General features: G+C 44.0%; 1 long non-coding RNA gene across 1 annotated transcript; it reads right to left on the bottom strand.

Moving 5' to 3' along the window:
* Positions 1 to 20,263: 20,263 nt before the first annotated feature.
* On the bottom strand, positions 20,264 to 61,348 carry LOC132250170 (uncharacterized). Its single transcript, XR_009461796.1, has 4 exons — positions 61,016 to 61,348; positions 27,171 to 27,303; positions 26,582 to 26,719; positions 20,264 to 21,075 (listed from the first exon to the last, which is right to left on the bottom strand). It is a non-coding gene; the product is annotated as an uncharacterized LOC132250170 (long non-coding RNA).
* Between the last annotated feature and the right edge of the window lie 10,741 nt (positions 61,349 to 72,089).

Here is a 72,089-nt window from a genome sequence, read left to right as displayed (position 1 = left end):
GCACTGCTTCCAGTCCCCCCCTTCCTCCTCTACACATAGATTATCTATCATTAAGAACTCTATTGCCCCTTACTGACAGAAAGCCAGGGAGAGCCAAATAGCTGTGAGTGAGTGGGCAGCTGCCAAGGGGAGTGGAGGGTGCCACTGGATAGATGGACAGATATGGGACAGACTTGGCAGCACCTAGCCACTTCTGTTTCACCAGTCCTCTAGCAGAAAATCAGAGCTGTGCACATTAGAGGGTATTAATCCTTAAGGTGTGACTGCTCATAGCATATAATATCTTTAATACCATCTAACATTCCTTAAAGTTAGCACATGCAAACTGGAATAAGTAACAATGCCCTGATTCACCGAATTTTTGAAAGAAAAAAAATTACAAGGTGGCAATGGCTTTGGATTTTCTGCCTACTTGTATAGGTTTTTCAGACAATTATTTCTTTTCTGTTCAGTAGAGATTTACACTGTACTATACACAGCATGACTCTTTGGTTTCTTTGAGCAATGTTACCAAGGGAAGAACAAAATTGGAACTACAGAAACAGATGGTCACATGATGAAATGTAGTTACTGAAACCTAATATAATGCAAAGTGTAACTTAAATGTAAATCCTGATTGTGTTAAGTGGTAGTACCAGCTGTTTCATTCTGGAAACTTCACCTACTGTTACACCCAGGGAGTCAGCAGGTGTCACTTTCTATGCCAGAATCAAATTATAAGCAGATAATTCTAAATGGACATTTTGGCTTGTCTGTAGCTCTGAGACTAGCAACATCACACACATGAGAAAATGGGAAATGAAACACTAAGCAAGAAATGGCTCTAATACTATGCCTTAATTGTATTAAATCAGCATATTGAGTTCAACTTTTTTCAGGCTCTTAGTTGGCTGCAGCTTCAGGAAAAAGGAAAATATACACTAATTATCACCGAAACACTTATCTTGACAGGATAACCATGCTATTTGATACCAGAGGTTAAAATGGAGGGCATATCCTATATTTAATAACCCAAAACAAATTATGTTATTTTAAGACATTTTTCATGACATATTTTTCTCTTGATTTGCTTTTGTGGCTATATCATGAATATATGATGATAATATAATAATAATAGTAAATAATAAAATATATGAGAACATAGTTTTCATAATAAAGTCCACAAAAAGAGACTTAGATCTGGATGTACAAATCGTTGTACATATATGTTTAATTTCAGGCATGTAGTTAGCACTACTGGTGTAATTAAACTTCTTATTAATCAAAAAGCCTAATTCTCAAAAATAGAAAAGTTAATTCACATTGGTGTTTAAAGAAAACAAAAAACAATAACTGCTTCCCCCAAACCTCCCCCCCCCCCCCAACAAACAAAAACAAAAAGGCCTCTGATTCTAGTAAGACATTTTTCCAGGGAGACTTAGGGTACATGTAAACATTCAAATGAGCTGGTTGACGTTTAGTATGTTAGTTTAAGTAATTGGAAACATTAGCGAAGGAATCTCATACAAGCATTCACGGGAGCAGCTGCGTGTTCTGCAGAACTTCCAGAGGTACCTAGCCAGAGGGCCCCCAAACATGCATCCTAGCATGCTCTATAGTCTCCCTAGACTGCCTGACTCTTAATATAAAGTAATCTGACTATAAACCATAATAGTAAATTCAATAGCAATTTTGCCTGAAGTGAGGATTTACATGATTGAGTTCTGAAAATGTGTGATTTACTATATACCCTTGATTTCATTCTTTTGGAAGTGGGTTTTCATTTTTTAAAATCAGTTTTCTTCTCTTTTCCCTCCGAGCCCTTCTCCATGGTTAACATATTTAGAATGAAGAAAAGAAAGGGGGCTCTTCTATAAAACAGGGTTACCATAGCAGCACAAAGTAATTTTAGTTTATCACCTATGGTAACAAAAAAGACAACTTGTACAGGATTCTTATCAGTCCTAAACAGAATAATCAGACAAAAGAAATGTATCAATCTGCACTACTAATGGAAGAAATATCAATCTGCACCAGTAATGGAGGACATATCTCTGCCTTTGACTGAAAAGAAATCATCCTTTTATTTACTGGGAAATAAGGATCTGTCTGCTTCTGGTAGAGATGCTGTTCCAAATGTGCAAGAGAAAAGTGCTTATAGGCAAAGTCTGATATTCCTAAAAATGTTTTTGATGCTTTTCTGGATGCATCGCTTACAATAATTAAGTGAGGCATTTAAGAATTTGTTGTAAATCACAGAATATACCACGTATGCTAATTTATAGACTGTGATTATTGCTAAATATTAAGGTAATAAATAAAAGGACCTTCCCTCCCTCCCCCTACTTCCTCTCTTTCTTCCAGTCTAATTCCATTTGTAGTGACTATGCACAAAGGTTTAAAGAAAATACCTTGCAAACCATTAATTTTATTGTCTATAATACTTTCTGACTACTTTTATTGCCTACATAGTGTTGAATCTCACCTTTATGTATTAAGTTTGAATACTTAGTTATTACCCAAACAGGTTTCCAAAAGAGTGAATAATGTTAGATTATCTAGTCTTCGATCACCACTTTGGATGCAAAATGAACCAGTCTGTATCCCAAGATATTAATAAGTTAGTAGGGTAAAACTAACCAAAATCAACAGCAATACAGGGAACTTGAATTACTATGGCTAGGTATGGACATTCAAAAAACCCAAGGGGAATCTGAGTTAACATGCATGGGTTTCTCTAACCAGACTAGGTTAGTTTGGCAGTGAACAGAAAACAAGTTTGCGCTTTAGTGGGTAGGCATGCAGGCTGCCTGCACTGATGAAGGCCAGTGGGTTAGAGAGCACAAGCAGGCTGCAGGAGATGGGCAAGCAACCCATCCTTATCAACATCAAGTATTGTGCTGACTCCACGCTGTGGATTATGTTCAATGTCTGTAACTAGCCTTTGTTAACTTTCTGCCCGGGTAGGGACCTTCAAAAAATAAATCTTGCCCCAATTTTGTTCCTATAAGTTCTGGGACATTACTCATACCTGAACAGTTGCTCATCAATATTACAGAGCAAATACTTACTACATAAATGAATAGCAAATGCATACATGGATTTTTCCCTAATTCTAAACTGTTTAATTAACTAAGATTTGGTTACTCTATTGCTTTCATGTTTGTACTCTTTGTAGGGCTAATGGGTGGGTAATTATCCTCTTTGGGATTCTTATCAGAAAAAATACTATTTGAGTCATCATTTATTTGTTTTTGAAATACTGCATATTTTTGATTTGGTTGTCTCAGCTTCATCAAAGTATTGCTAAGGGTGCAGACAGAAGTAACAATTTTCACCTGATCTGTCTGCAGACAGCTTTACGAATGGTCAATCGGGTGAAAATCTGAACCCTCATTGCATGAGGGATGCAGTCTATGGAGTCACCTGACCCAAGGAGGCAGGGGTCCAGGGCATATAAACCCAGCACCTGGAAGAAGGCAGTCTGTCAGGTCCAGTACAGTACTGGGAACAGAGCTCCCGGGAGAGAGGAGCTGCTTGACAGCCTGGCAGGCATCAAAATACCTTGAGAGGAAAGAGGTGAGAGCTCAAGGGAAGGAGCACTAGATAAATATTTTTTTACCCGAAGTCAGGGAAGTTTTGTTTGAAAGTTGTTGCTTGCATGTTTCTTCTAGTTTATACTGGAGGGCCACTTGTGCCTGAAGGGTATGCCAAGTTTTTGAGCCCTGCCAGGGGCAGGGGTGCAAGACGCAGGAAGGTTGAAGCCAGAGAGGGCTAGATCCTGAGCCCAACAGGGGCAACAGAGGTGGCCTGGGGCCAAGAGGGCCAGAGCCTGACCCGGAGAAGGGTGAGACAAGGGCCAGGGGTCCCAGAAAAGAAGATGGGTGAGACCGAGGCTGCAGCTCAGAAACTGAGGTCCAGTGTAGTGGACCTAGACTGAGCAGGGCACAGCCAGAGAAATGGGGCCAAAATCAGGAAGTCTGAAGCCCAAAAAAAGGTTTTGAGGCCTGAAAGGGTCAAGATTGTGGTGGGGCTGGGCAGCCCCTCTGAAATTATATCATCTGCATGGTATGGGCATGGGTTTGGGGATGCACAGAGGCCATGAACATAGCCCCTAAGGCACCTAGTGTCCTAGGACACCAATAAGGCCAGAAGGGCCTCAACAGATTGTTTAAGGGCAAATTTGCAATGAACTGGGCCTGTTCCAGGCCCTCAGGTTAGCTTCCAACCCTTTTTGAACAACCTCAAGGTGTACCAGTGGAAATAATAGAGAAGGGCACTCTGAGGGGTCAGGAGTAACATGCCAACCAGGGGACACCACAGGGCCACTGTATATGGGTCATGTCAACAGGCCCATCAGAGCCCAAGCCTGGATTTTGCCTTGACATAGCTTTATTTGGCTAGGTGCTTAGCAGGCAAGATTAAGTTATTGTGTATTTATTTATAGAGTTTTCTTATAATTTACTATTTAATTTTATAATTTTATCTGTTTTTGCAATTCATTCTGTTTTTATTGTAAGCTACCTTGAAGTTTTGGTGGTTTTTTTTCTTTTGGGTATGTGGGTGGTAGGGACAGGTCCCTATATAAATAAATCATTACATTTTGCCACCTTACCTCTCCCCATGAATTATTCTCATGTTAATTTTGGATCAAATCTACCCTTCTTATAATTACCTCTTAAAGACTTTCACATCTCCACATTTCCTCCTCATCAGACCTAATATGTCACTGCTCTGAAACTGATGACAATCAACATCATCATTATATTGGCAGTATGCAGATGTGCCAAATGAGATCAGATGTCTGTTGTGCAAGATGTTCTACCCAAACCTAAAGCCCTGAGTAAAAGATAGAATTTCTATTTGATGTTTAAAATCTGTTTTTCCCCAGAACTGAGAGAAAAAAGGGGTGGGAGATTATTATTCTTTTTTTTCCCCTTTTTCTTGGAAGTGGATGTAACAAAATTATTAGAAATGAGAGAAATGGATTAAACTTTTTTTTTTCCCCTGAAAAAAAATATTTATAATTCTAAATTGATCTAACAGTTTTGTTTTGGTTTTTTTTTTTTGCTCCCTGAAATGTCCAAAGTTGTATCCCTTTGCTAGGCCACAAGAAAGATGTAGCCATAGCTCATGTCTGCATTTTCATCTACAGTGAACTTCCAATCCAGTAACATTCTCTTCTTGATACTATTACTGCTTCTGCATAGTTGATACCTGCCACTTTCTTAGGATCCAATTTTCCCCTAAATCATTTTGGAATTTAACATTACTTTACTTTAATAGTGGGAATTTTGTTAATGGTACCATTTTCTCATGACTAAGTATGATCAATTTAAATGTAAGCCCAATCCCCAGGTGCTCAATATGATGCTATATAAAAAGACATTTGTAAAAATTCTCTGGTTTTGGAGAGTCAAGTCAGCAACTTTCTTACAAGTAGGAAACAGAAAATTGATCTATTCTCTGTGTTCTTTAGCATTTTAGTAACTAAAAATGCATTTTACAAATGTATTTCATTGGTACATAGCATTAAGCCATAGAACAAAGGAATTCAACTTTAATTTATCTTGTAAATTGATTTCTTGAAAGATACATTTAGTTCTTAAAAAATCCATCAGGACCTTTCACACTACATTGATATCACAAACTTGCTTCACACCTACAAAGGATCTGAGTAATTATTACAACTTCTGAATTAAAGCATCATACCCATAGGCATACAGATTTATATTTCTCTTGTGTTGCAAGTAATTTTTCTATTCTGCTTAAAAGGCTGGATTTCAATAGTACATTTTCCTTGTAACCTTTCTTATGCGTCAAGATCTTTGTGTACTGGCTGTTGTAAAAATGATTGCCACTTTTTAAGTTACAGATCAGGTATAATAGGGTAATGAGATCAATTTGCTTGGTCATTTTACCCAAGCAGCAATTAAACATTCTCGTTTTATACCACAGTTACTAAATCACTTATTCATGATCTATTGGAAATGTAGCGGGTTTTATTTAATTATTTATTTATTTTTGGGTGGGGGATGCAGAGTCTTCCTTACTTCAGATATTTTGATCACCAGGACAGATCCAGAGGGAGTGTGGCAGCATGGTCACATACCCCTTATTGCTGCACATGAGATCTTAGCACAGGGTCATACTGGAACCCCTGTTTTCATGAAGATGTGGAACACAGGTGAGGTGAGTACTCATCCTTTGCTGTTGCCACTCATCCTGTCTTTTCTCCTGCTGCTGGAGTGGAGAGGGAGGTCTCAAAGCAGGCACCCCCTGAGCTTCAGGGCCTCATGAAAGCAGGCAGTCTAGCCAGAACCCACCCCACACAGCTGGTGAGCTCACAGCTTATTGCTCATGTAGCACTCCAGCAGGAGCCCATGCTGTCCAGGCAGAGAGTTTAAGGTTCACTGCACATGCTCAAGACAGCCAAGTTATGTGTGTGTGGACGGACTGCACCCTGCTTTACCCATTCCTAAAGCTACTGTCTGACCATATTTAAAAATGGACAATTATTTAGTTGGTCATACTAGTAACTAGGTTAGGTTAGTTCAGTCTAACACCAATCATGGGTATAAATTTAAATATCTTTCAGAAGCAAAGAGAACTATCATGTGAGGACATGGGCAGCTAGGTCCAAGGCCACTTGGGGATTGAGATGCTGACTTGAATCAGAATGGGTTAGCAGAATCCACGGGGACAAACCAGGTCAAGGAGCTGGGAGTCCAATCACAGAGTGAAATTGAAAAGCACACTAAGTCAAGAGCACCAGAGCAGTAGATGGGGAGTGAGCCAAATCAGGAATCAAGGAGAACAAACCAAGAACCGAGTCTGGGAGCAAGCCAAAAGGAGCAGTCACAAGTCAAGTAGAACCTTATTGCCTAGAAACTTCCTGTTCAGGGGTTTATATGTGGTGTGTGGAAGATCATCTGACCCCAGCGAGTCATTCCAATGAGCGGGAATAGAGAAAGGGTTAGGGCCCCTTGGAGGCTTCAGACCAGTCTTAGACAGTCTGGGTTATGAGTAATAGGATGGAAGGCCAAGATGGGTAGCTGTGGTGGCCAGATTGAGGCTCCAGGTTCAAGGCTAGACATTTAAACTAACTTTCATCCTAGTTCAAGGCATGGGTTTTAAACTTTATTAAACAAATTGTTCTAAAACTAAACAGACAATTACACAGTTGTACGTCAGAATAGTAAAAATCACAGATGAGGTATGAAACATCTATTATTTTTTTCTGTCACCATGACTGATATCCTATGTTAATGTTTGACGGGACACTTTACATCTCAGTGGCCATGTTTAGCCATTTCTAAAGTGAATGATGTGATATTCAGGACCACTCCCAAAAGTCACAAATCAGTGTCATTCTCTCAAATTTACTGGAACTTTGCTGTTTTAGATCAAAAGAGAAACTGACTCCTTGATGTTTAAAAACTGCATTGAGAATTATACAAGACACATACAGTAGCCTTGAATCTACAAGACCTTGTGTGATATAGTATGCAGGTTGTTATACTCCTGGGTGCATGTAGTGCACATTAGAGACCTGGGGCTCAGATATCTCAACTCTCTACATGCTTTCTGTCTTATAAAAGAGAGCACAGACTGAAGAGGATTGAAAAATACATACAAATCTTTTCACTGAAATCTAATAACATCAGTTTTCTTGTGAGGAGCTTAGTGGTCCCAATTTATCCATTTAAAACAGTGGTTCTCAAATTTTTGATCCTCTAGGCCAGATGAGTGGTGCTGGGGTGGTCCTCTCCCCCACCCCCTGGCAGGATTGGGCCTGACGCTGCTCCCTTCTGGCCCTGTAGGCTGGAATTGGGCACCTAATCCAGCATGCAGGACTTGGGAGAAGGGAGAGGTGCATGGGCCTGGAAATTTGGCAGCAGGGTAGTGGTACCACAGCTTCCCCCACTGCAAAGTTCTGGACCCTTGATGATCCCTGTGGGCCAGATGACACAGTGCCACAGGACAGATATGGTCTGTGGGCCAGGACTTGAGCACCCCTGCTTTAAAGGTTTAAGATTCATTTTTACTTTTGACTTTTAAGCACTGCACTTGGCAATTATAATTTTTCATAGACATTAGGGCTGGAAGGGACCTCGGAAGATCATCGAGTCCAGCCCCCTGCCCAAAGGGCAGGAAGTCAGCTGGGGTCATAGGATCCTAGCAAGATAAGCATCCAGTTTGCTCTTGAAGGTGTTCAATGTAGGCGCTTGAACCACCTCCGGTTGCAGGCTGTTCCAGACCTTGTGGGGCTCGGACAGTAAAGAAATTCTTCCTTATGTCCAGCCTGAAATGGTCCTGTAGTAGTTTAGGAACATTCGACCTAGTCATCATCCCTTGGGGCGCTCTGGTGAACAAACGTTCCCCCAGATACTGGTGGTCACCCCTGATAAACTTGTAGGTGGCCATCAGATCACCCCTGAGCCTGCGCTTTATCAGGCTAAAGAGCCCCAGGGCTCTCAGCCTGTCATCGTAGGGTCTGCTTCCCTGACCTCTGATCATGTGCGTGGCTCTTCTCTGGAATCTCTCAAGCTTCTCCACATCCTTTTTGAATTGTGGAGCCCAAAACTGGACGCAGTACTCCAGCTGCGGCCTCACCAAGGCCAAGTACAGGGGGAGAATGACGTCCCGGGATTTGCTTGAGAAGCATCTATGGATGCAAGCCAGCGTTTTGGTCGCTTTACTAGCCGCAGCATCGCACTGCAGGCTCATGTTCATCTTGTGGTCAATGATGACCCCCAAGTCTCTTTCTTCCATAGTGCTAGCCAACATAGCACTGCCGAGCCTATAAGGATGCTGCAGGTTTTTCTTCCCAAGGTGGAGAACCTTGCATTTATCGGCGTTGAACACCATCAGATTCTCGTTCGCCCACTTGCTGAGCCTGTCCAGGTCAGCCTGGATCACCCGCCTGTCTTCTGGTGTGGATGCTTTGCCCCAAAGTTTGGTTTCATCGGCTAACTTGTCCAGTCCATTTCTGACTCCAGTATCCACATCATTAATGAAGATGTTGAAAAGTATGGGTCCAAGGACAGAGTCTTGGGGGACTCCACTGATCACCAGACACCATGATGAGTGACTTCCATCAATTGCTACCCTCTTGGTCCGACCCCAGAGCCAATTTTCCACCCAGTGGATCGTGGAGGACCAAAGGTGACAATTGGCCAGTTTCTCCAAGAGGTGATCATGGGAAACCAGATCGAAGGCTTTTTTGAAGTCAAGATATATGACATCAATCTCTTCTCCCTTGTCCAGGTGATAGGTCACCTCGTTGTAGAAGGAAATGAGATTGGTCAAGCAAGACCTAACCACAACAAACCCGTGCTGGCTATCCCTTAAGATGTTGGCGTCGGCCAGTCCATTAAGGATGGCCTCTTTCATAAACTTTTCTAAGATCTTCCCCGGGATAGAAGTCAGGCTAATGGGCCTATAGTTAGCCGGATCCACTTTCCTCCCTTTCTTGAAGATAAGCATCACGTTGGCCTTCTTCCAGTCTTCGGGCACTACACCAGAGCACCACGAGTTTTCAAAGATCCATGCTAGAGGCTTGGCTATGATGCTCACCAGCTCCTTGAGTAATTTGGGGTGAAGATTGTCAGGGCCGGCTGACTTATAGGTATCCAGCTTCTCAAGATGTTCCTTCATAAAGTCAGCATTAATGGAGGGTAGGGGATCACCCTCACCCGGACTAGCCTGTCCCGCAGTGGGCATGGGCATCCCATGGGACTGATGAAAGACCGACGCAAAGTACCTATTTAATAGGTTGGCTTTTTCCTGGGCGTGAGTTGTCAGTTGCCCCATCTGGTTCAGCAGGGGCCCAATGTTGCCCCTGCTTTTCCTCCGGCTCCCCATATATCTGAAAAAGGACTTTTTATTGTCCTTGATGCTCAAAGCTAGTTGGAGTTCAGTTCATAGATTCATAGATTCATAGATGTTAGGGTCGGAAGGGACCTCAATATATCATCGAGTATGACCCCCTGCATAGGCAGGAAAGAGTGCTGGGTCTAGATGACCCCAGCTAGATGCTTATCTAACCTCCTCTTGAAGACTCCCAGGGTAGGGGAGAGCACCACCTCCCTTGGGAGCCCGTTCCAGACCTTGGCCACTCTAACTGTGAAGAAGTTCTTCCTAATGTCCAATCTAAATCTGCTCTCTGCTAGCTTGTGGCCATTATTTCTTGTAACCCCTGGGGGCACCTTGGTGACTAAAAACTCACCAATTCCCTTCTGTGCCCCCATGATGAACTTATAGGCAGCCACAAGGTCGCCTCTCAACCTTCTCTTGCGGAGGCTGAAAAGGTCCAGGTTCTCTAGTCTCTCCTCGTAGGGCTTGGTCTGCAGGCCCTTAACCATACAAGTGGCCCTTCTCTGGACCCTCTCCAGGTTACCCGCATCCTTCTTGAAGTGCGGTTCCCAGAAATGCACGCAATACTCCAACTGCGGTCTGACCAGTGCCCGATAGAGGGGAAGGATCACCTCCTTAGATCTATTCGTTATGCATCTGCTGATGCACGATAAAGTGCCATTGGCTCTTCTGATGGCTTCGTCACACTGCCGACTCATGTTCATCTTGGAGTCCACTAGGACTCCAAATTCCCTTTCCACTTCCGTGCCACCCAGCAGGTCATTCCCTAGTCTGTAGGTATGCTGGACATTTTTCTTCCCTAGGTGCAGCACTTGGCATTTCTCCTCACTGAACTGCATTCTGTTGTTTTCTGCCCACTTGTCCAACCTGTCCGGGTCTGCCTGCAGCTGTTCCCTGCCCTCCGGCATGTCCACTTCTCCCCATAGCTTTGTGTCATCTGCTAACTTGGACAGAGTACATTTCACTCCCTCGTCCAAGTCGCTGATGAAGACATTAAAGAGTATTGGTCCAAGGACCGAGCCCTGCGGGACCCCACTGCCCACACCCTTCCAGGTCAAAACCGACCCATCCACCACGGCTCTCTGGGTGCGACCCTCTAGCCAATTCACCACCCACCGGACTGTGTAGTCGTCCACATCACAGCCTCTTAACTTGTCCACCAGTATGGGGTGGAATACCGTATCGAAGGCCTTCCTGAAGTCTAAGTATATGACATCCACCCCTCCTCCTGTGTCCAGGCGTTTCGTAACCTGGTCATAAAAAGAGACTAGATTGGTCAGGCACGATCTGCCTGCCACAAACCCGTGCTGGTTTCCCCTCAGCATAATTTGCCCTGCCGGGCTCTCGCAAATGTGAGCCTTGATAATTTTTTCAAAGACTTTGCCAAGGATGGAGGTGAGACTGACTGGCCTATAGTTCCCCAGGTCCTCCTTCCTCCCCTTCTTGAAAATGGTGACCACATTGGCCCTTTTCCAGTCCTCCAGGACTTGGTCTGTGCGCCACAAGCGTTAAAATATTCCCGCCAGTGGCTCTGCAATGATGTCGGCCAGTGCCTTCAGCACCCTCGGATGGAGCTCATCCGGGCCTGCCGACTTAGAGGCATCCAGTTCTTCCAAGTGACTCTGCACCATCTCAGGGTCTACGCATGGAAGTCTGGCGCCTTGCTGCTGCCTCTCTACAACCCCAGTGAGAGACTTGTCGTGCCCCTCACTTAGGAACACTGAGGCAAAGAACTCATTGAGGAGTTCAGCCTTGTCCCCCCTGTCCATCACCAATTGCTTCTGCCCATTTAGCAGGGGTCCTATTCCTCCCTGGGCCTTCCTTTTACTCCCTATATATCTAAAAAACAATTTCTTGTTGTCCTTTACTTGGGATGCCATCCTCAGCTCCATGGTAGCTTTGGCCCGTCTAACTGCCTCCCTACAAGCATGAGCAGAGGAGGTATATTCGTCTTTGGTGATCTCCTGTTTCCACTTTTTATGTGCTCCCCTTTTGGCCCTTAGGCTGCCCTGGATTTCTGCGGTCAGCCAGGGAAGCCTCCTGGCCCCTTTCCCTCTTTTACCTTGCACGGGGATCATCTCGCTTTGTGCCTGAAGGATCGTTTCCTTAAGGCACAGCCGCCCTTCTTGGGCTCCCATCGCTTCAAAACTCCTACTCTGCAGTGCGTCTTTGACTAATCGCCTGAGTTCATTGAAATCAGCTTTCCTAAAGTCTAGCACTTTCACCCTACTCGTTACCTTACCCAGTCGACGTCTTATGATGAATTCTATTATTAGGTGATCACTGTCCTGCAGATGGCTACCGATCTGTAGGTCCCCTACCATGTCATCCCCCGTTGCCAATACCAGATCCAGTATGGCATTCTCCCTAGTAGGACCGTGTACCTCCTGTGTCAGGTGGAGGTCCTGTACACAGGTTAGAAACCTGCGTGAGCGGTGGGATTTTGCCGTCTGTGTCTCCCAGCAGATGTCTGGGCAGTTTAGGTCCCCCATGACTACCGCCTCTTTAGCTTTTATGGTTTCTGAGAGCTGCCTCAGGAGCTCCGAATCTTTTTTTTTCCCCTTGACGTGGGGGTCTGTAGCAGACCCTACCACCAAATCTCTTTCTCCTTGCCCCCCATGTAGCCTAACCCACAATCCTTCTACTTCCTCATCCTTGGATTCCGTCTTGATGAAGGTCGATGTATATTGCTCATTGACATAAAGCGCAACCCCTCCCCCCTTTTTCCCCAACCTGTCATTTCTGTACAATCTATAGCCCTCAATATGTACCGCCCAGTCATGGGATGAATCCCACCAGGTTTCCGTTAGCCCTACTAAGTCGTAGGTGTTTTGTGCAAGCAGGAGTGCTAGTTCATCCTGCTTGTTCCCCATGCTCCTAGCATTAGTATATAGGCACTTGAGCCCTGCGACAGGTGCTTTTGCTGCCCCCCCGCTCCGAGTCCCAAGGGGCCCCTTATTTCTTATCTTCTCGTTTCTTACCTGTGCTGTACTGCTGGCTGCCCCGTGGCTTGAAGGTTCCCAATGTTCTCTTTCTTCAGGCTGGGCTGTCCTTGTGGGTGCCACATGGTTTGGTGGTCCACAGCTTCCCCCGCCCTCATCTTCCCCTCCCCCCGACGAGCCTAGTTTAAAGCCCGCCAGAGGAGATCCGCCAACCTAGAAGAAAACACACGCTTACCTTTGGGGGACAGGTGAAGCCCATCCCAACTGAACATGTCCCTCATCGTAATGTGCGGGTCGTTGTCCAGGAAGCTGAAGCCTGCCTCGAGACACCACTGCCAAAGCCAAAAGTTGGTCTCTCAGATGCAGTTCTCATGCCGTCTTCCGTGTCCGTTCACTAATAGGATGGAAGAGAATACCACCTGTGCACCGAACTCCCTCAGCATGCTGCCCAGAGCACTGTAGTCTGCCATCAGGTGATCGGGGGTTCTGGCCGCATCATTAGTACCCACATGGACTAGGACCATGGGGTAGTTGTTGGTGGGCTTGATCCTGGCCTGGATGACCTCCGTCACATCCCGAATCTTTGCTCCGGGCAGGCAGTATACCTCTCGTGTTAAGGGGTCCTGGCGACAGATGGGCCCTTCCGTACCTCTCAGGATGGAGTCACCTATGACGAGCACTCATCGCCTCCTCCTCTGGGTCTGCTTGGATCTCTTGACCTGTTCGGAGCATGAAGAATGTGGTGTTTGTTCCTGCCCAAGGGTTTCCTCCTCCCCTTCCATCTCCTGCAGGGTCGCCAGGGCCTCGTACCTGTTCTCCAGTTGGACTGGAGGAACTGGTACCTGTTCGCTGCGAGCAGCTCCGGTCCTGGATGTGACCGTCTGCCACTCTGCTGTGGAGGGCATTCCCCAGGCTGCTTCTTCCTTAGGTGCCTGGTCCTGCAGGGAAAGGAAATAACTGTCAATTTCATCCTCTGCCTCCCTGATACCCCTCAGCCTGCTAACCTCCTCCCGGAGCTCCCTCACCTGTGCCTCCAGAGCCCTAAGACGGGCACCTGCTGGACAGGTGTGGGGGCCCCCAATCTCTGCCCCCCCCAGCCCTGCTGGGGATCCCCCACAGGCCAGGAGGTAGGGGGACATCAGCTCCCCCATGGGCTCGGTCTGGGTGGAGGCCTCAGACCAGCCCCGGTTAGCCTTGTCCCCCTGGGCAGAGGCCCTAGCAGCACTCCTCGTCGACACCATTCTAAGCTGCTGTTTGTAGATCTGTCTGGTGTCTACGCCCTACCCGTACAGGAGTCTCACTCCTGGCCCTTCCTGCTCGCCCGCCAGCGTGAATGCCTGTGCAAACGCCGGCGCGCTCTTACAGAGCACGCCTGTTTGCACGCTCTGTTCGCACTGTGCGGCTCAGGAGCACAGCTCCCTACCGGCTCAGCTATATGGGACCTAGGGGGCTTCCCCTCCGGATCCGGCTCAGCTGTGTCAGGTCCCTCCTCCCCACTTACCTTCGGGGGATCAGCTGTTGCTGCCCCCACTGCCGATCCCTCTGCTGCTGCTGCTGCTGCTGCCGCCTCCGCCTCTGGTCAGTCAGTTGGTAAAGGGGCACATGTGTGTGTGGGACACACGTGTGCCTGGCTCCTCTCCATCCCGCTGCTGGTTCCCGAGTGCTGGGAACTACGTCACCCCGCGGCCTTAAAGCCCACGGTTTGAATTTTCCGCCCTGCTCCAACAGCCAATCAGGTGCCCCGGTCTACCCGGAAGTGCCTGCCGGCAGTTCTGCCCCCTATGCTCCCCCGCTGGGTGGATCCACTGACGCTGGAGCCTGCTCCCCAAGGGTTAGCCCCGGGGGTGCTCCCTGGCCTGGGGGGACAGTCCCCTCCCTAACCCTCCCTGTTTGTGCACTCTGTTTGCTCTGTGTGGCTCGGGAGCGTGGCTCCCTACTGGCTCAACTATATGGGACCCGGGGGGCTTCCCCTCCGGATCTGGCTCAGCTGTGCCGGGTCCCTCCTCCCCACTTACCTTCGGGGGATCAGCTGTTGCTGGCCCCGCTGCCGATTCCGCTGCTGCTGCTGCTGCTGCCGCTGCCTCTGGTCAGTCAGTTGGTAAAGGGGCACATGTGTGTGTGGGACACACGTGTGCCTGGCTCCTCTCCTTCCTGCTGCTGTTTCCCAAGTTGCAGCCTTGGCTTTCCTGTTCTGCTCCCTGCAGGACCGGACCAGTGCAGAATAATCCTCCTTGGAGGTGACTCCCATCCTCCATCCTTTGTAGGCCTTTCTTTTTAGCCTCAGGAGGTCTGCTAGGTCCCTGGAGAGCCAGGGGGGCTGCTGTGCCCTCTTGCTGCCTTTCCTCCGAGATGGAATAGACTTAGTTTGTGCATTGAGGATTGCTCCCTTGAGGAGCAACCACTCTTCTTGAACTCCCCTCTCCCCGTGGTCATGGTCCCTTAGGGCCTCACTGACAAGCCTCTTGAGCTTGTCAAAGTCGGCTTTCCTGAAGTCAAGGACTTCCGTGTTGCTGACTGACTTGCCAGCTTTTCGGCAGATGGTGAAGGTGATCAGCTCGTGGTCGCTGCCACCCAGCTTCCCATCGATCACTAGGTCACTGACTAGGTCATCCCCAGTATCCAGGACCAGGTCGAGCAGTGCTTTGCCTCTCGTTGGCCCATAGACTTCTTGAGTCAGGTAGAGGTCATCCACGCATGAGAGGAAGCTTTGCGACCACTCAGATTTTGCTGAGCGATCCTCCCATGAGATGTCTGGGTAATTGAAGTCACCCATGACAACCATGGTCCTGGAGCGTGCGGCGTCAGCCAGTTCCTGGGCAAACTACTGGTCAAGCTCAGGACTTTGGGTGGGAGGTCTGTAGTAGACGCCCACCATTGTGTCCCCTGTGCCATGTTCCCCATGGATTTTAACCCAGAGGGTCTCCAGTCATCCACCCTGGTCGCCAGTATCGGCTTGCAGGGACGTGTAGCTTTCCTTAACATAGAAAGCTACACCCCCGCCCCTTTTATCTACACGATCCCTCCTGTACAGGGTATAGCCATCTATCCCCGTGGTCCAGTCATGGGTGGAGTCCCACCAGGTCTCCGTTATCCCTATGACGTCATAATTATTTGCATTGAGCAGGAGGATGAGCTCCTCCTGCTTATTCCCCAGGCTCCTGGTATTTGTGTACAGGCAGGCAAGTGCCCCCTGGGGGGCTCCTTCCTTGCCCACAGATTTTACCAGGGCTGGGGCAGGGGTGGGCTCCCTTAAGTGCCTTGACCTGCTGGCTTTGCAAGGATTGCTCAGCGGGCCAGCAGTGGCAGTAGTCCCCCCTGTCCCACAGCGGGCTTAGTTTAAAGCCTGGTGGAGCAGGTCAGCCAGTCTGGCTGAGAAGAGCCTCCTCCCTAGGGGAGAGAGGTGGAGGCCATCTCTTCCCAGCAGCTCGCTGCCTCTCTCGCCAAAGAGCGAGCTGTGGTCATGAAAGCCAAAGCCTTCCCGACGACACCAGCGCCGCAGTCTTTAGTTGACCACCTGGATCCTCTTCTCCCCCCTTGGCCCATAGCCTGTGACTGGGAGGATCGATGAGAACACCACCTGTGCCCCCTGACCCTTTAGCCCCGCTCCCAAATCTCTGTAGCGCCTCATGACCCAGCTGGGAGTGCTCTGAGCCGTGTCATTGGTGCCCACGTGAATTAGGAGCATGGGATAGTGGTCTGTGGGTTTGAGGGATCCTCTCCGCAATGTCCCAGATGTGGGCCCTCGGGAAGCAGCAGACTTGCCAAGCTAAGGGGTCGGGGTGGCAGATTGCCCCCTCAGTCCCTCTCAGGAGGGAGTCTCCCACAACAACGTTTTGTCTTGGGGAGAGCAGGGGCGGTAGCTGCAGTTGAACCCATGTTGCCTGCGGGAGCCGGCAACTCAGCAGGCTCTGCTGGAGCGGAAAGAGGTGCGTACCTGTTGCTCAGCTCTGGCGGGGCAGGGGCCCTGGTGCAGCGGGCCTTAGGGCCCTTGACCAACATGGTCCATGCCCCTGGCTGGACAAAGCAGGAGGTCCCGGAGTCCTCCTCTGGCCTGGAGGGAGACTGTGGTCTACCCTCCGCCTCCCAGGGGAGAAGGGCCTGGCAGTAGGAGTCTATCTCCTGCTCGCAGTCCCTGATGTAATGTGTAGTATGTAGGAAAGACAGTACCATAGTGAACAGAGAGCTGGGCATCATGATGCTGAGTTTCATTATTTTGTTACTAGCAGTACATAAAAATCAGTGGGTGACCACAGCACCAAACTCAGGCACCTGCTTTGAGGGAGCACATGAACTGCCACTACCAGTGTTGCTGGCTCAGCTTCTGCAGCAGTTGCAGCCAGCCCAGTCCAGCCCCTGCCACTACCTCTGCCGCCACTGCTACCCAGAGTGCAGACACTTATGGTTACACCTGGGTTATGCAGGGTGTCTGCCCTACATGCTGTGTATCTAGGTCAGCAGCATATTACATACTAAGCAGGTGAAACTGAAACCCATCCCTTTCCCTCTGATTGGTTTTGGGGCTGCTTTTAAGGAACTCCTCTAGCACCCGAGTCCTGCTGCACAACTTCATGGTCTCCAATCCTTAAGCAGCTCCTGTACCAATAAATAACTCCTCTAGCTTCCTGACCCCTGATTCTGGTTAACCCTCTGGTTCAGTATTTGACCTCTAGTTTCACCCCAACTTAATACTTGACAACCTTATTCTGATTAGTCCTCCAGGTCAAGTTCTGATTCTTGACTTCAGATTCTTCCCCCTGGTTTGGAACTCAAGGTTGTTCTCAGTTGTTTTGAACCCATGGCTTATCCCTGTATTCCTATCAGATTGCACTGCTGACTCTTCCCACTTGATCTGATACTTTTGTGAACCCCCAGTTACTATCAATTCTCTGCTCTCAGCAAATTACTTTAGGCCTCTGTGTCTCTGGTTTCCTTTCCATCCCACTCATTTTTTTTCCATTTGACTGTAAGGTATTTAGGAAAGGGACAGCTTGTTGCAAGACCATATTTTCTCACCCACAACAATAATGCTGCAATGCTGTATATGTAAGGGACTAAGTCATAGGCAATCTGGCCTAGTGTTCAGGCAAATGAGGAAGGGAAGCATCCCAACCACTGGCCATGTTAGGAGGCAGAAAGAAGAGATCAGGCTACCAAGCCCAAGGGGAAATTCAGTGGTAAGATCTGAGTCATAAGCCAGGTCAAAGTTCAGCAATCAGGGATCAAGTTATTAGATCTGAGGAAAAAGAACAAAAGCTAGATTCTAGGAACCTAATGAGAAGGGTCAGGAAACCATGAAACATATCCAAGGGGAAATACAAAACTAGAGTCCAGGAACAGAGGTTCACCAGGACAGACATTTGACAGGAACTGTTGCCACAACTACAGATGAATAGTAAAAATGTTCTCCCAGCATCCAATCAGGGAGCCCAGAAAATGGCCAGCTAGAGTCATTAGTTGGGTTATGGCTGCCCATCATACACGCAGTGGGCGGGTGTAGCCCACTAAACAATTAGCTCAGGCTGGGCTCCTGTTAGGAGCCTTGACAGCATGTGGAGGTCCCTAGCCATTAGCTGTGGACACTGTGCAAAAACAGAGGCTCCTGTTGCAAAAAAACCTGATACTCTTGTGATGGGCTAGCTGGCAGTGATTTAGCCCAGGGGTTTTGAAAGGGTAAAAGATGAAGAGAAGAGTGAGGGGGGGACCTGGTGACCATCTATAAACTCACTAGGGGGGACCAGAAGGGTTTGGGGGAGACCTTGTTTCCCCTAGCTCCCCCAGGGATAAGAAGGAATAACGGCCACAAGTTATTGGAGAGTAGGTTTAGATTAGACATCCATAAGAACCACTTCACAGTTAGGGCAGCTAGGATCTGGAACCAACTTCCAGGGGAAGTAGTGCTGGCTCCTACCCTGGGGGTCTTTAAGAAGAGACTTGATGTCTACCTGGCTGGGGTCATTTGAGCCCAGTCTTCCTCCTGCCCAGGCAGGGGGTCAGACTTGAAAATCTACAAGGTCCCTTCTGACCCTACTTCTATGATTCTATGATTGGAGGACTTGGTATTCCCTTTCCTCACCAATCAGGCCCCAGAGACTCACCCTCCATGTCCCCTGATTGGCCCCTTGGGTCACCTGGAGGGGGATAAAAGAGGCAGCACAGCTGACTCAGGGGAGACCAGAGAGGGACCACAAGGAAGGAGTTTCAAAGATCTGGCAAAGAGCTGGGCCAGCGGGGTGGGAGCAGTTGCCCCAGAAGCACCTGAAGGAGAGGGACCTGCAGGCAGCAGTTGGACCCTCAGCGGCATGGCATGCGGCTAGCAGGAGAGGCTCCCCGCTGGGCTCCAGGATCCCCTACAAGAGTCTGTGGCCAGCAGGAGAGGCTCCCCAGCTCCAGCAAGGATCTGAGCAGTGACCTGAGAGGTTCCCAGCTCTTCTTCCAGCTCCTCCAATAAGAGGCCAGGCAACTCTATGTGAAGCCAGGGCTCCTGGAAGGTCAAGATCCCTAGCCACATTGCATAGTACAAGCAGCGATGGCTGTATGGCAGAATTTCTGCCTACTACATGGGAGATCAAAGTTTGAGTCCTAGATGGGGTGAATAAAGTAACAAGGAGAAATTCTTGTTGCAGTGGAAAGGCATCATTGTGTTTTCCCTCCAGGTACCTAGGCCCTATGTTCCTTGTTAGTTGACATTTTGTATTTTATGCCTTTTATATTTCACCAACCACTATTGTTTGTTCTGCCATTTGTGTTTTATATTTTGTTAACCCCATCTTTTGTCAAGTGGATGAATATATCTATAAGTGTCTAACCTTTGTTGAATCCTGCCCCCTTGGGGCATTGTAGTGTCTCCTATATCCCCTGGTTTATACTAGTTATGTTCCCAGTACTGTTCTCTCATTAAAAGGTATATGGTTAAGGCCCCATTAGTGATCTGACTCTGCTCTATAAGGGTAGGAGAGTCCCTACACCTCCCACAGTGCTTGTGCACCTGCTTGTGCACCTCTTCAATCCCTTCAATTGGAGAGGTGGTACCTCTTGGAGTACCGCCTGGGTTACACTCTGTTACTTACTGGTCCTTACCAATATTTTGAAGGAAAGATCTCTCTCCCCCCACCCCCCATCTGCCTTTCAAAAACAAGGTTCATATTTTATTTGAGGGACATACTGTATACAAGAAAATACAGTATGTAGCTATCATTCCTAGTATACTGTATTTCAATAATTAAAGGCTTCTAGATCTACTTCACTATAAAACTATAGGCTATTAATTATACTTCAGTAACATTGAAAGTAAAATAGCCAAGTCATACCAGTAACATTACTCAAGATGGAGTCCTGAAAGTGTGTTCAAATTTGGCTTGTTTTTATTCATTTAATGCACACATGCTGAGATGTCTCTAAAACATAAGATGAAAGTAAGAGATTTATGTTTCTGTTGATGAAAATATTTTATATTTAAAGTCACTCACCTAGAAATTAGAATTTATGGTAATCAGTTAAAAAAAACAAACAGAAGTATTTGTCAAACAATACTACAAATTGATATAATTCCTTGAAAATGTTGCAGCTAATTTCTCTGTATGATTAGGTTTGTATCACCAAGCCAGCAGGGAGATAATTATGTGTGAAATTATGAGATAAGTCATTCTGTATTTGCTGAAGTATGGTGTTTTGGTTTTTTTTTATTGCTTCATATTCAGGTGTGGAGGATCAAATTAATTGGACAAACTATTGCAACTTTGTCTTGCAACAGAAGGAGAACAAATTAGGGGATGGAAGACTCTAAAGGGTATTAGCAGCAAAGATTATCCAACGTTCTGAATTCAGACCAACATCTAGAAGTCTTCCTTTCATCACACTCTGGAAAAATAAGTCTGAGAACATGGACATCTTTTCGGTCACAGTGCAAGGGAACAGAATATTCCCAGAGCAGGGTGTTGGACTCGATGATCTAATAGGCCCCTTCTGACCCTAGAAATCTATTAAATCTATTAACTTTATGAAATATTTGTTCCAAAGTGACTTAGATAGTTTTTCAAAATATTGCCCTTTGAATGCCAAGAACTTCGGAGGTTGTCCACTTCTCTATGTAATAAAAAAAAAAAAAAATTACATCATGATACTATTTCCTCTGAATAGACAATGTAACATTCAGATGTGGCTCACACGGCTAGTTCATTTCCACCATAAGTGCTCTTATAACCTTCATCCAGAGCTCACATTTTCTGGAGTATTTTGATTGAATGTTGATTTTCCCGGAAGCATTGCTGATGACTTTCTACAACATATAAATAACATTAAAATGTATGCTCCTGTCTACAAGACGGGAAAAAAAAAAAAAAAATTGGTATAGCAACAGAAGCAGCAAGAGAATATCACACACTCCCTGAGAGACCTTGATTTTTGTATAAAATGACTTTCCCATCTTAAGGTTGATGAGGTGAGCATTTTGCTCAAGGATTAGTATTGCATAAAGGAAGAGATTAAATCAATCTTTCATGCAAGATGATTATATAGCCAAAACACATTATTTTAGAACCTCTGTCTAGGAAAGGGGCAGAATATGGTCATTTTTCAAACATAATAATCAGTATGAGCAACAGCCTGACAATACCCATATTAATTGTAATTGCTATTTTAATTCTAGGAAGATACCATTATGAGAGCAACATTGTTTATTGGTGATTGTTTTCTTAATTATATGAATGACTTGATAGATAGCTCCCATCTGCTGCTGTTCAGCAATATCAATTCCAATGTCCTCCCACTGAGTTAGATCAGGTCCACAACCTTTTTTTTTTCCCTTGATCCTTAACTGCACTGTCTAAATTGTCTACACAATTTGTGGATATGATAGTGGATACCATTTCCAGGTGACCCATCAGTTCTATTGATCCAGAGTTTATGTAGTAATGTAAAAATCAATGAGGGAGAAATTAACTCTCTTTTCAAACTTCTGTAAGCATGGTGCCACACATTCAACTTAAGACTAAGTGCAATTAAGACCCAATCAGATGCACATTCAAGCAGGTTAGCCTTTGTTAAGTGCCCTCATGAAATCATAGAAAATTAGTGTTGGAAGTGATATCAGGGGGTCACCTAATCCAACACCCTACTCAAAAGCAGGAGCATCCCCAACTAGATCATCCCAGCCAAAGCTTTGTCTAGCAAGGGCTTAAAAACCTCCAAGGATGGAGATTTCACAACTTCTCTGGATAACCTGTTCCAGGGTTTTAATACCTCCTAGTGAGAAATTCCTTCCTAATATCTAACGTGAACTTCCCTTGCTGAAACTTGAGACCATTGCTCCTTGTTCTGTTATCTGCCATCACTGAGACCAGTCTCCCACCATCCTCTTTTGAACCTCCCTTCATGTAGTTGAAGGCTGGTATTAAATCCCTTCCGAGTCTACTCGTCTCCAAACTAAATAAGCCCAGTTCCCTCAGTCTCTCCTCAAAGTCACGTGTCCCAGATCCCTCACCATTTGTTTCCCTTCAGTTTTGTTGCCCCGGATTCCCTCCAATTTGTCCACATCCTTTCTGTAGTGGAGGGCTCAAAGCTGAACACAGTACTGCAGATACAGCCTCACCAGTGCTGAAAAGAGGGGAATAATTACTTCCCTTACCTGCTGGCAATACACCTATCGCTCCAGCTCAGTATGCTATTAGCCTACTTTGCAACAAGGGGGCACGGTTAGCTGATATTCAGCTTATTGTCCACTGTTACACCTAGGTTCTTTTCCGCAGAGCTGCTACCCAGCCAGTCAGCCCCCAGCCTGTATCGGTGCCTAGGATTGTTCCATCCTATATGCAGAACATTGCATTTGTCCTTGTTGAACCTCATGATATTTATTTTGGCCCAATCCTCCAATTTGTTGAGGTCACTCTGAATCCTAGCTGTACTCTTCAGCATATCTACTACTCCCCACAGCTTAGTGTCATCTACAAACTTGCTGAGTGTGTACTCTATGCCATCTTCCAGGTTATTAATGAAGTCAATTAACAAAACTGACCACAGGACCGACCCCTGGGGCACTCCACTTGATACTGGCTGCAAACTAGGTAGCAAGCCATTGATTACTACTCCCTCTGAGCCCAATGCTCCAGCCAGTTTTCTATCCATCTTACAATCCATTCATCCAGCCCTTACTTCCTTAGGTTGCCTGCGAGATTGTAACAAAAGGCTTGATAAAAATTAAGGTATACCACATCCACTGGTCTCCCTACATACACAGAGCCAGCCATCATATCATAGAAGGCAGTCAGGTTAGTCAGGCATAACTTACCCTTGGTGAATCCATGCTGCATGTTCCTAAATCATGTTTTTCTCCTCCAAGTGCTTACAAATGGATTCCTTGAGGATCTGCTCCATGATTTCTCTAGGGATTGAGGTGAGGCTAACTGGTCTGTAGTTGTGTAGATCCTCTTTTTTCCCTTTATTAAATATGGGCAATATGTTTGCCCTTTTCCAATCATCCGGGACCTCTCCTGATTACCGTGAGTTTTCAAAAATGATGGCCAGTGGCTCTGCAATCTAATCAGCCAACTTCCTCAGCACCCTCAGGTACATTCCATCTGACCCCAGTACTTATATATGTCTACCTTTTCAAAGTCGTCCCTAACCTCTTCTTTCACCACTAATGGCTGCTTATCTCCTCCCCAAACTGTGCTCCCCAGTGCAGTAGTCTGGGAGCCGACCTTGCCTGTGAAGACCGAGTTGAAGAAGGCATTGAGCACTTAAGCCTTTTCTGCATCCTCTGTCACAAGGTTGCCTCCCCAGTTCGCTAAGGAACCCACACTTTCCCTGATCCTCCTCTTGCTACCAACATACTTGTAGAACCTGTTCTTGTTATCCTTCACATCCCTTGCTAGCTGCAGCTCCAATTTCACTTCGGCCTTCTTGACGTCATCCCTGCACGTCTGAGCAATGCTCTTATACTGTTCCCTAGTTATTTGTCCAAGTTTCCACTTCTTATAAGGTTCCTTTTTGTGATTTAGATTATTGAAGAGTTCCCTGATAAGCCAATTTGGTCTTCTGCAAGATTAGTTAGTTTTCCTGCACATCTGGATTTTTTGTTCCTGCACTATTAGTAAAAGTTTTTTTAAAAGTACAACCAGCTCTCCTGGACTCCTCTTTCTCAGACTGGCTTCCCAGGGAATCCTGCCCATGAGTTTCCTGAGCAGGTTGAAATCTGCTTTTCTGAAGTCCAGGTTCCTTACTCTGCTGCTCTCCATCCTTCCTTTCTTCAGGATCCTGAACTCAATCATCTCATGGTCACTGCTCCCCAGGTTGCCATCCACTACTACATTCTCACCAATCCACCCCTGTTTGTGAGCAGCAGGTCAAGAAGAGCATGTCCCCTTGTTGTCTGCTCCAGCATTTGCACCAGGAAGTTGTCCCCAACATTCACAAAAAACTTCCTGGATTGCCTGTGCACTGCTGTATTGCCCTTCCAGCAGATGTCAGGGTGATTGAAGTCCTCCATGAGACCAGGGCTTGTGATCACGAAACTTGCACTAGCCGTTTGAAGAAAGCCTCATCCACCACTTCCTCTTGGCCTGCTGGTCTATAGCTGACATCCACTACAACATCATCCTTGTTGATCTCCCCTCTAACCTTAACGTAGACATTTTCAACAGGCCTATCTCTAGTTTCATACTAGAGCTCTGAGCAAGCATATGGCTCTTTTACATAGAGTGCAACTCCTCCTCCACTTCTTCCCTGCCTGTCCTTCTTGAACAGTTAGTACCCACCCATGACAGTGCTCCAGTCATGTGAGCTATCCCACCGAATCTCTGTTATTGCATTCATGTCATAGTTCCATGACTGTGCAAGGACTTCCAGTTCTTACTGCTTGATTCCCAGGCTCTGTGCATTTGTGTACAAGCACCTAAGGTAACTATTCAATTGCCCTGTTTTCTCAGGAAGTATGAGGACACCTCCCCTGTTTCCCCCTCCTGCTCGCTCTTCCTCCAGGTCTCCCACTTCCCTCAGGGCTTTGGTCTCCATCCCCCAGTTAACCTAATTTAAAACCCTCCTCACTAGGTTAGCAAGCATGTCTGTGAAGATGCTCTTCCCTCTCTTCATCAGGTGGATCCCATCTCTTCCCAGAAATCCTTCTTCTTGGAACAACATACCCTGGTTGAAGAAGCCAAAGCCCTGTTGGCAACACCACCTGTGCAGCAAGGTGTTGATCTGCAGGATGCATCTGTTCCTGCCTGGGGCCTTTCTATTGACCAGAAGAATTGATGAGAACACAACCTGAGTCCCAGACACCCTCGCCCTTTTACCCAGAGCCCTGTAGTTTCCTTTGATCCACTCAGGGTCTCCTCTGGCAGTATAATTGGTTCTCACATGGATGAGCAGCATGAGGCAGTAGTCAGAGGGCCAGATGATCCTTAGTAGTCCCCCCTTGACATCTCAGATCCAGGATCCGGACAAGCAGCAGACATTCCGAGACAACAGGTCATGTTGCCAGATGGCTCCCTCTGTCTCCTGCAGAAGAGACTCCAACCACCCCACCACCCATTGCTTCTTCTTGGTGGTGGTTGTCATAATTCTTCCCACCTTGGTGAGGCCTGACCTGTCCTCCTCCACCAATGGAATATGTTCCTCCCTCTCTGTTGCTAGGTCTGCATATCTGTTCTCCAGATAAACTGCTATGGGTAGAGGTGAATATTTCTGCTTGTTGCCAGAGGTCACAAGCTTCCAGGTTCCACCCTCCTGGAAGTCCATGTCCTCTCTCTTCTCTAGTGCTACCTCTGGCAGTTCTTCCTCCACAGACCCAAAGATCTCCTCCAGCATCGAATTGATGAACTCCTCATGGTGGAGGATGCTTAGGAGCCTCACCACCTCTTCCCATGGCTCTCTTGGCTTTTCCCCAAGGCACCAGAAGGAGGCATTGCTCACACTGCAAGCACCCCCCCCCCAACCTGGCTGTCACTGGAAAGAACCTGCAAGTTGCAGTCCCCACAATGCCAAGCCCAGACCTGGGTGCAAGACTCAACCATGAGTGGTCCTGCCTGGAGAAAAGGGTATAGGTTGTAGAAGTGTTGGTCAGAGGACATAGGCAGACAAGGTCTTTAGATAAATCTGATATCTTTTATTAGACCAACTCAAAAGGTTGGAAAAAATCTTCTTTGCAAACTTTTGGGTATAAATATGTTTGGGTACTTGTATCCAAAAGCTTGCAAAGAAGAATTTTTCCAACCGTTTGAGTTGTTCTAATAAGAGATATCAGATTTACTCAAAGAAGCTTGCCTGCCTGGAGAGACAACTCACAGGTGCAAACAGAGCCAGTGACAGTGGTTCTGGCATTGTGATATCCTCCAGCCTTTTTCCTGGGTTTCCTAATCTGCCTTCTCTCTTTTACTATCCTTCTTCCAAGCCCACCTTTCCTAGCAAACTCACCTGGAAGCTGGCCTGTTTACTTCTCACTGGCTCCAAAAGGTTCCTTTTTCCGGTTTCCTCACACCAAGCTGAAAGGCGCTCCCTTCAAGAGGGATTGGGGTTGGGGGGGGGGGGGGGAGCAAATTGACTTGTGAACTGACCTGTAAACTGTTTATCCTGTTTACAGTCCCTGTTTTCTAGCTCCCTTGTTGCTCAGAGAGTCTCCATTTATACCCTGCTGGGCCTAGGCTGGCTCCACCCCCTCGTTGGTGCTTCTGTCAGGCCCAGACAGCAATCTTTCAGCCAGTAATACTCCAAGCTTCTCAAAGCACACACCCCAAACACACACAACCCACAAAACAAACCAAAGGAACAGGCAGCTGTGGGTCACTTACCTTCCCTGGGCAGGATCTAGTGCCTGGTTTTTGTCCCTCTTCCTCCTCTTGTTCCCAGCAAACTGCTTGCAAATTTCTTACACTGTTTGCAGTCCCTCTTTGCTGGCTCCTTGGTGACTGGCATTGTAAAACTGTTCCCTTTGAGGTGACATCAAATACTAATTTTAATATATCAAAATTTTCCAATGATTTGCAACAGTTACAAGTAAATGTGTGATGAGGCTCTAACATGTTTTGAATGGTCTCAAAGATGGAGAGGCCTGGTATGATTAAGTAAAATAAATTGAATCCTTGGCCCCTGTATTATGTGAAAATGACAATTCAGAGACTACAAAAACAGGGAAAGAAAGTATTTCTCAGTAGATTGGCAGCCCCTGTGATATCTTCAATTACTAAAAACTGAGTTTGACAATATAATCTTTAATAAATGCACAGAAGCAAGATAATGCTTATTTTGCAGAACCACAGCAAACATTTTTTTACAAATGTCATATTAATTGTAAATGGAATACTTTTTAAAGTGCAGAATATTACTAACTACATCCTGATATGATGAACTTGGAGCTCTAAAGGGATATCATCAAATTACTTGAAATCTGGTGAGTACTGCTCTTAAAGTCTGTGTCTTCTTCCATCGCCTAGTATTCCCATCTAATTAAGGTTGTCAGTTCATGCATGCGAAGGCCCACAGATCATTGATGCTGAAAATGTAGGCAGGTTTCCTGTGGACAAAAGTGTGTTTTAATGAGAGATTTCAGAAAGGAGTGAGAGAGATGGTTTACCAGATGTGAATAGGGGTATTCTTCCAAGCACTTGGAACAACAGGAGAGATGGTAAGGGTAATGAGAGTGGGAGAAAGAAAGGCATCATTAATTTTTGAAAGATTTGTAATACACTAGACAGAAAAGATGTGGAAATGGGGAAAATTCAAGTAGATACACATAGGACGTTTAAGATGGTTAAATGGAATGAGAGGTTGTCAGAAACATGAAGTCAATGGAGGGAATAAAAGGAGGCAATCTAACTGATACATTGAGGAGGTAAATAAATTAGTTCTTTGGCCCAGGAAGAATCCTACTTAATTATGTGCTTCAGTTCACTTCTGAAAGTGCTTGTGTTTATCAGGATTTGCAGGGAAAGGCCTTAAGAAGACAAGTAGAAAAAAATATTACCTTTATCTAAATAACTTTTAGCCCTCCTTATAGTTGCTGCACTAGACAGTTTTTATAGTTACTAGATGTGAGGGGTGTTTTGTTTTGTTTTGATTTTAATGAGCAGAAATTTTTTTCTGTAATGTTTACAATTATACAGAGTTACAGAGTTTCTATATAACACTTCGAAAGGTTAGCATCTGGGGAAAATGTGTCAGCAGTTTCTATGTGCATATTTTAGTACTTATTCACCTTATATTACTCAAGTATTCATCTGAACAGCAATTGCATTTAAGTTTCAGTTTTAAACTTGTTTTTCTAATGTGATTCTAAATAGGCATTAGGAACTGATAAACTATTAGTATATGAAAGAAAAAAATAAAGGGAACATAAGTATTCAACATGGTTGTAGCCTTAGTAAAAAGACTAATCAGTCTCTCTGTTATTACCTTGTGAACTGTTTGGCATAACTGGCAAAAGGCATAACTGCAAAAGTTGTTGATGATTATCAGGGATCCTAGTTTTCTATGATTAAAAAAAAAATCCCCAATTGTTAGACTAAAAAACAGTTACCCAAAATCCATATTTTCCCGTGATTGAAATGAAACACCACTACTGCATATCCATATTCATACATAGATACATTTATCTATAGATATAGATATATGTATGTATGTGTATATATATGTATATGTGTGTATATATATGGATACGTATTAGTGGTTTCATTTTAATCACAAAAAAATGTGGATTTTGGGTTACTTTTTTAAATCTGAAAATTGGAGGTTTTATTTTTATCAGAGAATACTAGGATCCCTGATGATTATGAAACAATTTTGCCCAAACTTTTGTGCCAAAAAATAGGTATGTAGCTCTGTGTGTAAATGTCTTAATACACTGGCATGGGGAGGGAGATCAAAGACATAGAATCAACTTTTAATTACAGAGGATAATTGTACTAGCTTAATGACAGGGGGAGGGAGATGCTATCTTCCCACTGACTCATTCATGCGAGATATGCAAGTCCAGTGCATATCCTGTGTGAGGCAACATGCATCTTACATAACAAACAATAACATATATACCATCTTCAGTGTAACTACTGGACCCTGCTCTGTTCTGAAACCTCTTGTGTTCTCTATTACAAAAGGTTAAAAGCACTGAGGGTCTTCAGGGACTGCACCTCTTCTTTTTTCACAAAGAATCTAGTGCCATATATATCAGGTCTCACCTCTGGGAGTAGACCCATTTAGTTTTATCTGACTAGACTAGTGACACAAAATACAAAGCATTCTTTATTATTTAGCAAGGGATTAAAATTTATATTTGGCAATGTTGAACAGGAACAACCCAGTTTGAGATTGATTTCTTTATTTTTCTTTTTATTTTACATCATATATTAGAAAGATTAAAAAGATACAATTAGCACAAAATGTTTTGATCATCCCCAAATGATTTCAGAATTTAGAAATATTTGTTTCCATTCCAACTTGGAACAAAGCCTGATTTTGAAATCTAGCTTTCCTTTTTAAAACAATTTTTTTACCCACCACACTATCCTAGCTTTTTTACATGTAGGCAAACTTTTCTTCTGGAATTGTACTAAAATTCAAATTTAAAATATATGTGAGGATTGTGTACCTTTGCAAGCAACAAAGCACCTGATCTTTCAGTCTTCACCCACATGGATAAGTCCTACTGAGAGTAAGAGCTGTAAAATCATGCCCACAATGTGTAGTCTTTTTTTTTTTTTTTCACACCGTGAAGAGGACAAAAACCTACATGTGATTTTTATTAATGATGCTAATTTTGAAAAGTTAATGTAGAAGAACTTGTTCTTGACACAATTAGAGCAAATGGAACAAGGGATTTATGATTTTGGACATTTAAAAAACCTCAGAGCTATAAAATAACTTGAATCAAATCTCTAACAGTCTCCCATTTACAGCATATGCTGCCAATTATGCTTTCCACATTCTGTGTGTGCGCATGTGTGTGTGCATGTATGTGTGCATGTGTGTGTGTGTGTGTTCTTCTGTCTTTTCTGACTACCTAAGGCCACATTTTCACCACTATATTGGATGCGTGTCATAACGGGGAGAGAGAGGATCTGAAGTTGTTGATCATCTTCAAAAATCAGTGAAAACATGTTGTGAACTGGGTTGCAATACCTGCCTCCACAGATGTAAAACAGAGTAAGCATTAGTAAGAATTTCTAATCACAATCAATGATTTAACCTAATATGTTGGCTTTGAAGTCGGAACATTGCAGACTTGAAAAGAAGAGAGAATAAAATGTGGGATGAAGGTATTATGGCATTATGAACTACCTTATCTACAGGCAAATTTTATAGGGAATTATGATACATGAGAAATTACACTCTTAGTTTTCCCTATGTCACCAAACTGCAGACATTCCCATTATCTGTAAAATATATTATCTTTTTTTCTGAATTTACTCAACTTTGACAATTAATCAGTATGAAGTGCCTAGTCATGTGTTTAGGGAAGAACCCTAACTCTGGGTGTGACCATCTAGCCGATTTGCCACCCATCTGACTGTAGGCATCAATGCTGCAGTCGCTTGTTTTTTTAAGAGAATGGGGTGGGAAACCATCTCAAAGGCATTCTTAAAGTCCAGGAAGATGGCACCCACCCTGACACCCTCATCCAGGGACTTTGTGACCTGATCATAAGAAGAAACCAGGTTAGTCAGGCAGGACCTGCTCTCAATGAACCCATGTTGATTGCCCCTGAGATTTACTTCCCCTGGTGGGCCCTTGCAGATGTGCTCCTTGATAATTCTCTCAAAGGTCTTCCCAAGGACCGAGGTAAGACTGACTGGCCTATAATTGCCAGGGTCCTCATTTCTCTTCTTCTTGTAAATGGGGACCACATTTGCCCTTTTCCAATCCTCTGGTACCTGGCCAGTGCCCCACGAATGCTCATAGAGCTCTGCCAGGGGCCCCGCTATGACCCCCACCAATTCCCTCAGCACCCTCAGGTGAAGAGCATCTGGACCTAGTGATTTAAACATGCCCAGCCCCTCCAAAAGTTCCATAACTAGGTCCTCCCAGACCCTAGGCATGACGATACCTCCCCTGGGTCCGTCTGCAGTTCTAGTGGGGAAGATGTCCTGGTCCCTGTTCAGGAATATGGAAGCAAATAATTCATTAAAAAGGTCAGCTTTTTCGTTTGCCACAATCACCAGATTGCCAAGCCTATCCTGTAGGGGCCCCACATTACCCAGTGCCTTCTTCTTACTTCCTATGTATTTGAAAAAGGACTTTTATTATCCATAATTCTGGTCACTAGCCCAACCTCCATCTCTGCCCTGGCCTTCCTAACAGCTTCCCTGCAGAACTGAGCAATGGTGGTGTAATTGTCCTTTGTGATAGCCCCTTACTTCCACTGTTTGTATGCCTCCTTTTTTGCCCTCAGGCATCCCTCAATGTCTTTGCTGAGCCATGGGGGCTTCTTAGCACTCCTGCCCCACTAGGTACGTATTGGGACTGATTCCCTTTGAGCTCAGAGGATCTCCTCCTTGAGGAACAACCATCTGTCTTGGACTCCCATCTTATAAAGCTCCGAGACCCCAATCCCTCTCCTACTAACCTTTTTAACTAATAGAAGTCAGCCTTCCTGAAGTCGAGGACCTCTGCCTTGCTGCTTGCTTTCACCACCCTGCGCTGGATAGTAAATTCCAGCAGGCGATGATCATGACTTGGATGTACTGGTTATTTTTTGGATAGACATAGCTGTGTTAGTTTGAAGTCAACTAAAAGACAGGGTAATTTATACCCTATAGGCCAGGGATGGGTAAAATACAGCCTGCAGGCCACCCCACCAGCTGATTGGATCCAGCCCAGAGGCAGGCACCCACCAGTTAATTGTATCTGGCCCTCCTGGTAGCTGCCCCTGCTGCGCTCTGTATGGGACCGAATCCTGCCCAGGGCAGAGTGTGTTTCACTCCCAGCCTCCTTTGCCGGAGGGCGCCAGCTCTGCCAGCTGGCACAACTTCTGAGCTGGGCTGCTGCTGCTGCTGCTGCTCAAGGAACTGCTGGGCTCCCCCAGCCTCCAGTGACTCCTCCTTCTGTCCCTGCTGCAGCGCTCTGGGCAGCAGGTGGAGAGGGAAAGCTGCAGGGTTGAGGAGAGTGGGGTGGGCTCTCCCTGCGTCTCACTCTGGTCCTGTTTGTGTCAGGCAGGAGAGTGTGTGGCTGGAGGGGGGTGGGGGCATGAAGGAGCTTGACTGCTCAAAAAGCCCTGTGGAGCAGGTACAGGACAAGCAGGAGTGGGGAAGCAGCAGCAAGAGCCAGCGTGTACTTGGTGCAACCCTGCCAGGCAGGCACATAAGAGAAGCAGGAGCAAGAGCAGCAGGAGCCAGCGTTGGCTCTGCTGCAGCCCCATCAGGCAGATGTGGGACAGAGACCAAGAGAGCCAGCAGTGCCAAGTTTGGCTCCCTGCCTCCCCTCCCCTCTCACAGGAGCTTCTGTTTCTGCCCACCAGTGGCAGCTGTTTTCCTGCCCTTTGCAGTGTGCTGCCAGCCAGGCAAGTAGCATCAATCTCTTTCCTCTTCCCCCACCTGTTAAGAGGCTGGGCTGAGCCACATCACAAAGAATGGGCTGGGGGAAACCCCCCACACATGCACACCCAGACCACCCACACCCCATGCCCCACACATGCACCCATAGCCCCTCAAACACCTTACCCCCCACTGTACCCACACACAGACACAACACTGTCCCTCACTCCACAACCCAACCACACACCCCACCATACACTTCCACACATACACACACACACCCTGACCCCAACAATACTCACACCCCATGCAAACACACACCTACATAGCTCATCCCCACCATACCCACACACAAACACGCAAAGCCTCAACAACACACACTTCCCCGACCTTACCTACCAACACACTCCATACCTCAACTACACCCTCCACACCCTTTACACACATCCACACATATAGCCACACCCCACACATACACCTACATCTTCCCACACATGCACCCCCTCGCACACCCCACCCCTCATCATGCCCACACACATCCAAATCCCACACACTCCACACCCCAGCCACACACACATCCACATCTACACCTCACACACACCCATACATACACCTGGCCAGCACCATGTCCACACTCATGCTTCACACACACCCCACACCTCACCCACATCCCCCACATACATCCCACACCCACACATATACCCACATACCCTTCCTACACCCCCACACACTGCACCTGCACCATACCCACACCCCACACCCCCCCAACCACATATTCCCCCTACCACCTCCATCTCTCCACACACAATATACAAGCAAACCCCACCCCCAAAAGGAGTACTCCTGGGCAAGGGCAGAGATTTCCAGTGGCAAAGGTCAGGAGTTAGGGGGTGGGGCTTCCAGTCACAAGATGGTGACCAGGGGGTGGGGCACCTATCAAGGGGCAGTGCTACCTTTGTGGCCCTACATGCCTCATGAAAACTTGTTAAGTGGCCCTCTAGCCAAAATAATTGGCCACCCCCCTTGTAGGCTAACCAAAGTAAATACAGAAAAAGCTTTCATGAGCTGTAGCTCACTTCATCAGATACTTGGATAATCAAAAAAAAGCTCCAATGTGATGTGGCCATGAACAAGGCTAATGGTATTTGAATGTTAATTAGGAGTGGTATATTCAGTAGTGACAAGGAAGTATCACCACTGTGCAAGGCATTGGAAAGACTCTATTTAGAATACTGCATACAGTGTCCTAGTAGCCAATATTTAAAAAAAAAAGATTATTTTAAACTGGACAGTTTCAAATAAAGGCCACTAAAATAGTTAAGGGAATGAAGAACCTATTTTAAAAATGGAGATTAAAAGAGTTTAAATTCTTTAGTTTAGATAAATGAAAGTAAAGAGATGATCTTATTATTTTTTTGTGAATATATTCCCAGGGTAAATAAAGGGGATTGGGAAGGGGAGAAGAGCTACTCAGGTTAAACAATAACATAATGGTACATAATGGTTATGATGCCATACCCTGACCCCAGATGTGGTCAGGTAAGCCTTTGAGACATACTCCCAGGCTATTCTCACACTTTCAGGGTTTCTCTTGAGCCATAAACCCCTCCCTGGTGTTTTCTACTTGGCTGCTGAAAAAGGACTGAAATGTACCAGAAGCCAACTCCGGGAACCAACTCTGTCCTTTGATACCTCTTACCTGCTTCACCTAGGTCTTGCCAGCTATTAACAGAAGGGATTTTGTCAACTAAATGTATCACACCCTTGTCTGTTTATGTGCTCAGAAAAGACAGATCTCCCCTTCCTTGGAAGAGGCCTGCCTGCCTGTATGGTCAAATGCTCAAATTCCAGAATGAATTATTCTCTAGATCTGAGTGGCAAAAACTTCCATAGCAGTGGCAGACTAATAAAAGATGAGATATGGAGACAACTGTTACAGCACTGCGGAAATTCATTATAGAATTTCCTGAATATTTCTGCTTGAAACAGAAATTTAGAACTGTTGACTCAACATGTTCAGTAAGTTTAGTGTAGCAGTTTGATACAAATCTATCATAACAGGAGATGTGGAATAATCTCATGGCTCTAGCTCCTTGGTCAGGGGAATGACTCATGAACTAGTCAATCTTTAGAAAAAAAGGAAGTTAGTAATATTGCATGACTGCTTTCTTGTGGCTGTTAATGAAGCAGTATGAGCTAATATATGTGGAAAATTGTGTGGAACATAAAAAAGCAAAGTGCAGCAACTCTGAAAATCTAATTCTGAAGGGTCTTAAGTACAGGAAAAGGGGATTAAAAACACAAATGAGATATAATTTTGATTAGCTATGGGAGTTACTGATTTTTTTTTCTTGTATACCTTAATCTATCTAGACTACCAACCTTTGTCTTCCTCCAAACAACAGGCACTGAAAACAATATGTGTGGTTTGGCTTTATGGATTGTTGATGCATTTTACTCTTTGAATCTGAATTAAATAATATAATCAAGAGACCATGAAATAATTTATGTACAGCAAGAAACACTGTGGTAACTAGGTGGAAATAAGCAGTATATTTATGTCATGCTGTTCTTGTCATCTGTCTTTTACTACGTGGTATTGGCTCAGTCACATGCAAATAAAACATACATTGGGTTGACAAATTTGACACATTTTTCAGTGTTACTTTAATAGGTTATTAGTTAGGGTTATATATCACCTGGCTGACATTTATAAATGGTAGCAAATTATTTTTGACAAGTTGAAAACTAGTTTTATTTTACAGAGAGTTGCCCTATTTTGTATTATGACTAAAATGCTTTCAACAGCTAAGGACTGACACAGCAGTTTTACATGTTAAGTCTGTCCTGGTCAATGACAGCTTTTTGCTTTATCGTCCGCATAGATATAAATAGAAGGATCCATATGTTAATTATAAGGAAGATCGTATGTTACCAACTATCAATGCTGTTTATGTTACCAAAAAGTAACATTATTTACAGATGTACGTATTAGACAAGTATAATCACACTGTAGTAAGTACTTAAATGTAACTTGTTTCAAGCAGTATATTTCAGCTTGTAAAACACATTTGAGAAAGGACAGTGTTCTTAATAGGATTTAATAGGCCTTATTTAGGACTAAAGTTACAGTATATAAATACTGCAGCCAAAATTTTCATTAAAAGAATGCTAAAGCTGCAAAATCAAGTACTCAAAAAATATGAGAATTAATGTTGCTTGTATCATCTTAATTTGCCCCGTTGAATGTATACATTATGGTACATAGAACCCTCCTTCATTTAGTGGACAAGATGACTAGTGCTCAAAAAATGTACAGCTATTGAATCTGTCTTTTCATCCTGAAATTAATGATATGGTTTTATGCATACTTTACTGAAGACATAGTAGTTGTGGGGGAATGAAGCCAGTTTACAGATTCACAAAAGTTTAGGGCTAGAAGGGACCTCATGAGATCATTGGGTCCCACTGTAGAGAAACTTTTCAGGAATTTAGCTGAAAAGCTGTAACAACCTACACTAAACATAAGTGGAATCTAGTAAAATATGGATGAAACTTCCCAGGAAAGAAAAGTCAAATCCCTAGCATGCTGGCAACCTCCTAGGAAATTTACAGCCCCTATGTCAAAGCATGAAACACACATGCTTCTCAATTTTTTGTTTTTAATATAAACAGAGTGGCTTTTTCTCTAATTTTGTTTTCAAGATACAGCTTTGTATTAAGCTACATACATGGAGTTGAACTGACACCTTCCAATACATCTTTGGCAGGATTGGATCTCAATAAACCTTAGAAAGGAGTGATGAACCTAGGTTACTGATCTACTTCTAAGCATGCATAGTAGCTTAAATCTAGAAGTCTTGAAATCTTTTCAGGTCAAAAGGAAAATGAATCTAAGTACCCAAGCAGTTTTGCAGGCTCTGAGTAGGGTCAATTTGAATTTATGACTTAGCACTCGGATCCCCCTTCCCCCCCGTTTAGGAGCTGAAAAGTAGATTTGATTCAAGATAGTTATTTAAAACAGTGACCACTCTCTCCCTGCACTATACATATGTACATGCACACATAAAATGATATGGAAAATAAGAATGTATAAAATGCCACACTAAATCAAATCTAGCAGTTTCCTATATCTCACTTTGGAAGAGAGAGGATGCTAAGAAAAAGAGTATTTATGCAAGGTCATTTCAGATGTCCCTTGCATCTCTTCCTTTATAGTATTCAGAGGTCTAGGAAGTCCTAAATTGGAGGTTGTACCCTAATTATTAGGTTTAAATACATACTGATAAAACTATCCTACATATATTTTTGTTGTTGCTTGTTTGTTTCAATTAGCTTTTGAATGTGGTTAATCTATTACACTGTACAATATCTTAGGACAATGAATTCTATTAGCTAATTATATAGAATCACAGAAAATTAGGGTTGGAAAGGAGCTGAGGAGGTCATCCAGTCCAATCCCCTACTTAAAGCAGGACCGTCCCCAGCTATAACCTTCCAGCCAGGGCTTTGTTGAACTGGGCTTCAGAAACCTCTCAGGATGGAGATTCTACCAATTTACTTCTAGGTAAATTGTTTCAGTTCTTTACCACTCTCAAAGTGAGAAAGTGTTTCCTAATATCCAATGTAAACCTCCCTTCCTGCAACTTGAGATCATTACTCCTTGTTCCGTCATTTTTCACCACTGAAAACAGTCTAGCTCTAACCTTTTTGGAACCACCCTTCAGGGCATCAGATCTCCCCATAGTCTTTTTTTCTGCAGACTAAACAAACCCAGTTCCTCCCTCCTCTCTTCATATGTCATGTGCCCCAGCCCCCTAACCATTTTTGTTCCCCTCCACTGAACTCTCCCCAACTTGTCCACATCCTTTCTATAGTGGGGGGCCCAAAACTAGACAAAGTACTCCAGATGTGTCCTCACCAGTGCTGAATAGAAGGGATTAATCACTCACATATAGAGTGGAATAATCACCCTCAATCTGCTGGCAACACTACTAGTAATGCAACCCAGTATGCTGTTAGCCTTCTTGGCAACAAGGGCACACTGCTGACTCAGATCCATTTTATTGTTCACTTTAACCCAGGTCCTTTTCTTTCAAGGGGGGACCTAAATGTTTCCTTTTTGTTTTGTTTTATTTTTGCTACCTAATAATTGTATCTATGTCCCTAAATTCTAGGCTAGGTACAGACATTCAAAAAGCCCAAGTCTGAATAGATGAAACCTACACCAGTTGCTGTAAGAAGCACAGGTTAGAACAGAATACACATTCGCTCTTTGCTGGGGGAGGCACATAGGCTGTTTGCACTGGTCAAGGACAGCACAATTGGGCCACCCCTGCATGCCTCTCAGCAGGGTCTGTGGGCTTCTTGGTCTGCCAGACAATGCCAAGCACAGCCAAGCACCCAGGCCACCATTGATGGGCTGCTGGGAACAGAAAAACATGCCCCCAGTCCCTTGCCATCACCTCTACACAACTGTAAGCTTCCAGGAGAGTGCCAGAGAGGGTCATCATGGCATGACTCCTCCCCCACCCCCCCTTCCTGCTGCTGGCTGGGCTGTTGGATGTGTCATGGTGACCCACTTTGGGGTTCTCCTGGAAGCCTAGGGCTGGGCACAGGGGAGAGTCTGTGTTGATGGCAGGGGGTTGGGGATATGTTCGCTCATGCCTGACAGCCAATCAGGAGTGGCCCCAGAACTCTGTAAGAGGAAGTATCAGGCCCTTTGGAGCTCCTGTGAGCAGCAGCTAGTGGCAGGACACACCTGGCAGCCTGGGAGGCTCATGCTGGGCAGCAGGGGAAGGGGGATCCATTGTGGGAAGTATCAGACCCCTCAAAGCTTTTGTGAACAGCAGGAGGTGACAAGAGGTCAGGGACCACCTTGGGCACACTACCTAGTGCAAGCCTCCCAGGCTTCTGGAGGTGTCCAGCTGCCACTGGTGCTAGAACTCCAAGGGACCCAATCCTTTCCTTGGCAGAGCTCCCCTTCTCCCCATTACCCAGCAAAAGATGGGGTCATGCCGCAGTCACCTCAAACCATCCTTCCTTGTAGTAGTAATTAAATGTGTCTTAAAGCATTTAGCTAGTATAATATAAATGCAGTTTATCTACAAATGCTCAAATGAATACATACCACTTCCTACTTCCTACCATATGAGCCTGGAACACAACATAGAATAAATTTGTTATGAATCAGTTATCTTTATTTTCCACTCATAGCTGGCCAGAGGCAGGAGGCAGGGCTGGGGAGAGCCAGGACCGGGATGTGGGGCAGTGCTCGATTGTGGGGGTTCTCCTTGGCAAAGTTTCAGGTGTGTGTGTACATTGTGGGGTGCTTGGTGATAAGGTGTGGCCCAGGAACATGGGTGACCAGGTTCTGGGGCACATGAAGGAGACACACAAGCCTCCATTTTTCCCCTTGCCACCCTGCTGCTTGGCTGTGACTAATGGCTGGCCAGAGGCAGGAGGTAGGGCTCAGAGAGGGGCTTTTCTGGCTCAAGTCTGGAAGAGCTGTGGAGCAGGGCCTGGAGGGTGCTCAACCAGAGCAGCTAAGTGTAGGCAGAATGATAGTGCTGCTCCCTGGGGGGAAGGGAGGTAGCAGGGGCCTGCAAAGGTGCCTGGGATGCCAGAACACAGTGATCTAACTTAAATAGCTAGGTGAACTGAATCAATAGGGGAAGTTTGATACACCGGTCTAACCTAAAACGATTAAGGTCTTTCTTGGACTGGGTTCTACCATTTTTAAACCAGTCTATATACACCAAACTTTTGTTTTGTTACTGGTTTAGACTGGTTTCCAGTCACTTATATTGGTAAAAATGTTATGTCTATACCTGGCCCTAGTGTTGTGAAAGGCAGTAAATGGTAAATTCTTACTTTCTCCACACCATTTATGATTTAATAGACCTCTATCTACCCCTTCTTGCCCCATTGTCTTTTTTCTAAGACTTAGCCTATTTAGTCTCTTCTCATATAGAAGCTCACCACAACATCCTTGATGCCCTTCCTTGTACATTTTTACCTCTACTATATGTTTTTTGAAATGGAGATCAGAAATGCACACAGTATTCAAGATGTTGGCGTACCATTGATTTATACAGTGGCATAATCTCATTTTCTGTTTTGTTAACAGTTCCCTTCTCAGTAATTCCTTTTGACTTCTGCTGAACACTCAACTGATATTTTCAGAGAAGTATCCACAATAATTCCCAAATCCCTTTCTTGAATAGTAACAGCTAATGTAATCATTCCAGATACACAATATTGTTCTATTTTTCCCAAATGCATCACTTTGTACTTATCAATATTAAATTAATATTGCCATTTTGTTACACATTCACTCAATTTTTAATAATCCTTTTCAGTTTATCACATTAAGCTTTGTTTTTTTTATGACCCTGTATATTTTGGTGTCACTTGTACACTTGGGCATCACACTCTTTACCCCTTTCCAAATTTATGAATCCATAGAACATAACAACCCCCATGAAATACCCTTAAGGCACTTTTTCCTTTCTTCTGTTTTAAGAACTGACAATACTTGCTCTTTGCCTTTTAGCCACTTGCCAGTCCATATGCAGATCTTCCCTGTAATGCCATGAAAGCCTAATTACAGGACAGAGGACTTAAAAAAACAGATTTTTGAAAGTTTAAATATAGCATGTCAACCTGATTACCCTGATTCTTATGCATGTTAACTACTTAAAAAAAATCTAGCATATTGATGACATTTGACCTCCCTTTACAAAAGTTATGCTGACTCTACCCCAACAAGTCCTGTTCATCCATGTCATGGAAAATTCTATCTTATATTATGCTTCCTACATATGATTTAAATAGAGCTCCATTTAACTAAGGAAGAGAAGATCAGAAGTTTCCATGTAAATCAGTAGTAATCTTGATTTTTCAATTATTAAACTAGCAGAGGCCTAGGTAAAAGGGCACTGGATGCTAATACAAACCTGACAGATGTCTCATGAAAGAGGAAACTATTAGTTCTAATGCTGTTCTCTTTCCCAGTCACTTTCTCTCACTGATATCCAGGTGCATTCATTTAATTTATTTTGCTTAAGGGAATGGAAGATTTTCAATTCATTTGAGTTAATTTTCTGATTTTGCTCCTTTACCCAAGATGATGACATACCACAGCCACAAGACCAGGTTGTTTGAATACTGCAATAGGTTTCTTCCACCTCAATGTGACTTACCCTTTATGGTAATCAAGCACCCTTAAAAGGGAAATAATATAAAAGAAAGCCAAATTAAAGAAAATACTTTTTTTCCCTACTGAGAAAGTTCAACCATGTACACCTCATAATTTTGTGAGGTGTTCGAGGACCAGGGTGATGGGCAAGACGTTAAACCCTGATTAAACAATGCTTGCTGGAAAAGAGTATTTGATCATATGCTGCATACATTGCAGTTTTCAAATTACTTTCGCTTAGGGAATACACTAATGGTTGAAGTTTGTAAAAAATTCTACCCTACTAAAACTCTCTACATGAGCTTTGCATGAAAGAACTGTGTGCCACCGTTGCTCCTGGATCTAGTCTTCAACGAACATCCATATTTAAATGACTATTAAATTTCCGAAAGGTTTTCCCATTTAAACTCTGCTTACATATTACCATTTCAAGCCATAAGTCAGGACTTAGAATTTGCCGGAAAATCTTTTATTAGGTTTTGAATATTACAGCTCTTATTTAGTGTAAGTCAGATGTGCCTGCATGTGCAGCAATACATTGATTTGGTTTACTGAATTAATATATTTCCTGTTCTGTATATAATAATTGTTGTAAAACTGTATTCACATTGTATGTATATGTGTGTTGATATGAATAAAAGACTTCACTGCATTGCTGAAGAAGTAGTTTGGTATAGAAATACATGGAAATTACTTCAGCCATATGATCTTTTGTTTCCCTCCCCATTTTTATCATGTTTGTCAGGGAATAATAGCTTTGCTAAAAGGCTTTTAAGTAAGATTCATTGTAATTCTCCCTGCAGATTCATTTTAAGATTGTTTATTCTTCTATTCTTCGCACAAACTGTAACCATCTGAGAACCATATACTGTACCACTTGTAGGACTTATATAAACCATTAACTGAATTCCCTTTGGCATATGTGCTGGAAGGATATCTTGTATATAAACCACAGCAGTGGAAGTAAGGAGATTTATTTTCCATTATAGCCTTTCTATGCAATATTGAACTATTTATTTTATTTTCCCTGTCTAAACTGGATGGTAGGGCTTGAGGATTAATTATTTGTAAGATCATTTGAGTTTCTTACTTGGAAAAAAAAAAAGAAAAAGCAAAATCAACTGGATAGAGCTTCAAAATTCCTAAGGAAAATTCCTTGAATAAGTAGTTTTTGTTATGCAAACAACCAACTTCCTCCCTTTCTGCAGGCAAAACAGAATGTTGAAATTACAGGCAGTACTATTATTAATATGAATAGAAATGTAGTATATGGTATGAGGGGGAGTGTGGTTCTTAATCAATGAATATTCTTGCATACATAATGCTATATTCAGCTTGTCAGTGTGACACTTTTTTGTCAGCTTGATGCAAAAGGCTGTCTATCATTATGCTTTAATAAGTTACAAGAATTCAATGAAGTGACAAATCACAGGAGCCCCTGTTAATTATGGCGTGGAAGCTTAACCAAAAAGGTTTCTCTGTTCTGGCTCAAATGTATTTTAACACTTCAGAAAAGTGTCTACTGTTGGCAATCAATTCCCATGAGATCAAGAGGGGAAATGACCTCATCCAGAGATAGAAAAGTCATTCTATGGATTATATTATTGTGCAATAATGCCAAATTCACTTAGATGAGCCAGAAGAGCTATCAAGGTTAATTAAGTTGCAGAAACGCAGTTGGGACAAAGATAGGCTCACACCTGGAGTACTTAGAAAGGATGGGCATAAGGAGTACACAAAGACACAGGCAGTGAAGTAAGTTCATAGATTCTAAGGCCAGAAAAGACAATTGCAATCATCCAGTTAAATTTTCTGCATAAAACCATTCCAGATTTCCTTAACAAATTCTTGCTTGAACAGAAGCCTATTTGTTAATCTTTCTTTAAAGATTTCCAATTCTAGATCCTCCAGCTATTCACTGTAATTCCATTCCAATTGCTTGATCATTCTCATAGCTCTTCTCTACATTCTCTCTAGCTCAGCGGTTCCCAACCCTGGGTCATGAGCCAAATGAGGGTTGCAGGGGCAATGCCGGCAGCGGTGCACAGAAAATTGAGGCATTCCCCCACCCCCAGGGCTGTCAGCATCGCCACAGCCGCACTTCACTCCCGTCAGCAGGGTGCGGAAAAAAAAATCGTGACCCACTGTCCTAGCTAAAACATATTTTGATTGCCTGTATCCCACTTACTATGTGATCCAGATTACTCCCAATCAGTGATCTAGTCTCTTTCTTAATTCAGTATGTCATATCGATCTTTTATCTTTCCAAGCAGACAGATTTATAATTACCTAGGTTATCCCATATATTCTATTAAATATTGGCACAACATTAGCTTTCTTCCAGTCCTTTAGAACTTCCCCAAAAGTTCTTACTGAGGAACAATATTGAGAGACCATAAATGCTTCTCACCCAGCTTTTTTTAAACTGTCAGGTAGAAGTTAGGATAAGTAGGCAGGCACCAGTGTTAACCAAGAATGTAACTAAGTTGATCATAAAAAAGCACTTGGATTTTTTTAGAGAACAAGTGTATTTCATTCTTGTAATTTAAGAGAATATTACTTATTTTAGGTATGTTATCCTTCAATGCAAACCTGGATTGATCAGATATTCACTTAAGGCTTTTATATTTTGTTTTGTTTTATTTTGTTTTTCATCATCAGTATAGAACTGTTATTTTGTTTTGGAAGCTCTTGTTGTTAGCAGAGGACAAATAAGCAGATGCACTGAAAGGCAAGCATCCATATATTTAAAAACACCAATCTTTAATCTGACACTAAGGGCCAGATCCTATTTACCCTTAACACACTTCAGTGGATGATGGTATGCAGTTTTTGGCCCCTTACATACAATTTGTGAATCACCATTTCTGGCTCTAGCCTCATGCTCATTAAGGCTATCCTCAATCCAGACACTGACCAAAGGAAACAGAATCACTCATGTATATGCTCAAGATGATGTACATCCTGAAATTTTGCCCAGATGGGAAGCATTACTCATGGTAGGACTTAGCAGTTTCATTATACATATAGGGACCTCATTCTCATATCAGAACAAGACATCAGTGCAAGTAAAAACAAAAGCAAATATACATGATTTAGGTCTGGCCGTTCAGCTCAGAGGCTACAGGCTTCTTCCCAACTGGTGTTCCTGTACACCACACCTTCTGCTGCTTCTGGAGTATTAATCATTCCCCTCCTTCTTCAACTTCTAATTCCTGCTCCTGCCCCTCCCCCACCCCTGGGGAAGCACAGCCTGTAGGGCCTACATAAGCTATTCAGTGGGGGGCAGAGGGTACAATCAGCCCACATAACTTGGGCACCGGGGGGACCCATGTCAGGGGACTTCATGCAGAAGGGCTATCAATAAGTCCACTCAGCCATTGTGGCTGGGTAGTCTGCACAGTACACCATCCAAGCAAATACAGCCTCTGGCTGTTATCAAGTTGGACCACCCTGATTTAGTTTTATCCCAGTTTTATATTCTAGCTCATTCAGAGCACCTTGGATAATACTTGTTTCAAATTCAGATCCTTACAGTTATGACATACCGTTTTTAACTCAATCCACGAGTAATTTAGAGTTAATAAAATTATAGAAGTATAGAAAAACTGTAAAATTGCATTACATAAACTCAAAGCTACATTTATCACAACCACAATTAAAAGGCTTTAAAATTCAACTAAATAAAATATAAACCTGTCAAATTGAAGATAAGGATGCTAAATTATTTCCCACTAACAATATCTTGGAAAGACTATTATAGTTACAAAACTCAAGCGTGACAAATTTGGAAAGCCTTGCTTAAGGTGATTATATTAATTCTCATTAATTTATAATTAAGTTTGTGAATTTAGTCATCCCAATCTAATGCTTTAAAAATGAAAAGTCATTTTTTTCTTAACATTCACCATACACAAGGATTATGGCCCAAGTTCAGAAAAGCACTTGAGCACCTGCTATACTTTAGCTGAGTATTTAAGTCTCATTAAAGTAAAACATGAAAGTTAAGTACATGCTTAATTTTTGTCTTTAACAGGAATGGCTTTATGCAGAAGTGCCTTACAGTAGACTGTAAAGATTATACATAGAATTACAGAATCATGGAACACTAGGGCTGAAAGGGACATCTGGAGGTCATGTAGTCCAACCCCATGCCTGAGGCAGGATCATTCCAGCCCAAACCATCCCGCACAAATCTTTGTCTAATCTGTTACTAAAACTATAGTCAACACTGTCACACAACCACAAGGCATAGCACACTAATCTGCTGAAGGAAAATAGGGGGATGACAGTGGCCTATGTCCTGCTACTGCAAAGGTTGTTAAAATATACTCAAGGGGTGTGTCCAGATGAGTGCAGGCATGAGGCACGTGTCGCTGCAGATCTGTATTCAGTGCCACATGCAGCACACGGCTGCACATGAAGGTGTTTCCCATGCTGCCACATTGCAGCATGGGTTTGTTCTTTATATTTTTGAGATCCTGGGGTCAAAAAAACCCATGCCTAAAACAAGTGGGACAGTGCATATGGCTGTAGTGCCTACCTCCCAAAACCAGAGGCAGGCTGACCAAAGCCATGCTCTGGGTGCCAGCCAGGTTCCCTGCTGCAGGAGTGCTGCGGCTGCAGCTCCCAGAGGTCCCTGGAACCCCAGGTAAGGCTGCTGGGGCCAACACAGTTACTGGTCCCAGCCTTCCCTACCTCACCCAGGGTATCCTGCTGATGTCAGAGCACATATAGCATGGGCACTCAGGTGTGCTGCTGCTACTTGTCTCCAGAGAAACACACATTCCCCCTCATGGTGACATGTCCAAGAAGTCCAAGGAATTGTGACATCCTTGTGACATCAGTTCATTCAGTTTTAAGAAGGTTGGTGTTCCCCTTCATTTCTTATGGGGCTTTGATTTCATTACATCTACAGTGTAACACAATAACAGGCTTAAATTAATTACTTTAGTAAATTTGGATCATAGAATTATAGAATCACAGAAAATTAAGGTTGGGATGGGGCTCAGGAGACCATCTAGTCCAACCACCTGCTCAAAGCAGGACCATCCAAAACTAGATCATTCCAGCCAGGGTTCTGTTGAGCTGGGCCTTAAAAACCTCAAAGGATGGAGATCCCACCACTTCTCTAGGTAACCCATTCCAGTGCTTCACCACCCTCCTTGTGAGAAAGTTGTTACTACTATCCAACCTAACTTCCCTTCTTGCAACTTGAGATCATTGTTCCTTGTTCCATCATATGCCACCAACAGTCTAGCTCCATTTTCTTTGGAATCACCCTTCAGGTAGTTGAAGACTTCTATCAAATCACCTCTCAGTCTTCTATTCTGGAGACTAAATAAGCCCAGTTCCCTCAGCCTGCCCTTATAAGTCATGCGCCCCAGGCCTCTAACCATTTTTGTTGCCTTCTGCTGGACTCTGCCAAACTTGTGCACATTCTTTCTGTAGTGGGGGATCCAAAACTGGACACAGTACTCCAGGTGTGGCCTTACCAGTGCCAAATAGAGGAGAATAATCAGGTCCCTTGATCTGCTGGCAACACTCCTACTAATGCAGCCCAGTATGCTGCTAGCCTTCTTCTGTAACCCCCAGGTCCTTTTCTGCAGAGTTCCTGCTTAGCCAGTTGGTACCAGTGCATAGGGAGGAGGTCCCCATGTCTTGTACCCCAGCCTGTACCAGTGCATGGGATTGTTCCATCCTAAGTGCAAGACTTTACACTTCTCTTAATTGAACCTAATGATGTTTCTTTTGATCCAATCCTCCAACTTCTCAAGGTCTCTTTGAATCCTATCCCTACCCTCCAGCATAGCTACTACTCCCCACAGCTTGGTGTAATTTGCAAACTTGCTGAGGGTTCACTCTATCCCATCTTCTAAGTCATTGATGAAAAAAACCAGCCCCAGGACCAATCCCTGGGGCATTCCACTTGATATAAGCTGCCAACTAAATATGCTGTCCAAATTCTCTGATGAGACCAAGATGTGGGGCCAGGTGTGCACACTGGAGGGGAGGGACAGAATCCACAAATTGTTAGAGAGAAGTTTCAGGCTGGACATCAAGAGACACTACTTTACAGTTAGGGCTGCTAGGCTCTGGAATGGACTCCCAAGGGTGGTGGTGCTTACTTCTACCTTAGGGATCTTCAAGAGGAGGCTGGACAGATATTTAGCTGGGGTGTTATGACCCTGGCACTTGTTTCTGCCTGGAGCAGGGACTCAGACTTGATGATCTGTTTAGGTCCCTTCTGACCCTAAGCACTATGAAACTATGAAATGAGAACATGGCAGCAGGTAAACATCATGGAATGCCACTAAAGGAGGCTTGGGAAGCACTGTGGCGAACAGTGGCAGAGGAGCAGGAGCACATCAACAAGTTTCTCTGGAAGAGGACCTTGAGAGTGCCATGGAGCTCAGTGCAGGAAGAGGGCCTGGCAAAGCCACCAAGCACTGGAAAGAAAAAAGCAATGGCATGCCACAAACAAGTCTCAGGAAGAGACATGCACACCTCTGAGTGGGGTAAAAGAGAGGTGTGTGGCATTGGGTCAATGTCAAATAGCTTGAGTGTCACAGATACACTGTGCTGGCAGGAAGCCCTTGAGGAGGGGAGAAGACAAAGTCTATACCAGGTGATGAGACAGGCTATGGGGCTAAGACAGCCAGGGGCCTACCCAGGAAGGAGAGCTGTGTGGAGCTGCCAAAGCAGCTGGCAGGAACACTGGTGGGAGTGGATGAGACAGCCCAGCCTCAGGTCAGATGGAGCCAAGATGGGAAGGGGTGGGGACCCAGAGGAAGGCTTCACATGATGACTGTCGGGGGTGCAGTGGGGAGCCGCTGAGCCTGTGAGGCAGTTCTTAAAAAGGGGGAAAGTAAAAGGCCCCAGCCAAGGACCTGTGGGCCTGGGAGACAAGAACCAGGGGCTCATCAGTGGACACTTATTGTTTTCTGTTGCTGTTGGCATTACTCATGAGTTTCCTGTTACCTCAAGAATGAGGTGAGTTTTAGCTGAGAAGGCCACAGAGCCCAGTCAAAGGACAGCCTACAAGAAGCTTATGGCCAAGAGGTTGCCAACCTCAAAGCAGGACTTTGCAGGTGAGAAGATGTCATTATAATCAAGACCCCTACAGACTGATGTTCAGCAATCAGCCATGGATGTGATAAGGGTGGGGTAAAGGGGAGGTTGGTGTCCCACGAACAAACCCAGATATGAGATCCCACAGGCCACCTGCCAGGAGCTGTCTCCCAAGAGGAATATCAAAGTCATGGTAGATGAGCAGGAACAGCAACCAGATCACACAGGTGGTGCAAACTTGGGGTCCCTCCCTGATGTTGCTGGGGGGGGCAATGGTCAAGCAGGACCTAAGCCCTTCAACACCTACCATAGACAAAGATAAACCTGAATGGATGTAGTATTAGACATTATTGAACTTCTGTCCCGGATCCCATCCAGATTCTAGTTAACCCACAGTCCCCCAGCATCCCAAAATGCTTGGACCTCCCCTTTAAACCACGCTTTGCAGGGTGGGTGGGCCAGCCTTGCCCCAAGCTGTCTGTTCCACCTGAGAAATGTGCTCTAGCACCCCCGGGCTTCTGACCTGCATGACTGCAAGCATATGGCTGCATTTCCAGAATCAAAAGTGAATGTCTGTTCAGTTGCTTATTGGTTCAATGTATGCAGTTTAGACTAATCTGCAAAAGATTGAATCGATTCAGCCTCAGGCTTTTTGAGTGTCTGTACTTAGCCATTGTGTCACAACTGTTCTAGATCACATGATAATTCTTCCACTTTCAGGTGTTGTTGCTTCAATGCATCAGACAAAAATTTTAAATAAAATGGACAAGGGAGCAGAGTATGACTCTGAAAAGTAGCAAATGAAACATTTAAACTAAGGTAGATAAGCCACCATTATAACATGTTATATTAATGCAACAGAACTGATAAAGGCAGTGGGTGAATTGATAAGGAGCACATCCTGGATAAAAAAAAAAAAGAACTTCATTAGCAGGGATCCATATCTTCCCCTGATTAAAATGAAACAGCACTAATATATAAATATATTATAATAATATATATATATATATAAGTGCTGTTTCATTTTAATCAGGGGAAGATACGGATTTGGGGTTTCTTTTTTTCTTCTGAAAAATGGGGATTTTTTTTTTATCATAGAAAATCAGGATCCTTGGTCATTAGGCATATCCTAGCATAGGAAAAAAACCTCAGAATATTTTGTATAATAATCTTGTGCTCAATGTTGCACTCTTTGTGCTGTTTACTCTGACTGTGCTAGATATATACCACAAATGTAGATCTTTTCTATGAAACTCAGGGAGAATAAAATGAGTAGAATTCTCCCAAATGATTCTTTAATCTCTCCAGTGGCATCATTTTCATGGGGACCAATAAATAAACATTGACTTTAAATTCTGAAATGCAGCAATTATTTCTGATATGCCTTTGATAGAACAACAAAACATGACAGGGTATTGGTGAGTATCTGTGTTGTACTGTCACACCTTTTTCCTGTTAAACATTCCCATAGTTCCTTCTCTAGCAAAGCCCTTTGTTGTTTTTTTTGTTTTGTTTTTTTTTAAGAGTCTCACAGTGGTTCTTCTATTAAATCTCTGCAGAAAGCTGTTGTGTAGTCCAGAGGGATTCTGAGGAGAACTACAGCACTTGAAGTATCAAGAAAATTCTGGTTATCATATGAAAAAGGCTGTCATCCAGCTCAGGTGTAACTGTGACTTGGAACTGGTTTCAGTTATGGTTATTTGGGCTGGGGGGAACCAATGTGATCTTTCTCCAGTTAGATGGGGAAGCAGTTGGAGGGCTAAAAATAAAAAGAACAGTGATCTTGGTAGGGCTCAGCAGAGGAAAGACACCAGAAGTGAGCATAAATATAGAAAAAAGAAAAAAAATTAAGGCCAAAACTAATGAAGGAAATCAATGGTGAAAGGGGAACAGTTTTCCTAATGTCACATCAGAATAATTATTTTCTCATATTATGGTTTATTCTGAGCGTTCCCAGGCTCCATAGGACAAAACCCCTTGTTCTTGACTTAAAATCCTAGGTAATATTCCCTTTTGTGGTGACAAGTTGGGGGCCAGTGAAGGTATTTAAAATAATTGCCTGGACCCCAATTTAAAAAACGAATGTTAAAAAAATGAATGAATGCTTTATAAGCTTGTCACTCAGCTCTGGACATGGAATATGCCAAACCAAATTAGTCACATAAATTCCCTATACTTTAAATGGAGTTATGAGCCAAGGACAGGGAATCACAGTATTCACAAGACTTCCTAAACCAGGCAACGGGAAATAAGAAAGAAATTGCTTGTCTGAAATCCAGAAAGGAGTGGAACCTGTGGTTCCCCACCTTCCAGAGAATTACCATCATCACTGGGCTTTTTTTTTTTTTTTAATCTTTTCTCCTCTTGCATGAAAAAAAATTGCATCTTGGCTGTCCACTTGCTCAGTTTCAATAGAATTATGAAAGGATGCTCAATCCATGCTGTTCAATAGAGCACTTACAGCATTCTCTTGGGAAATTACAGATGTGAACAAATACTCTAGCCACTATCCTGTTATACAAAACGTGGGTACCACCCCATTGTATTCAAGAATTAATGTGGGGTGCTGTGTTTTACATTGAAACCAGTGCTACCATTGCCTATTGGACATGCTGTGTGAATTTCTAAGACAGTGGTTCTCAACCTTGTTAGACTCCAGGCATCCCTCACTGGTCTCAAGGCACCCCTTGGAAAATGCCAAGTTTTCATGTATTTTTTGACAACAGAAAAATTACAGAGAAATTCTTCTGTTGAAAAGAATTCAGGAATACTACAACCAGTCAGAATTTTTTTTTTTAACACAACAGATTCCTATTTAAAATTTCTGGGTTTATCTTAGGAATTATGTTTTGCACACCTAACAGTGCTACTATTGCATGACACCCCACAATACCTTTGAAAGGATTGCAAGGCACCCAAGGATATTGTGGCACTGTGGTGAGAATCTCTGGCCTAAAATATTCAGATTCAAAGCACCAAGTGATTAACTGGAACTTAGACAGGAATTAAACACCTACATTCAAATTCAGATCTACCTCTGTTCTACCTGCCAAATTCTCTCTTCTACCTGCCAAGTGGCTTGTCTCAAGGGGAGGGTGGGGCATACAGAAAAGCAGCTGATGTGTATTTATACCTGGCTCAGGAGGGCTTTGTCTTTGTCTGTTTCTTTGTTTGTTCATTGTATTTATATATATATATATATATATATATATATATATACAGTTACCAGAAGTTTCTCAATCACAGTCTTATGGAGGACTTCAATCACCTTGATATCTGCTGGAAGGGCAATACAGCAATGTACAGGCATTCCAGGAAGTTTTTTGAGAGTGTTCAGGATAGCTTCCTGGTGCAAGTATTGAAGAGGCCAACTAGGGCTTTGCTTTTTTTCACCTGCTGGTCACAAACAGGGAAGAATTGGTGGGGAATGTAGTAGTGGATTTCAACTTAGGCAGCAGCAACCACAAAATGATTAAGTTCAGGTTCATGAAGAAAGGAAGGAAGGAGAGCAGCAGAATAAGAACCCTGGACTTCAGAAAAGCAGACTTTGACTCACTCAGAGAACTGATGGGTAGGAACCCCTAGGAGGCCAGTCTGAGGAGGAAAGGATTCCTGGAGAGCTGGGTCTAGCACAAGACATGCAGGTGCAAGCCCACTGTGCCCCTGTCAGCCCAGGGACCCCCGGGAAGAGACCCCAGGACCCCCAACAAGCCCCAGCCTGCCCACAGTTAAGCAGGGGCCCATGGTGGGAAGGACATAGCTAGCTGGGAGTGGGCTGAGTGGAGGTGGGGAGGGTCATACCCCCCTGACTCCTACTTCGTCCAGCCCCCCAGGGAGCCACGTGACTGGAGCCTTGTGAACAGGCCATGCAAACAGGTGTGTTACTGGGCCCGGTGCATGAGTTAGCATAGAGTTTGTGCAGGGGAACATGGGTCCCCTCAGAGTCTGCGGCCTCCCCCTCTAGTGCCTCAGAGGCCTCTACCCAGATGGAGCACATGGTTCTGAGCTCCATGCAGATGGAGGCTCTGGCTCTCAGCTGTGGGGGCTGCTTGTCACTTTTTCAGGCTGTGGGGTCCAGGAGCATGGCCATCTCCCTTTGTGAGGTTTGCTCCATTTTGCGGTATCTGGTGCGCCAGCTGAAGGAGCTCCAGGCTGCAGTCCAGAGACTGCGTGCCATCAGAGATGGTGAGCAGGAGATAGACTCCTACTGCCAGGCTCTTCTCCCCTGTGAGGTGGACGGTAGACCAGGACAAGGGAGGACTCGTGGACCTCCTTTGCTTTCCAGCCAAAGGGTTGGACCAAGGTGTTCAAGGGCCCCAAGGCCCGCCGCACCAAGGTCCCCACCCTGCTGGAGCTTTGCAACAGGATGAACCTCTTGAAGCCCCAGCAAAGCCTGCCAAGCTGCCAGCTGCTGCAGGCAACACAGGCTCAACTGTAGCTACCGCCCCCGCTCTCCTTAAGACAAAGTGCAAAGTGTTTTTTGTGGGAGACTCCATCCTGAGGGGGACTGAGGGGACAATTTGCCACCCTGACCCCTTAGCCCAGGAAGTTTGCTGCTTCCCAGAAGCCCATATCTGAGAAACTGCAGAGAAGATCCCTGAACTCTTCCAGCCTACTGACCACTCCCTATGCTTCTTATCCATGTAGGCACAAATGACATGGCTTGGAGCGCTCCCAGCCAGGTCATGAAGCACTACAGGGATTTGGGAGTGGGGCTAAAGGGTTAAGGGGCACAGGTGATGTTTTCTTCGATCCTCCCCATCTTAGGCTATGGGCTGAGGTGGGAGAGGAGGATTGAGATAGTGAACCAAAGACTGCGGCCCTGGTGTCATCGGAAAGGCCTTGGTTTCCATGACCACAGTCTGCTCTTTGGTGAAAGAGGCAGTGAGCTGCTGGGAAGGGACAGCCTCCTCCACCGGGTTTTAACTGAACCTCCCGGGGGGATGGGGGGATTACCACCACTGCTGGCCCACTGAGCAACCCTTGCAAAGCCAGCAGGTGAAGGCACTTAAGGAAGCCCACCCCTGCCCCAGCCCAAAAGTGAGCTGTGGGCAAGGAAAGGGCCCCCAAAGGGACACTTGCCAGCCTGTACACAAATCCCAGGAGCTTGGGGAATAAACAGAAGGAACTTGTCTTCCTGCTTAACACGCATAACTATGATGTAATAGGGATAACGGAGACCTGGTGGTCTCCACCCATGACTGGGCCACAGGTATAGATAGTGATACCCTGTACAGGAAGGATCAAGTGGACAAAAGGGGTGGGGGTGTAGCTCTCTATGTCAAAGAAAGCTATGCATCCCTGCAAGCTGACATTGGCACCCAGGGTGGATGACTAGAGACCTTCTGGGTTAAAATCCATGGGGAATGCGGCACAGGGGACACAATGGTGGGAGTTTACTACAGACCTCCAACCCAGGATCAAGAGCTTGTAGATTCATAGATTCATAGATGTTAGGGTTGGAAGGGACCTCAATAGATTTTCATAGATTTCATAGATTTCATAGACATTAGGGCTGGAAGGGACCTCGGAAGATCATCGAGTCCAGCCCCCTGCCCAAAGGGCGGGAAGTCAGCTGGGGTCATAGGATCCCAGCAAGATAAGCATCCAGTTTCATCTTGAAGGTGTTCAATGAAGGCGCTTGAACCACCTCCGGTGGCAGGCTGATCCAGACCTTGGGGGCTCGGACAGTAAAGAAATTCTTCCTTATGTCCAGCCTGAAACGATCTTGAAGTAGTTTGTGACCATTCAACCTCATCATCCCTTGGGGCGTTCTGGTGAACAAATCTTCCCCCAGATACTGGTGGTCACCCCTGATAAACTTGTAGGTGGCCATCAGATCACCCCTGAGCCTGTGCTTTTCCAGGCTAAAGAGCCCCAGGGCTCTCAGCCTGTCATCGTAGGGTCTGCTTCCCTGACCTCTAATCATGCGCGTGGCTCTTCTCTGGACTCTCTCAAGCTTCTCCACATCCTTTTTGAATTGTGGAGCCCAAAACTGGACACAGTACTCCAGGTGTGGCCTCACTAAGGCCGAGTACAGGGGGAGAATGATGTCCCGGGATTTGCTTGAGAAGCATCTATGGATGCAAGCCAGCGTTTTGGTCACTTTACTACCCGCAGCATTGCATTGCAGGCTCATGTTCATCTTGTGGTCAATGATGACCCCCAAGTCTCTTTCTTCCATAGTGCTAGCCAACATAGCACTGCCGAGCCTATAAGGATGCAGCGGGTTTTTTTTTCCCAAGGTGGAGAACCTTGCATTTATCGGCGTTGAACACCATCAGATTCTCATCCGCCCACTTGCTGAGCCTGTCCAGGTCAGCCTGGATCACCCGCCTGTCTTCTGGTGTGGATGCTTTGCCCCAAAGTTTGGTGTCATCGGCGAACTGGGCCAGTTCGCTTCTGACTCCAGTGTCCACATCATTAATGAAGATGTTGAACAGTATGGGTCCAAGGACAGAACCTTGTAGGACCCCACTGGTCACCGGACACCATGATGAGTGACTTCCATCAATTACTACCCTCTGGGTCCGACCCCAGAGTCAATTTTCCAGCCAGTGGATCGTGGAGGACCCAAGGCGACAATTGGCCAGTTTCTCCTGGAGGCAATCATGGGACACCAGATCGAAGGCTTTTTTGAAGTCAAGATATGTGACATCAATCTCTTCTCCCTTGTCCAGGTGATAGGTTACCTGGCCGTAGAAGGAAATGAGATTGGTCAAGCAAGACCTACTCGCAACAAACCCTTGGTGAATAAAACCTCACCAATTCCCTTCTGTCCCCCCGTGATGAATTTATAGGCAGCCACAAGGTCGCCTCTCAACCTTTTCTTGCGGAGGCTGAAAAGGTCCAGGTTCTCTAGTCTCTCCTCATAGAGCTTGGTCTGCAAGCCCTTAACCATACGAGTGGCCCTTCTCTGGACCCTCTCCAGGTTATCCGCATCCCTCTTGAAGTGCGGCGCCCAGAATTGCATGCAGTACTCCAACTGCGGTCTGACCAGTGGCCGATAGAGGGGAAGTATCACCTCTTTGGATCTATTCATCATGCATCTGCTGATGCATGATAAAGTGCCATTAGCTTTTCTGATGGCTTCGTCACACTGCTGACTCATGTTCATCTTGGAGTCCACTAGGACTTCAAGATCCCTTTCCACTTCCGTGCCACCCAGCAGGTCATTTCCTAGGCAGTAGGTGTGAAGGACATTTTTCCTCCCTAGGTGCAGCACTTTGCATTTCTCCTTGTTGAATGCATTCTGTTTTCTGCCCACTTGTCCAACCTATCCAGGTCTGCTTGCAGCTGTTCCCTGCCCTCCGGCATGTCCACTTCTCCCCATAGCTTTGTGTCATCTGCAGACTTGGACAGAGTACACTTCACTCCCTTGTCCAAGTCGCTGATGAAGACATTGAAGAGTATCGGTCCAAGGACCGAGCCCTGTGGGACCCCACTGCCCACACCCTTCCAGGTCGAAGACGACCCATCCACCACGACTCTCTGGGTGTGATTCTCTAGCCAATTCGCCGCCCACCAGACTGTGTAGTCTTCCAATTCACAACCTCTTAACTTGTTCACCAGTTTGGGGTGGGATACCGTATCGAAGGCCTTCCTGAAGTCTAAGTATACGACATCCACCCCTCCTCCTGTGTCCAGGCGTTTCGTAACCTGGTCATAAAAAAAGACTAGATTAGTCAGGCATGATCTGCCTGCTATGAACCCGTGCTGGTTTCCCCTCAGCATAATTTGTCCTGCTGGGCTCTCGCAAATGTGAGCCTTGATAATTTTTTCAAAGACTTTCCCAAGGATGGAGGTGAGACTGACTGGCCTATAATTGTCCGTGTCCTCCTTCCTCCCCTTCTTGAAAATGGGGACCACATTGGCCCTTTTCCAGTCCTTCAGGACTTGGCCCGTATGCCACGAACGTTCAAATATTCCTGCCAGTGGGTGTGCAATGATGTCGGCCAGTGCCTTCAGTACCCTCGGATGGAGCTCATCCGGGCCTGCTGACTTAAATGCATCCAGTTCTTCCAAGTGACTCTGCACCATCTCAGGGTCTACACATGGTAGTCTGGCGCCTTGCTGCTGCCTCTCTACAACCCCAGTGAGAGACTTGTCTTGCCCTTCTCTTAGGAACACTGAGGCAAAGAACTCATTGAGGAGTTCAGCCTTGTCCCCCCTGTCCGTCACCAATTGATCCTTGACCAGGAGTTTGCAAGGTAATTGGCTGAGGTCACACGCTCCTTGTGCGTGGCTGTCATGGGAGACTTCAATTACCCAGACATCTTATGTGAAGAGCACTCAGCCAAATCCAAGCAGTTGCAAAGCTTTCTCTCATGCATGGATGAGCTCTATCTGATGCAAGAAGTTGACAGGCCAATGAGAGGTAAAGCACTGCTCAACCTGGTTGTGGCAATGGGGGATGACCGAATCAGTGACCTAATGATTGAATGGAAGCTGTGTGACAGTGATCACAAGCTGATCACCTTCACAATCCACCGTAAAGCTGGCAAGTCAGTCAGCAATACAGAAGTCCTTGACTTCAGGAAAGCTAACTTTGATAAGCTCAGGAGGCTTGTCAGGGAGGCCCTAAAAGGGAGGGGAGTTCAGGATGAGTGGTTGCTCCTCAAAGGAGTGATCCTGGATGCACAAGCAAAATCTATCCCATCTCAGAGGAAAGGCATCAAAAGGGCACAGCAGCCCCCTTGGCTCTCCAGGGAACTAGCAGACCTCCTGCATCTAAAAAGAAAGACCTACAAAGGATGGAGGACTGGATCCACCTCCAAGAAAGAATGCTCTGCACTGGTCTGGACCTGCATGGTGTGAACCAGGAAAGCCAAAGCTGCGATGGAACTCAAATTAGCTACAAGTATAAAGGACAATAAAAACTCATTTTCTTAGATATGTGGGGAGCTGAAGGAAAATCAAGGACAACATTGGACCCCTGGTAAACCAGATGGGACAACAGACAAGCGATGCCCAGGCAAAAGACAACTTGCTAATGGGTACTTTGTGTCAGTCTTTCACCAGTCCCATGGGGCACTCCTACCCATTATGGGACAGGGTGGACTGGGTCAGGAAGATTCTTTACCCCCATCAATGCTGACCTCATGAAGGAACACCTTGATAGACTGGACACCTTCAAGTCAGCTGGCCCTGACAGTTTACACCCTAGGGTACAGAAGGAGCTGACTAGTATCATAGTTTAGCCCCTGGCATGGATTTTTGAGAACTCCTGGCACTCTGGTGAAGTGCCCGAAGATTGGAAGAAGGCCAATGTGGTGCCTATATTCAAGAAAGGGAGGAAAGTGGATCCAGCAAGCTATAGGTCTATCAGCCTGACCTCTATCCTGGGGAAGGTCTTAGAAAAGAGTATTAAAGAGGCCATTCTTAACAGACTGGCTGGTGGCAACATCCTGAGGGATACCCAGCACGGGTTTCTTGCAGGTAGGTTGTGCTTGACCAATCTTATTTCCTTCTATGACCAGGTGGCCTATCACCTGGATAAGGGAGAAGAAATTGATGTCATATATTTTGATTTAAAAAAAGCCTTTGATCTGGTATCCCATGATCACCTCTTAGTAAAATTAGCTAACTGCTGCCTTGGCCTCACCATGATCCGCTGGCTGCGGAATTGGCTCTGTGGTAGCACCCAGAAGGTGGTGGTTGACGGAAGTCAATTGTTATGGTGCCCTGTGACCTGTGGGGTCCCCTAAGATTCTGCCTTTGGGCCTATATTATTTAACATCTTCATTAATGATGTGGACATTGGTATCAGAAGCGGACTGGCCAAGTTTGCCAGCGACAATAAATTTTGGGGTAAAGCATCCACACCTGAGGACAGGAGTGGGATCCAGCCTGACCTTGACAGGCTCAGGAAATGGGTGGACAAGAACCTGATGGTGTTTAACACTGAAAAATGCAAGGTTTTCCACCTTGGGCTGAAAGCCTGCATCATCCTTATAGGCTCAGTAGTGTTATGCTGGCTAGTACTACGGACGAAAGGGACTTGGGGGTCATGATTTACCACAAGATGAACATGAACCTTCAATATGATACTGATGCTACTAAAGCAAGAAAAACACTTGCTTGCATCCACAGATGCTTCTCAAGCAAATACAAGGACATCATTCTCCCATTGTACTCAGCCTTGGTGAGGCCGCAGCTGGAGTACTGCATCCAGTTTTGGGCTCCACAATTCAAAAAGGATGTGGAGAAGCTTTAGAGGGTGCAAAGGAGAGACATGCATGATCAGAGGTCAAGAAAGCAGACCTTATGAAGAGAGGCTGAGAGCCATGGGACTCTTCAGCCTGGAAAAGCGCAGGCTTGGGGTGATCTGGTGGCCACCCATAAGTTTATTAGGGGAGCTTACCAGGATCTGGGGGAATGTCTATTTATCAGAGCACCCCAAGTGATGACAAGGTTGAATGGTCACAAACTCTTCCATGACCATTTCAGGCTGGACATAAGGAAGCACTTCCTTACTGTCTGAGCCCCCAAGGTTTGGAATAGATTGCCACCAGAAGTGGTTGCAGCACCTACTTTGAACACCTTCAAAAGACATCTGGATGTTTATCTTGCTGAGATCCTATGATCCCTGCTGACTTCCTGCCCCTGGGGCAGGGGGCTGGACTTGATGATCTCCCAATGTCCCTTCCAGCCCTAATGTCTATGAAATCTAAGAAATCGATGGATACATGTTAAAGAAACCTTACTGAGGGCACAGGAATGAACTACCCTGATGCCCAGGAAGACTAGCAAGTAAGGCAGAAGACCAGCTTGGCAAGTAGGAAGATCTTCAGTGAGCTAAAACAAAAAAAGTAAGCTTATAATAAATAGAAACTTGGACAAACAACTAGGGAGGATAAGAGTTTTGTTCATGCATGCAGGGATGCAATCAGGAAGGCCAAAGCAGGGATTTAATTGAGGAATTAACCTTTGGGGGAAAATAGTAGCATAATGAGAGCCTTTTATAATAATTTGAGTGTAAAATACTCTTTGGTAGATAAGTGTGAGTCATAGGTGTACCTAGAAAAAACAAATTGTGAAGATATCTTCTATAAGCAAGACCTCCAGAGATCGATGTTCATCTCAGCTGTGGATGTGGTAAGGGTAGGGTAAAGGGGAGGATGGAGCCCCACATTGAAACCCAGGTGTGAGATCCCATGAAGTTCTGGGCCCAATTATGATAGGAACTGTTGTTCCCACTAACTGATTAAAATATGAATCCTTTCCTGATTACCATTTAAGCATAGTTCTACTTCTGTGGAGATCTGTTTTGCAGACATTTCTTCTCCATTCTGGCAAAAACTAACAAACAAAACAAGATGAAAAAATGAGAATATGAAGATCTGTGGACTTCTTTTGTTTTCCAAGTGGGCATGTCATTAATATCTTCTAAGTAACACGGTGAAATAATTTAAAATGCAGACTGTCAAGATACAGCAGATTAAAATTCAAGTCTAAAATGTGTTAAAAGATTAAAGGATTCTCTTTTAAGAGCCTTCAAAGGGTAGAAAAATTATTAGCTCATTACAACAAAAGTACGCCCTTTGTATGGGGAGGGAAAGTATGAGAATGAGCAGGTGGTTAATCTGAACCTGAGGTGCCTGCTTTGAAGAAAAGAGATTTCAGAGAGCACCTCATGACACATTAGGGTGTTCTTAAAAAATAGGCTGTTCCAAAACTGAGTAAACCAGTAACTTGATTTGGAGTCATTTTCACCAGACTAGTATGACTGAGAAAAAAATTCAGATCATGCCAGTCAAAGCCATACGTCTTGGTTTTTCAGAAGAAATCAGGCATTTTACAAATTGACATAATTAAAAATGGTGCATTATAGAGGTGTTCAGGGGGCAGTCTAGGGAGGGGAGTACACTAGCAAGCTTGCACAACCCCCTTTTGATTCTTGGGCTACCCAATGTTTAAAACCAAGTGCCTGGCAGCAACAGCAGCAGCTTTGCTATTCAGGCAGTGCGGAGGAAGTTAGTTGACTTCATGGTTCATTATAATCTACCTGATCCCTTCTAAACTCTTTATTCACTGGTATTAACAACTCTTTCTCCTTTTTAATGGTCTTGTGTTCCACCAATCCCTTGTTCTGCAATTATGCTGTTTATTAGCTGGTCTTGGTAATGTAGCTCCTAGTTTACAGAGCACCAGTGTGGGCCCTGCACTCCCGCCTGGCTGTTGCTGCGCTCCTCATGCCCACTCACTGCCCTTTCACCCCACCTGCTGCAGCCATTTCCCTTCCCTTCTCCCCACCCCACACATGCCCACTAGAAGCACATGGTTCTCAGCTGCAATGCCAGGACCGCAGGAGCTGGCCTAGCCCAGCCAGCCCTGAGGACTGGGGCAATCACCCATGGTCCTCTCCTGACTCCTGCCCCACCTCCTTCTTATCTGTATTTCCCTTAGTGCGAGAAGGCAGGAGCAGTTGCCGTCCAGAAGCTTCCAGCTGGGGCTTGGGTTGTGGGGGCTGGAGGGAGGCAGGGCCATGTCAGACTTGCTGCAGCAGCTGTTTAGTTTTGCTGCTGCCTACCCCTGGGTCCTATGAGCACTGGATCCTGTCATCTTTGACAGGCAGACAAGGACAGATAAATATTAATTTTCAAAAAAAAATGTAGGGGCCCCGTGGTCCCTAAATATTTTGCTTGCCCCTGCTCTAGCCAGAGACTTCTTTCCTCATTTTTTTTTTTTTTAAGTCTTGTGACATGTTGGCAATTGTAATGACTCTCGGCCCCTGGAATCTCATGACTATCAGAATTACAGTTTTCATGTTCTTGTTAACTTTACATTGTATACTTAAGCTAAAGATTACAGTGCAAAGTTGGATGAAGTTCCCTAGTATCTCAAAATTGGAAAAGCAAAAAAACCCCTTAAAAATATATATATAATTAATATTATTTTTAAACTCATCATTTTTTAACTTGTTCATTTTTTTAATATTTATTCTTTTCTTATAAATTCCCTAGTTTATGATATGAAGGCCTGATGTCTGCAATATACTGATTGAACAAATGTACAGCAGAACAGTTACAGATGACTTGCATATATGTAAGTAGTAGATTGAACTATGACTTTTTTGATTCCTGTATACAAAATACAATTGTTACACCTACTAGCGTGAACAATTTTGAGAGGACACCACTATGTATCCTCTAATTACCACTATAAGTTGATGAGTGCTAAATATCAAGTCGTTTTCAGCTAGTGGTAAATGCAAACATTCATAAATATGCAAGAATAGGCAACATAGATAATTTCCTTCATTAGAATACACAATTATTCCCATTCACTTCAATTGTGCCATTAGGGCCTTGTTACATGGTAAATTTAGATGGCATCTGCAGCTCTTAACCCCTAGACTGGCTGCACATTAACACATTTTAAGAGTCTTAAAGCATTCATTGTTTAAGTAAGAGTTATGCCACTCCAGGGCAGGATTATCTCCAATCCTCCTAATTTTGTTCCTGTTCCATTACTATGTGGCTACTTACCACAGCTATTTCACCCCAGTTAAAGTCCTCCAGTATCCCAGAATGTTCTGAGCTCTGAGGGGTACAATCCTTTTTTCTCCAGCGCTCAGGCAGGGCCTGTTGCCCTGCACCCCATGCACTGCTGGCCAGGCACTGTCTGAGCTCTGAAGGGCCTATCCTTTTTTCCCTGGAGTGCCCAGTGGCTGCAGTATCTCCCACTGTCACCTGGACCAGCTCTCCTCCCACTGGTGGGTAGTAGGCACTGCCTGAGCTCCGGAGAAAAAAGGATCAGGCACCTTGGAGCTCAGAGGTAGTGAACTCCAGGACTGAAACCCTGGAGGTCTCTGGTCTCACTGGAACTGATGCAGCAGCTCCACACTGAGAGTGTGGTCACCAGGCTTAAGCCTTGACAGTCCTGGTCTCAATGTGGAGCTGCCATGCTAATTTCAGTGAGGCCAGAGAGCACCAGGGAAGCTACTTTCCCAGATCTTTCTCATCTGCCTGAAATTAACATGGTGGTGGGCTTGCTTTCAATTTGGCAGGAGCTGCAAGAGGGTCCTGCTCCTAGTCCTGCCCCTATTTACCAAGCCTCTAGTAGCACGTCACAGCTGTAAAGTAAAGAACAGTTAGAGCAGGTATTTCACCTTACCAGGTGACTACTCTACTAAGCCAAATAACACTAAGCCAATTAGCACTTGTTTGGCTTAGATGTAAGGCACTTGATTCTTCACAGAAACATCTACTTACATGTCTTGCAAGACATTTTTTCCACGTGCTGGGGCACCAGAAAACCACATTTTTCCTTAACAGCTGAGAATTTAATAAAGAAATACATTCACATGGGAGTACAATCTCTTTTAAGACATGAATTAATAGCTACTTACAAAAAAAAAAGTAAATAGAGAACATAGTTATACCAGAGCAGAAAAAGTTTGAGTTATTTGTAGTAGTTAAAGATAAAATTGTCATCTCAAAGTTCCAACACGGACTAGTGAGAGAATGTTACAACACTGGATACGCACTTGCATTTTTATTAAAAGATTGAAATAATAAATAATAAACCTAAAAAAAATCATGTGTTCCCTTTTAATCCCTAGAGAGTGAAAATTCAAAACTTAACTAAAATATAATTTTGTTCATACAGTAAATTAGAAACATATAGTAAAACCTTATAGGACAGAGTAAAACAAATGAGTTTATGGCTATCTGAAATATTTATATTGTCACTCTTTGAAGACTGAAGTGTTAAAAAAGCAAACAGGCTTAATGAATGAGTTGCCTTTAATGAGGAATAAAACACTTCCTCTTCTGCTATAATAAATTAGTGCCGTTTTGAAGCAAATTCATAACAACCAAAATGGAAAGAACCTAGCATCACAGAGCCTGCTGTTGGATTAGCAATAACAGACCTGTTCCTACTTTTGTAGATACTGTCAGATGGTGCAGACAGCTTGAGGGTTCAAGTGTTACATTTTGGGTTCTTATCTATTGGACAAAGAAGATAAAGCACAGTGTTTACCATAAAATACCATATTACACTTCTTAAATCCTGGTCGGGATGAAACTTTAAAGAACCTGTGCACAGAGAAGGAAAACTTACATTCAGATCCAGGGGAAATGTAGTATAAATGACAGATGAAACAAAAACTGGATTTTATTTACAATGCAGATTTTACAAGCAAATTACACATTAGATTTTATAGATTCCCTTTGTACATTATCTTTTCAATGATAACATCTTATAAGGTTCTATAAAAGTGAGATTTCATTTTAGAACCAATTTAAATTGTTTCAGCAAGGGATTCTTACATTCAGCTGAACAAATACTTCAGAATTCTTTATATTAATGTGTAGGCCAATCTTGTTTCCTGGAAACACTTTTGCGCAGGGCTGGGTAGTTGCAAAGAAATCCTGTATTTGCTCACTTATAATATGTCCAATTTAATGCACCAATTTAATACACTGCTTGTTTTTGAAAGGCAAAATAAAGGGGAAAAAAAGGTTCCTCCTGAGTTATAGCTGCATAGTGCAGGGGTAGAGATGACTCTTCAGATGACTCACCCTCCCTTTCCTGCTTAACCTAAAACCATAGCTGGTGATGAAAACTAGTCTCCATGGGCACTTTTACACATGCTCCAGGAATGAGGGGTGGGGGTTGGAGCTTTAATTATAGTGGCTCTGATGACCACTGTAATTAAAACACTGCCACATCTCCTGTATCAGTGTCCCCGCTCTTGAAAATGGTGGTGGGGGTGCTTGTTTGAAGAGCTTTAGTTCAAGCACCCCCATCACCATTTTTAAGCATGGGGAAACTGATACACAAGATGCAGGAGGCTACTGGAGTGTAGCAATTGCTACACTCCAGCAGACTTGATTAATCAATTAATCAAGTCTGATCCAGTTACCTCCATGCTCACGTACAGGTGCCCCACGGGTAGATCTGTGATGTTGAAAAGAGCTACGGAAAAAATGAAGAGAGAGACCAGGCACAGCCAGCAGCTAGCAGCCAGAAAAAAATTGTCCTATGGAAGGTTGCTTGATTAGTGAAACATTAAGACCATTAAAAAGAAGAGATGATTGTTAACACCTCTGGACAAAGAACAGTGAGTCATTAAGTCAACTGACTCTTTCATCTGCCTGAATAGTAATGCCATTTCTAGAATACTGTGGAGCAGGCATCAATGCAGGTTGCTTCTATCACAGACAACAGACAGAAAATCACGTCTCCCTTCCCCTCCCCCCCCTCCACACACACACTTTGAGGGATTGATTTTGAGTAAAATGTTCATGATACATGTGATAAAATAGAGCATAGATAGATAGATAGATAGATAGATAGATAGATAGATATGTATGTCTGTTTGTTGCTGGACTGAGTCACTAAAAATTACAGTAGTTATGCGTTTTAAATTAAATTTGATAGAGAGATCATATTTTTGTATTTCATCCATACTGAAAATATTGCTATCTAATCACTAGAAATGGCAGAAGACCCAAATGATGGTAGTTAATAACAATTATATCTTTTTTTCTTAGAAACCATAAAAAGTATTATGAAACTTATACAATAAATGAATACCAATCCATATGTTCATCTCAAAATCCTATTACACAGATTTATTGTTTAGTTAGCTGGCCAAATACACATGGCCAGATACACATATCCATCTAGGCAATATTAAGGCAGTAACACAAAAGGCAGAAAAGAAGAACATGTTAAACTATTACAAACATAATCTGTTCTTCTGTCTATAGCCCAGATATATTATCTCATTCTTCTACCTGATAATCAGTGAATAATAAGATAAAGTGAAAATAATCATATGATAAAATGTACCAATTACAACTAGTAGAATATTGCTGAACAAAATTCCCCTGTGGAAAATGACTGACTGACTGACTGACTGACTGAATATATCACCCCTAAATTGGAAATTGGGCAGTCATCTGTATTATCTGCTGGGCAGGGGAGTGTTGGTTGATTGGCCTGACTTTTGCACGGGTGGTACCAGAAATTTAGGAGACAGTAATTTGGGGATGCCATAGAATATACACAGTAGGGGGATAGAAAAAAATATACATCCATCCATCTGGGATAGAGGGAAAAAATGAACCAGAGCTCCTGGTGTACAAACTGCTTACATACCAAGATGATAGGTGCACTACAAATGCATAGACAAAAACCCACACAATAGTCAAGGCACTTGCCTCTGTGATTCCCTCTGAAATTAGATACGGATACTGTCCTAGACTAAAATGTAATATACAAAGCACAAACTATCAAAGCAGAAAGTCTTCTTGTGTAGGGAATGGATATTTAGCTTTCAGAACTGATTATCCACTATCTGAATGAAACACCTCTATTTCTTAGAGACAATAAATTGCCTTATGGAGCTCCATGATAGCCCCGTATACAATTTAGAAAGCTATCAGGGACAAACCAAATTGCTTTTTCCTATTTTATTTTTAATCCAAGTAGCAAAACAATTCATTTAAATATGATTTTACCAAGCTATTCTTATGCAGATTGCCTGCATAGCATATGCAAAGATTCATTTGTTCAAATTTTTCTCCTATTACAAATGTTTTTAATTCATGTGTGCATATTTCTGGAAGCTACTAGTTTCACCCACAGAAGGGAATTAATTTTAATTAAACCTGCATTGGCATTCACTTTGATGTAGTTTTGTAAACATTTTTTGGTGCTTATTCCCTACTTTCATCTGCAGGTCTTTCAAACATGAAAAAAAAAATGACAAGAAAAATAGGTTTCTTTCTATGATGAAAAAAGGAAGAAAAAAAAAAAAGAGAAAAAAAAAAGGTAAGAAAGAGCAAAAGGATAAGGAGAAAAAATAAAGATTTATCCAGCTTGGACAGCTTGATTAGATAAACTTTGTTCTCTGTATTCACAAGGGATAAAAGAATAACAATTTCCTACTGCCAGCTAATTTCTTCATTTTCCCCTTTTAAAAATAAAATGCATAGAACTTCAAAAATAGTTTATATTTCAACAGCTTCAGCTTTTTTGCTGTTGATGATATGTATCTTGAAAAGGCCTGGAGATATACATATATATAAAATAAATCCTGGATATGAGACACACACACACACACACACACACACACACACACACACACACACACACACACACACACACAGAGGCTTGTCAAATGGTAATGGCCTGTCTTATTCCCCTGCTTTCTTCCCCCTCCTTTATCTGCTTTATTTTTTGTCTTTCTAGTTTCTACCTATTTACATTTTCAGTGACATCCTGACACACTTTTAGCTTCTCTCTCATTCCTTGGAGTTTCAGACCAGCAGTGCCTCCCTATTCCTGAAGAAGGGTGATTGTGCCTGAAAGGTTGCCTAGAACTCTTTTCCAACTACTCAGTTGGTTTAATAAAAGGTATCACATCTACTCAAAAAAACTTCCCTGTCAATGACCTGTCTTGTTTCTCATGACCCATGTGTGATATTAAAAATCTGAATTCAGCTGGTGATTTTCTGGCAATGAAATCAGAGGTGAGTCACAGTAGACTTTCATATATGCTTGAAGTAGAACCTTTTTGTTATTGTCATTTGGTGGCTAAGAGCTGCTCAGCCCAGATAAATAATCCTTTTGAGGCCTTAGCATTATTCAGAAACAGTCTCTGAGATTTAATTTAATAAGAGTTATCCTATTCTGAAACTCTAATTTTAAGAAAAGTTGCTAAAACTGTTTTGTTTAAAAATTAATTCTTTCAAATAAAGCCACCACCATGATGCTCACAGAGCTGTGCTAAGTTTATGAAGGAAAAGTAACAAGAGCAGATGCTGGATAAAATTAAATATATGTTACAAATGGAATTTTTTGGAAGTGTCTGATTTGATTTGGATATGGAATGGTCAAAAAGTGAAAATATGATGGGGAGTGCAAAGGCTTATATATAGCTACATTTTCAAAAGCTCAAATTCTCATTATTTTTAGTCATCATAACCCAAAACATTTGATGATATATAGGTCACTGGCTTTGATCATATTGAGGATTAAGCAGTCAGGCAATCCAGTGTTTACATTTTAACTTATTTTTATGACCTAAGCAATCTACAAAGAATATTACCAAAAACACGGATTTGAATCTGCCACAGTTTTGAACTGGCTCTGGTTTGGTGCTCTGGTTGGGCCTGACAATCAGCTGATTGTCAGTCCCATCCCTGGCATCACGCTGGAGTCATTTCAAGACGCTGGTGGTGTGAGGGTCCCCCAACACTGCACCAGAATCTAGAACTTGTACATCAAAAAGAGCAGTCCAAAGATAGTTAAATAGACACTCCTCCTCTGCAGTCATAACTTTACTACAATATGATTGTACTTAGCATGTGTTTTACTACTTTAACTCAGGGATTCTTGTGTTTTAAGTGCAGTTAACACATCCTGAATGTAACATGGCTTTTAGACGCCAGCAAAAGGCTCTAACTATCACACCACAGTATCAAGATCCCTCTCTAACCCTCCATTAGAAGCCAGCCCTATAGGCAGTAAAGAAAGAAAGATATGTAGGGTCAGAAACATGCAAGTAAGCTATTTGGCATGTGGCTCAGTGACTGGTACAGAGGATTGCTGCTGTGAAAGTGGAGAGATATGTGTTTTAATTTGGGTCTTTACTCCCACTGGGATAGAGAATTCTCTGCTTCACTCCATCTATTCTATCCATCCATTTTATCCAATGAAAATGAAATGTAAGCAGTCATTATTCAACTTCAAAAGGACCACTTGAGAGCAGTATGTGAAAGGACTGACTTGAGGTCTGGCAATTAGAGCATCTTGCTTGCTGGTAAGTCAAAGAGATTCAGATCCAAACTTCTCTGGGGGGAAGATGTAGAACTCAGGTTTCCTTATTTCTAATCAAATGGCCCAACTATTCAATTACTGGGGCTAAAACATGGAAGAGTCCTCCTCTATCTTCTAACATATTTGATAATGGGTTTCTGGCTGACTACAGTTTCATGACTTATATACCTGTGAATACAGAATGGGTGCATGTATGTGCCCAGCCAGTGCATTGGTTCTGGCATGTGCTCAGTCTAAATAAATGCATTTAGGTGTCCACAATGCAGGGGCAATTGTGTACTATGTACAAGAGCCAAAAATGACTTGTTGGTACATACATGGACACAGAATTTCATCCTTGAGGCTTACATTTCCAAAGAAAAAATATAAAGAGGACTGGAAGTTTACAGTGAATGTTGGCCGACGTTTTTAGATCCTTATTTTGATATTGGTTTAAGTTCCATTCTAGATGGCCAAAAAAGTGATGGCTTGGGAGAATGGTTCTCAAAGCTGTTGTATGAACCAGTTCAGCTATTAATTTTATTTTGTTTTCATTGCTATTTAAATGTAGTAAGTGAAATCAAGCTTATTGCTAAAGGTGCTGGGTCCAGGATTTACAAAGTTCTTTATTATTTCATGGGTTATGAAAAGAATTGAAAAGGTGGAGATGTTTGTAAGAAATGTGATTTTTCACTTTAAAAGAAAAAAAAATGTGCTTAATGCAGATATTGGCTTACTTGAAGAAGATTCTTTGACTTTGTCTGCCACTCCTGAAAGTATAAATCTGTTTAAGAAAACAAATCAAAACAAACAAATAACCCTTGATTATCATGCTAAACAAAGTATTTACTAGTAAATTCACTGTATGTGCATTCTGCATTGCTTATCAGCTTGCAATAATTGATCTTTGCCACATCCCAGGTTAATATTTTTTCTATTTCTCTTTAAATATGCAGGTCTAAAATATCTCTACAATTGCTAAAGATACATATCTTACACTTCTTATATTTTTTAAAGTTAAACATCTTGAGATGAATGCATCAAAATCTCAAGGTTCACCTGTACATCTGCTATGTATTTAATTTTTTCCCCTTAACCCTAACTGATAAGGAAAAGGGCATAAATGAAATAGTTCAGTCTTCTTAAAGATTGAGAGATTTCTCCTTTCAAAGGAAATAATTAAAATTAAAAGCTTTCTTTATGGAAAAACAACAAAGTTTTGGGGTGTATATAGATGAAACAGGGGCCCTAAATTGAAGCATTGGGTTTTAAAAAACACCGCTTAAATTCAGGGCTGATTAAACTCCCGTGTCGTGCACACACCCCGCTGACTTACCTGCCAATGGGTGGAGAGGTCCCTGGGCTGCAGAGGGGAGCTGGTGCTTCTCTCCTTGGCAGCAGTGCCCCTCCCTCAGGTGGCACCCACCCATAGGCACCCAGCTCAGGGAATATCAGGGGGCACCACAGTGGTGGAGAGCAGCACCAGATCCCTGCCCAACTCAGGCAGGCAGGCAGGCTCTAGGGGTGAAAAAAAAAGATCAGGCTTGCTGCTTTTCTTGGTTGGAGCCTGCCTTCCTGGGCTGCTATCAGGCTGCCTGCAGGACTTCCTGTGCAGAGCCAGGCAGCTGCACAGAGCCCAGTGCTTTGCTCCGTGGCTGTAGGGGTAGCAAACTAAAACTCCTTTGAGTTTTAGTTTGCTACACCCCAAGTCATTTAAGGTGCATTATGCCACCAATTTCCTACAGTGACTGGAATTAATGCACAATGCATCGCCGAGGCATACAAACACCAACGACATCAAAGCAGTGCAAAAGCATTTAGCCCTCTTTAAAGTGTCATACACACATGCCTCTCATTTCATGGACTTCTAGGTTTTAAAAACCTGACACTGGTTTAATTAATTATTAAGTCTCTTTTCTGTTCTGGGGCCTGTCTACATTGTAGCAGAAGCAGACCAGATCACAAGCACTCTCTGCCACACTACCTATTAACACACTCTAAATCTGGAGGTACATGCCAAAGCCATTCTCAGTGGCTGCTCTCAAACATGTCAGAGACTGAGGGCTCAAGAATGGCTGCAAAGTGGTCTTATGGAGTATTTTTTATTTGGATTTGGAAGCATACATGCAGATATAGGTATATAGGTGCTAGACACGATCAGAACCATCGGAGCTGCAAGGTACTGCAGGTACAATGTAGCTTTGATTTTTTTTTGTGGACACTGTCTTTGTACCAAAAGGATTAGAGACTTGGAAAACCTATCGTATAATGAGAGACTCCGGGAGCTCAATCTGTTTAGTTTAACAAAGGTTAGAGGGTGACTTGATCACAGACTTCAAGTGCTTACAGATATTTGATAATAAAGAGCTGTTCAGCTAGCAAAGATGAAACAAGATCCAATGGTTAAAAGATGAAGGCAGACAAATATTTAACAATGATAATAATTAATCACTGGAACAACTTCCCAGGGGTTGTACTAGTTTCTTCCTGACTAAAAATGTTTAAATCAGGGTTAGACTTTTTTTCTAAGAGATGCGCTCACAGCTGCTGGAGTTAAAGCTGGAATTAATTCAAGAAAGATTCTATTGCCTGTTTTATACATGAGTAAGATGAACATAAAGGTCCCCTAAGACCTTAAAATCTGTGAATCAACAAAAGAATCTGCTTCTGCCTGGGGCTCACAGCTTGTTTTCTACTAACACTCGCAACCAGTCATTAGCCATTTCTTAGATTAGTTATTTGGGGTAGGTGTCTGTATTATGTTTGTGGACAATGTCAAGCAAAGTGATACTCCAATCCATGGTTTGGGGCCCAAGCATGCCAGTACAATGAAAATAAATATGTTAGGCTTACTTCCTCTGGCTTTTTTTTTTCACCTTTAATCCAGTGCATAACCTACTGAGGTGTAGCAATACAGCCAGGTGCCCAAGACAGCTGTGTATTTAGTGACAGTGGCAATTTCTATCTGCCACTATGCAACTGGACTATTGTGTGCCTGCAGCTGCAGTTTATTTTTTCCACCCTTCCAAGTCAGCACCTGGGATGGCTGCTTTGTCAACCCATCCTAGTTACGTTACTGATAATCAATTAGTGTGCTGATTTACTCTGGACAGATCTTTTGTTCCATATATTGATTAATGTATAGAGTTATTAGCTACTTCAGTGGGAACATTGTCCCTTATGCTCCTAGTACTGATCTACCCACATTTTCGTAAATAGTTTCCAAGACAGGAGAGGATAAACAAGAGGAGTTGACTCAGGGATTCATGGGGGGGAGGGACTGGAAGAAGTGGGGGGAAGGGACCCCATGTCAATATGTTTGTAGTTATGATGGCATCAAGGACATTTGTGGACAAATTAAAAAATAGGATAGCACTGCTACTTCTACATTCCATGGACTGTAGTCCTAGATTTATGCAAACAGCTGCCAAGATTCAAGAGCAAGGTAGGTTATGTTAGTCACCAAGTCACCAGGCCTTGGAATGGACCCAAATGCCTGCTGTGTCCTCACAGCAATACAGACCACATCATCATTGGACCTAATAATGAGTACAACATTCAAAATTTATTCAGCTGCAACTATCCCAGTGTTATATAAAACATCACCTGCTTACAATGCCCATCTGCTGTCTACATTAGACAGACAGGGTGATCTCTATGTAAGAATGAATGCACACTGACCCAACATTAGTGGCAGAAAGACACAAAAGCCTGTGTCAGAACTTTTCAGCCTCCCTAGAGACTCCATCAATGACTAATAAATAAATAAATAAATAAATAACAGTTTAAATGGGTAATTGTGGAACAAGAAACCATCCACAAACTGGACTGTGTTAAATATTATTTCAACAGGGACTATGGATTCTTATCTCATTACCTGGATTAAATTTTGTGAACCCCTTTGTTCTAGGGTTGGCAAGCAAGTCAATTGACCAGTCAAATATTGTCAATTGGCTAGTCTGTGACCAGGGAGCCAGAAAACAGGGACTGCCAACAGGAGCAGTTTCCAGGCAGTTTGTGGGCAGGAGTACACTCCCTCTGTAAGGGCGTGCCGATGTTTGTGCTAGCATTTGTTGAAGGCAGGTGCACAGAAAGAGCCAGATCAGAGACTTCACCAGCAGAGAAAGGAGGACACTTCGCTCTACAATAACGTACATGGTGGACTGCCAGGACCCTGGCCCGGTGGCACTGCCTCCACCCAGAAGGAGCCCACAGGGGGGATGGAGCCACCCTCCCCACCTGTCTGTGGGGGCTGCCTGGTGGGGCCTCAGTGGTTTGGGGGGAGGGGGAGCAGTGGGAGTTCCCTTGCCTGTCCCACATGTGCCTACCTTTGGGTCTTGGAGGAGCAGGTGAGGGAGCTTCAGGCTGAGGTCAGCAGGCTGCGGGGGGATTAGGGTGGCTGAGGACGAAATTGATGGGTACTTTCATTCTCTGGAGGGTCAGAAACCTAGAGGAGAAGCCACCTGGGAGGGACCCGCTGCAGAAGTATGGCAGATGGTCACCTCCAGAGCCAGGGCTACTCATGCTACTTCAGTGTCAGCTCCCTAGATACAGCTGGGGAACAGATACAAGGTCCCAGCAGCTGTGGAGGAGGAGGTAGGAGAGGATGCCTACAATGGAACTGATGCCACTCCAAGCATGGCACAGGCCAAGAGCTACCAGAACAAGAGGAAGAGATGATGGATCCTCATCATTGGTGATTCCATCCTGAGAGGAATGGAGGAGCCCATCTGTCATTCTGACTCCATGGCACATGAAATTTGCTGCTTGCCTGGAGCTCAGATT

Source organism: Alligator mississippiensis, chromosome 1, assembly GCF_030867095.1.
Source record: "Alligator mississippiensis isolate rAllMis1 chromosome 1, rAllMis1, whole genome shotgun sequence".
Taxonomy (NCBI): domain Eukaryota; kingdom Metazoa; phylum Chordata; order Crocodylia; family Alligatoridae; genus Alligator; species Alligator mississippiensis.
Note: the sequence above shows the minus strand (reverse complement) of the source record. Positions and strands in the feature narration are given on the sequence as shown.